The sequence below is a fragment of the Lynx rufus genome, unplaced genomic scaffold, assembly GCF_022079265.1.
Source record: "Lynx rufus isolate CCGP_SWC_20201006 ecotype Redwood Valley unplaced genomic scaffold, mLynRuf1.p SCAF_1, whole genome shotgun sequence".
Classification (NCBI taxonomy): domain Eukaryota; kingdom Metazoa; phylum Chordata; class Mammalia; order Carnivora; family Felidae; genus Lynx; species Lynx rufus.
In genome coordinates, this window is record NW_025814823.1 from 233,744,455 (window position 1) to 233,805,402 (window position 60,948).

Consider the following 60,948-nt stretch of genomic DNA (forward strand, 5'->3'; position numbering starts at 1 on the left):
GTTTATAGCAGTTTTATTCCTGTTTAAACATTGCTTTCAATGTTTTATTTTATTTCTGAGAGAGAGACAGAGACAGAGTGTGAGCAGGGGAGGGGCAGAGAGAGAGGGAGACACAGAATCCAAAGCAGGTTCCCGGTTCTGAGCTGCCGGCACAGAGCCCGACGCGGGGCTCGAACTCACAGACCGCGAGATCCTGACCTGAGCCGAAGTTGGATGCTTAACTGACTGAGCCACCCAGGCACCCCATAGCAGCTTTATTCATTATCGCCCAAACTTGAAGCATCCAGAATGTCCTTCAGTAGGTGATTAGATAAGTAAACTGTGGTCCATCCAGACGATAGAATATTTTTCAGCGCTAAAAAGAAATGAGCTAACAAGCCATTAAAAGACATGGAAGAAACTTAAGTGCACATTACTAAGTGAAAGAGGCCAATCTGAAAAGGCTACGTATTGTATGCTTCCAACTAATGACATTCTGGAAAAGACAGAACTATGGAGACAGTACAAATATCAGTGGCTGTAGGGGGCCGGTGGGCAGTGTAGGGAGGGAGACGGGCATAGCACTGAGGATTTGTAGAGCAGTGAGAGTTACGCATTTGTCCAAATCCAAGAGTGAATCTTAATGTAAACGCTGGGCGATGATGACGTGCCCGTGAAAGTTCATCTCAGGCTAAGAAAAGGGAACCAGGGAACCATTCTGGTGAGGGATATAGATAGTGGGGGAGGCTCTGCGTGCCGAGGGCAGGGGTGAGGGAAATCTCTGCGCCTCCTTCCCAGTTTTGTTGTAAACCTAGAGGTTGTGAAAACAAAGACTTCAAAGAACGGGGGGTGGGGGGGGAAGGGAGGGACCCCTGCGTGGTTCGGTCAGTTAAGCCTCTGACTCTTGATTTCAGCTCAGGTCATGATCTCACACTCTGTGAGTTCGAGCCCCGTGTCGGGCTCTGTGCCGACAGCTCGGAGCCTGGAGCCCGCTTCGGATTCTGTGTCTCCCTCTCTCTCTGCCCCTCCCCTGCTCACACACTGTCTCTCTCAAAAATAATTAAAGTTAAAAAAATTTTTTTAAATAAAAATATAAAGATTAACCATACCAAGTGCCGGTGAGGATGTGCAGCATAGGAACGCTCTAACCTCGTCGGAAAACAGTTTGGCAGATTCTTAAAAAGTTAAACACACATCCTCACACGACCCAGTTATTTCATACCTGGGCATTTGCTGAAGAGTAGAAAAGCCTATGTCCACACAATTCCTGTACGCCAATGTCATAGCAGCTTTATTCAGAAAGCCAACTGGAAATACTTTGGAAACAATGGGAAATAGCTGGAAAGATCCAAATGGTTACCAACAGGTAAATGGATAAACAAACTGTGATGTAGCCATTCAATGCAACACAACTCAACAACAAAAAGCAGTAAACTACTGATTGCACACAACAATGTGAATAAATTGCAAAATAATTATGACCCAAATAAGCTAGAATACAAGACAGTACGTAACGTATGATTCCATTTATAGAAAGTTCTAGAAAATGCAAAGTGACGTGTAATGACACCAAGCAGCTCAGTGGCTTTTTGAGACAGGGCTACTGGTATGAAGTGAGGCATGCATTTCAAAGGGACGCAAGAAAACTTTTGGAGTTCATTATCTTGATTTTTTTTGATAGTTTCAAAAAGACGTCAAAGATCATCAAATTGTGCACATTAAGTATGTGCATTTTATTGGATGTCTGTTATCTTTCAATAAAACTGTAAAAAAAAAAAAAGTAATTTGTTTCCCAAGTAAAAGATCTGTGATACAATAACCATCATGGCCTGAGTTATGTCCCCCCGATATCCCTGTGCTAAAGTCCTAACACAGTGCCCCAGAATGTGACTGTTTTTGGAGACAGGACCTTTGAAGAGAGAATGAAGTTACAATCAGCTCATTGGGGTGGGCCCTAATGCGATATTACTGGTGTCCTTCTGAGAGGGGGCATTAGGACACAGACACACACAGAGAGTTCCTATGTGAACCCACAAGGAAAAGACAGACCACTAAGCCAAGGAGAGAGGCCTGAGAAGAAATCAACTCTGCCGGCTTCTTGATCTCCGATTTGCAGGCCCTAGAGCTGTAACATGATGCATTCCTGCTGTTTAAGGCCCTGATCTGTGGCACTGTCCCCAGGAGACTAACACAATAATTCGCATAAACTTGCAGAATTCGACATTTTCTCTTTCGAATGTCTATTAGGCTTTTTATTGTCTAATAACGTACATAAGAAAAGAAGGAGGAACCAATCAAATATTTGACAAAAGTTATGTCCGCAGTTAGAATACGAGCATCTGCCTAGAATTTTCTAATTTTCCGAAACAATCCCACGTATCTTTTCTATCTCAGCAGAAGATTTTGCTGGCAGCTTTCCCCCTCTGTCTATAATATTAGCTCAAACTCAAATAACCCACGTGCCGAGGAGCGGGAAAACCATAGCATTTATTACAGGAGGGAGAGCTCAGGTGTCCGAGACCTTGGCTGCCTGCATGTACAGAGGAGGACCGGGGGCTCCCAGGGGTTTATTGACTTATTGAGATGGTAGGAGAGTCCACCCTGGAACCGGCCCCGTAATCCGGGGTTCCTTGGCATCTAAATCCCATGATGTCTGCAGATAAAAGTGTGTGCGTTCACAGTCTTCCTAGGATCGCGCAACACTGACCGATCTCACACCAGACCAGCCGAGGCATACAGTCGCCCCTGTGGCATTTCCAACAACCTGTATCCCAGCCCAGTTCTCAACGAATACTTACACCGATTTGTAAGTGATCTAACCTAATAGATCCTCTCCCCAGTCTGCGCTCGCCGCTTGGCAATCCAGGCAAAGCGGCTTCCCGGGGCTGTGGAGAGCATACAGCTCTTTGAAATGTGAGCCATATGAGGGAGCCCTAGAGGTTTATGTGACATTTGTAACACAATCCAGTTCCTAAATCATTCCCACATGTGAGGTTCAAAGCAAACGCTGTGCTCCCCTGCTATCATTTTCAATTGCGTGGCCCTTGGGGCTAAATCCGGAAAGCTAAGGAAATGGCTGTTTCCAATATGCAGGTAAATTGTCGAGCTTCAAATGCCTCATCAGTTTTAGGCTTGTTCCCCTGGCAAAGCTGCGATGCTTTGGGTTTCATTTCACTCGCTTCTCTGTCCGTCTTTCTGCAATTATTTCAATTTATCTGGACGCTGGCCTTGCCGCCCACGGGTGCCGCAGACACCAGTGGAGAGACCCTCTGTCCTCCCGGACAGGACGCCGTGTGCGTCGTCTGTCGTAGTCAGCGCTCCAGCCGCTCTGTGTCCCCGCGGCTGCAACTCTGGATGTGGCTCTGGCACCTGACTCGCTTCCACCTGATGCTCCCGTGGTCAGAGTCTGTCATCGATGTCGCATGGCCACTTAGCACTGTCTGAGGCTGCGCGTGTTGTCTTTGGCTCTGTCGAGTGAAGCCTCCGGGACAGCAAGGACCTCTGTGATGGACCCGCTTGCTGTGGTGTCCCCGCCTCTTAGCACAGGCCTGGCACCCACAAAACAGCTGTCAGTGATCGTTCACGGAATGATGAGAAAACAAGCCCGTGGTTACTTGACCTTCCTTCCTTCCTTCCTTCCCTTCTTCTTTCCTTCCTTCCTTCCTTCCTTCCTTCCTTCCTTCCTTCCCTTCTTCTTTCCTTCCTTCCTTCCTTCCTTCCTTCCTTTCTTCCTTCCTTCCTTCCCTTCTTCTTTCCTTCCTTCCTTCCTTCCCTTCTTCTTTCCTTCCTTCCTTCCTTCCTTCCTTCCTTTCTTCCTTCCTTCCTTCCCTTCTTCTTTCCTTCCTTCCTTCCTTCCCTTCTTCTTTCCTTCCTTCCTTCCTCCCTTCCTTCCCTTCTTCCTTCCTTCCTTCCTTCCTTCCCTTCTTCTTTCTTTCCTTCCTTCCTTCCTTCCCTTCTTCTTTCCTTCCTTCCTTCCATTTTGTCAGCCTTTCTGGATAGCCCACTGTGCACCATTCACAGGGAATATGTGGGCACAGTGATATGGTCCAAGGCAGAATGGAACCTAGAGTTCAGTGAGGAGGCATCCTGGGAATAATGTCAACCCAGGACAGTCACTGACTATTGGGTTGGTGACAAGATGTCGTGACCACATCAGCCAAGGACCCATTGAGCTGAAATTACGGCAGCTACTCCAGTCAGGCGGACCCTGAACTGGGTCCTGAGGGACAGAGAGGAGTTGGCCAAATAGACAAGCAGGGATGGGGTGGAGGAAGAGTCATTGCAAACACCAGGTACGGTGTTTTCAAAGGAAAAGAAACCCATAACATAGCACATTTTTCAGCAGGTAGAAGCAATTTCTCAGTGCTCAAAATGAGATCTGAGTAGCGATGGTAGAAATGACAGAGCAAATAGGCAGGGGCACGTATTTTCAACACTTCTAGTACTTAGTAATATACTATACTGTGAGCTATCCAGTATTTATCAAGTTGTTATTAAATTACTTATCGATTCATATCATTGTCTCCCACTCAAGACTGTGCATTCCTTGAGGATCACCTCACAAGGAGCAGGTTTGTAAGTGTTGCTCAATGGGTGTTTGTTGGATGGATGGGTGGATGGATGATAGATGGATAGATGATAGATAGATGAGTGGGTAGATGGATGGATGATGGGTAGATGGGTGGCTGATAGATGGATGATGAACGCATAGATGTTGGATGGATGGGGGTTGTGTGGGCGTGTGTGGGCGGGTGGGTGGATCCACAGACCAATGGGTAGATGAATAAATATGTACGTTAAACTGAAAATACACAGTTGCCAACTTTGTAGCTGAGGATCCCATAATTCCCCTTCTCCTACAGCCGCTCTGCTCCTCCTCGGCTGTCTCTGCCAGAGGCCTCCGGCCTCAAGAGACTCTTCCTTCCAACCACCCAGCTTTCCCAGCCAAGTGATGCCGAGGGGCTGGGAAAGGTCACAGAGCCCGTTCTTTCCCACAGCCTCAGCGCGGAGGGTGGAAGGATTCTTCCCCCGAGGCTGGAAAGGAACCCGTGGGCGGACATCATTCGATTAGGGTCCACGTTGTAAACCGAGCCGGGGGGGGGGGTGACTAAGGAATGTCAGTATCCCTGAAAGCAACCTCACCTCCCCGGGCTCCGGCCCTGTGCCTTCATCGCTGTCAGCAGACTCGTCCAAATGCTGGGCTGCTGCTCTGACCCTCGGGTGGGAAGGTCCCCGCTCATCCCTGAGTCGCCACGAACATGTCACTAAGCAGCCACGAGAGCTGTTTTTATATTCATTAGCCTTCCTGTCTTGGCCCTACGACTCTCACATCCCGCCCCTTCTTGCTGAACACAAATTGGCCAAACCAAGGCTGATTAGGTTTCCAAAGGAAAAAAAAAATTCCTTTTTCTTTTGAGAACCGTCTTTGACTCTTCCATTAACTAGCTAAACTTAGGCCGACCCACTTATTAGGGCTCTGTAAGAAGTCACCCCTTCTTTCCCAAGGCAGAGCGTTCCTAGGGCGTGATATCGAGCTCTGGAATTCCGATAAAAGGTTTGTAGCTAACCGTTCTGTGTTCTGGTTCGTCCTCTTTCGCCAAAAGCATACACAGCCCCACACCAAGCCAGGTGTTTGTCAGCAAGGAGAACTGGGACACAGGGCGTTCTAATATGGGCCCAAGAGCCTGGGGGCTGCAGCTCAGGTCACCTCTGGTGCGTCGGCAAGAGGAATCAAGCCCTTGATGGCTCGGAGCCTGGAGCCTGTTTCCGATTCTGTGTCTCCCTCGCTCTCTGCCCCTCCCCCGTTCATGCTCTGTCTCTCTCTATCCCAAAAATAAATAAACGTTGAAAAAAAAAATTTAAAAAAAAAAAAAAAAAAAAAAGAGGAATCAAGCCCCACTTAGGCGCTGTTGGGGTGCTTCTAAGAAGCCAGGGCATTTGCTGCTAGATGGGGGACTATTTTGAGTTTTGGTTACCAATATTTCACTCAGCCGGCAAATAGAACTGCAGATCTGATATTCTCAGAAAGAAAGTGGGCCAGAGGCACCTCCCTCCATTGTCCCCTTGATCTTTTAGAGTTCATATTCAATGACTTTGTCCCAGAGAATTATAACAAATGCTGGATACTGGGCCCCCAGTTATTCAAGTACATCCATGCATCACTGAGGGGCTCACATGGCTGCTTAAATAGCAGCGTGTTCCCAAACAGTTGGATGTGTGGCATTATTGTATCCTATTATCATGGGTCGAGTCATGTCATCCTCTAGATTTTTCTAGTCCAGCTTCAAGTTGACACTCACCAGTCCATCCCTTTGACCATTACTTAGGCACATGCAGGCGAGGCATCCCCTGCCGCACGCCCAGCGTATTTATCTGTAGTTGCTATGAAACAAGGGTGCGCTGGAGAAAACAATCTGTCTGTGTGGCGAAGTCCCTGAGCTGTGGTGGGTCCTGTGATAGAGAGTTCACATATTTTCCTTGGAAACTTCTTCACAAAGAAACTACTACTCCCGACTTCCCCTTGAAAATACGGAAGAAAAAAAATTCCCAACAATCTACAGGGATGTTCTGAAATAAAGGCAGAATTTAACCTCTCTGATACACAACGGAGTCATGCTCTTTGTTAAAATCATCCATCCGGAAATATAGAAACATGATTTAGGCCTTTTCTGAACCTGTTCCTTTACCTGTTAACCTTCGGAAAGCGAATTAAAGCTGGTGGAAGGTGCTGAGTTAACTGCAATTGAATCAAGGACCATGGAGACAGATGTCTGTTCCGGAACCATGCGGTGGGCTGGGCACTTGCCAGGGGAACTAAAAACATATTGCAACGACCTTGCCGTATACCAATGCTCCTCGCAAATTCAGAGCACACCCATCCACAAAATGTTCCTCCAGGAACAATTGTAAAAGTGACAGTCATCGCATAAGAGTAGCAACGGTGGTGCTAAAAGATACTAACACCATTTTAAATTTTTTTTAAGTTTATTTATTTTGAGAGAAAGAGTGGGGGTGGGGGTGGGGGCGCTCGACCGGGGGAGGGGCAGAGAAAGAGGGAGAGACAGAATCCCAAACCGGCCCCACACTGTCGGCACAGAGTCCGACGTGGGGCTCAAACCCATGAGCCATGAGATCATGACCTGAGCTGAAATCAAGAGTTGGATGACTGGCTGAGCCACCCAGGCGTCCCCGTACTTACACCATTTTAAATGCCTATTTTGCTCTGACACTTTACGCGTGGAAACTCGGATGATGGGACCATCATCAACTCCAATTCATTCAGGTTAAAACTCCCATCCAGTTGCCAATATTGATACAGACTTAAAAATGTTCCCCAGACGTAGGCAACGTGACACAGGCTTTCACCCAAAGCCTGCCGGTCAGAGTTCCTGGTCATGCGAACGTGCGAAGGCAGCCCGAGAGGTGACTGTATCACGAGGCTTCACGTGTCTTGCTTCCCTACAGGCTCCAGCTCAAACTGCTGTCAGGATTCTTTACAGAGAATAAAAATTACAAGTGTCGTTTCGCATACGTCGTTCACTTTATAAGGAACCCCCAAAGAAACGCTACGCAAGTAAGTCTCATCTTGCACGGCCGGAGTGGGCGAGCGTCCTGGGTCTTTCTGGTGGGTGGTTTGGGCTGGTTTCTTGGCTTTTTCGGAAAACCCATACCAAAAGTGTGGGTGGTCTGACTGGTAAGTGGGACTGGAAGCCATGAAGACACGTGAAATCGCTTGGCCTTGTAAAGTCTTGTTCGTCATACGCTACTGGAAAATGAGGATTGCACTTGCTCTTGGCCTATAGTCTGATACGCACAACAGAGATCAGCTTTGGTTACATGTACCTGAAAATTGAAGTTACAGAAGGTGAATGTTCAGAAATCAGAGTGCAGTTTAATACAGAAGGGACACGACGCATTTTCTCTTCTATTTGAGGTGACTTAAGGAAAGATACGGGGCTGTCTGCTTCGCAATAATTGGGTGGAAGACCCGAGTGGCGATCACACTGGTCGCCAGCGACCTTCATATTTTATAGTCCCCCAAGCAGGCGCCCCTCACACTGGCCACGCCATGGCCGGGTGTCGGGAAAACACATGCATGACCGTGAGCAGTCCCATTTCCTCCCTGGGTTTTCGCGGCTGGCAGACGGTTCCATCAGACCTGGTGGCCCCTACGTGGCCGCATAGCAAGTCAGAGGGAATGAATCCTTCCTGACCAAATTCCCCTTCGTTTTCGGACTCCTGTATGACAGCAGACTTGAAATAACCACGTCAGCAACCCCACACTCGCCCTCTGTCATTCTTCGGGAGTGTCAGACGCGGAACGATGAAAAAAGGGCACTTTTTGTAAATGGCAGAAACAAAGGAAACAACAGCCATGGGGTAGATGTTTTGCATTTTCACACAGTAACGAAAAGAAAGCGTGTTCAGAAAATGGCAAAATTTGTATGTTTTGCCTTCTCTTGCATCTTCTTTTAATCGCAAATCTTCCTCCCACAAGATAGAAAGGTTTTCCCTCACGACGCTGTGTTATTTATAGTATGACCCCATGCTGCGTCCTCTTTCTGGGCCAGCAGTGACCTACCTAATACATTTCACACCTCGAGCAGATCACGGTTTAACACCATCTCCTCCTCTACGGAACAGAAGTAGCAATCATGTTAATGAAACACATAATAATAATAATGGCAGGGGAGAAATGCAGTGAAAATGTCTTTTTAATCTTTTTTTTTTAATGTTTATTTATTTTTAAAAAAAAATTTTTTTTTAACGTTTATTTATTTTTGAGACAGAGAGAGACAGAGCATGAACGGGGGAAGGGCAGGGAAAGAGGGAGACACAGAATCGGAAGCAGGCTCCAGGCTCTGAGCCATCAGCCCAGAGCCTGACGCGGGGCTCGAACTCACGGACCGCGAGATCGTGACCCGGGTGAAGTCAGACGCTTAACCGACTGAGCCACCCAGGCGCCCCAATGTTTATTTATTTTTGAGAGAGAGAGCGCACGTGAGCAGGGGAGGGACAGAGAGGGAGACGCAGAATCTGAAGCAGGCTCCAGGCTCCGAGCTGTCAGCACAGAGCCCAAGGGGCTCGAACCCACGAACCGTGAGGTCATGACCTGAGCCAAAGTCAGATGCTCAACCGACCGAGCCACCCAGGAGCCCCAAAATGTCTTTTTTACTGAACTCGATATAGGTATATATAATCACGTCAGTTAGAAATACAAAGTATAATAAACATTATAATAAAAGATACACTAATACACGTTTTGAAAAAACCAGGGAGGGGCGCCTGGGTGGCGCAGTCGGTTAAGCGTCCAACTTCAGCCAGGTCACGATCTCGCGGTCCGTGAGTTCGAGCCCCGCGTCAGGCTCTGGGCTGATGGCTCGGAGCCTGGAGCCTGTTTCCGATTCTGTGTCTCCCTCTCTCTCTGCCCCTCCCCCGTTCATGCTCTGTCTCTCTCTGTCCCAAAAATAAATAAACGTCGAAAAAACCAGGGAAACTTATAGCTATGTATTGGTCTAACATCTTAATGAGTTATATTGCAATGTCTATTTTCGATACTTCTTGCATTTTCATGTTCAATGGACATAGAACAAGATCTGTCATGTCTCTTCACCCATAGTTAATCGAAAAAGCACTTCCTAAATTTTAATTTTGAAAAATTGTTTGCACATGAGAGAACAGATATGTGAATGTTAAGAAGGTCTTACCTACCAGGGTAACAGTGTCAGAGATTTATAAAAATCACATCACAATAAATTCCAGAAACTGAAATACTGTTGATATCTTTGTTTCAAATGTCTCTGCAGTTGAAGTATTGTCCCTAAGATAGCTGCACCGGAAAATTCACCATAAATTTCTACTAAGGGAAAACATTCAAAGGAATCTCAGAAAATGGCTGAATATTAATGAACATTGAGAACGTTTATTCTATTGTTTTATTATTTTTTAATTAAAAAAAAATTAGTGCTTATTTTTGAGAAAAAGAGTGAGTTTTAGGGTTTAAAAATATTTTTTAATGTGTATTTTTGAGAGAGAGAGAGAGAGAGCGCATGAGCAGGGGGAGGGACAGAGAGAGAGAGGGAGACACAGAATCCGAAGCAGGCTCCAGGCTCTGAGCTGTCAGCACAGAGCCCAATGTGGGGCTCGAATCCACGAACTGTAAGATCCTGACCTGAGCTGAAGTTGGACGCTTAACCGTCTGAGCCCCCCAGACGCCCCTTTAGAAGTGTCCAGTTCTCGGTGAAATTAACAAAAATATTCAAACAAGTCCTGCCGTTCCTTCAGGCAAGAAAAGGCCAGCATACTTTGTCCTCTGCCCTGACCTTCTGCCTGGAAATTTGATTATTTTCTTTCTGTGTGAATTTCCATTTACTTACATATTATTATCGCATAGTTAATGGTGTTCTCTACAAGGTCTGTGTGCTGATCTTCAAGGAACAATTTTAAAGCCTGAGTTTTACTATACGATTTTTACGGTTGAATCTGGATGTTTGTAAATATTTTCTATCTGATTTACTTGATTTAAAATCTCACATCCGAAAAAAAAAGTGGCTCAGGAACAAACATCACGTTACAGCAGAAAACAAAATCTTAGGAGCATCTCCGGTGGCCACGTTGAGGTTCAGATTGTAAATGCACTTCAAAGGCTGAGGTAGACTTTTCAACATTGGTTTTGGCTCCATGCAGAGCTTTGTGATGAACATCTTCAGCAGGGGGAGACGTTTCTTGGTTCCACCCCTAGTTTAGAGCATTTCTCGCCTATATTATTCATAAGGAAAGGAATAAATTATTGTTTTCCAGATGTTATAGAAGTCATCGCGAAGGAAAACTTCCAGCGGCCGTCCGGAACAACAGAAATGAAGTAGCTCAGGTTCTGTTTCCTTGTGTTTATAATGTCTATGCTACCATTTGAAATTTTGGATTTCTTGTTTACATGCAGCACTGTGTAATTCTGAGGCTGGTACCCAGGGCAGGCTCTAACAATGCTGAACTCCTACACATTTCCTCCCAAAATAAATGCAGGAACTTTCACTCGTGGCTGGTGGGAATGCAAAATGAGACAGCTACCTCGGAAGACAGTCTGGCAGTTTCTTAGAATTTTAAGAAAAGAAAAATGAAATAAAAACTTAGTCTTTGACCCGGAAATCCCACTCCTATGTGTTTAACCAAGTGAATCGAAATCTTATGTTTACACAGATTTCCCTCAATAGGCGAATGAATAAACAGTCATATATTCATACAGTAGTATACTACTTAGTGATAAAAAGGAACCAGATATTAATTCACACAACTACATGGATGAATCTTAAAGACAGTTTGCCAAATTAAAGAAGACTTACCCAAAAAGTTACCTGTTGTATAATTCTAATCATATCACACAGTCTGGAAAAGGCAAAAATTATAGGTATTAAAAAGAGATCAGTGGGGGGTGCCTGCGTGGCTTAGTCAGTTATGATCACGGCCATGATCTCACCATTAGTGAGTTCGAGCCCCGCGTCGGATTCTGGGTCTCCCCATTGCTCTGCCCTTTCCCTGCTCATGCTCTGTCTCTCTCTCTCAAAAAATGAATAAACGTTAAAAGAAAAATTAAAAAAAAAGAGAGATCAGTGGTTGTCAAGGGTTTGTTAATAAAAGCAATTAGCACTCTGGCAACAGGGCTTGTAATGTGTGAGAGTTAAGAAATGAAAATCAAGGGCACCTGCGGGGCTCGGGCAGTTCAGCGTCGACTCTTGATTTGGGGTCAAGTTGTGATCTCACGGTTCATGAGATCGAGCCCTGAGTCCCACTCTGTGCTGACAGTGCAGAACCTGCTTGGGATTCTCTCTCCTTCTCTCTCTCTCTCAAAACAAATAAATAAAACTTAAAAAAACATGGGCGACTGGGTGACTCGGTTGGTTAAGCATCTGACTTCGGCTCAGGTCATGATCTCGCGGTCCGTGAGTTCGAGCCCCATATCGGGCTTTGTGCTGACAGCTTGGAGCCTGGAGCCTGCTTCAGATTCTGTGTCTCCCTCTCTCTATTCCCCTCCCCTGCTCACACTCTCTCTCTCTCTCTGTCAAAACTAAACATTAAAAAATATTTTTCAAAAACCTAAAACTTAAAAAAAAAGAAATGAAAATCTAAGGACAACCAATCACAGTCAACTAGGCTATCCCCAAAAATACAACCACTTAAGCTATAGCCAACCAAATAATTACCTCACTTTGCTTTCCTTTCTTTTCTAGAAAAGTCTTTCTCCTAGATCCTGTCTGTGGAGCACTCCTAACAACTTGTTTTGGTGCTGCCCGATTCGAATTGGTTTTTGTTCAAATAAAATCTTAGAATCTTCACTATGCCTCAGTTGATCTTTACCAGTGTATACAATGGAATATTATTCATCCACGAGGAGGAAAGAAATCCTACCATGTGTGACAACATGGATGAACATAGAGAACATTATGCTGAGATAAGCCTGACAGAGAAACACGAATACTATATAATCTCACTTAAATGTGGAATGTAAAAAAAAAAAAAAAAAACAAAAGGCCAAAGTCCTAGAAATGGAGAGTAGCCTGTGGTTGTCAGGGGCTGGAGGGTAAGGAAATGGGGAGACATTGGTCAAGGAGTCAAGTCTTCACTTATGAGATGAGTCAGTTCTGGGGAATCTAATGTACTGCGTGGTGACTACAATTAGTAGTACAGTATTGTATACTTGAAATTTGCTGAGAGTAAATCTTAAGTGTTCTCATTTCACATGCACACACACACACACAGATGGTAATCATATGAGGTGATGTGTTAACCTGATTGTGGTAATCACTTCACAAAATATATGTATATCAGATCATCAGATTGCACAACTTATTCTCTTATTTGAGAGAGAGAGAGAGAGAAAGAGAGAGAGAGAGGGAGGGAGAGGATCCTAAACTGAAATCAAGAGCCACACGCTCAACCAAGCCACCCAGGGGCCCCTATATTTTCAATACATACAATTTTATTTGTTAATTATACCTTAATAAAGCTGAGAAAATCTTGAACAATTAACTTTGGCTTTCTGGTTTTCTATTGTATGTATTTTTTTCTATTTAATCCCATTCTTCTCTCATCTTGATAGATTCTTTTATATTCTTGGAGTTTAATTTACTGGTCATTTTCTAACTTACCAGTATTTGAGCTTACATCATGGACTTTTAAGCTTTTTTAATTTCATAATGTAACAATTTAGACCCACAGATTTAGACCCAGAGCACTGATTGAGTCATATACTACAAATTTAGGTATGTCCATTTTTTCACCAAAATGTTTTCTGATTCCCTTTGTGATTTTTCTTTGACTTGTGGGTCATTTTGTGTATTGCTTATTTTTCAAATATTTGGGTTTTTTTTCTAGTTTCATTTTAGTTCTTGACTTTTGGATAATTCTTAGAAAACCTGTTGTATAGTCTTCGTCTTTTTGAAAGTTGGTCTATTCTGGCCGATATTCAGTATAAACTAGAAAAGAACCCCTGTTTAGAAGGTATTGGTGTTATATAGGTCAACGAGGCCCATTGGTTTTGTTGCTTAAAATCTTCTAAATGTTAACTGTTTTGTCTTTTTGTCTGCTCATTCTCTCCACTACTAAGTGTGGTGTTATATTTCCCAACTCAGATGTTGATTTTTTTTTTGAAGTTACTATTCAGTTTTTACTTCCCTTTGCTGCCGTTTTTAATTTTATTTATTTTTGAGAGCTAGAACAAGTAGGGGAGGGGCAGAGAGAGGAGGGGACAGGGGATCTGAAGCAGGCTCCGTACGGACAGCAGAGAGCCCAATGTGGGGCTCGAACCCATGAATTGTGAGAACATGACCTGGTCCGAAGGCAGCCGCTTGAGCAAGTGAGCCACTCGGGCGCCCGCCCAACTCAGATTTTAGATTTGGCCTTTCCTCCTTTTAGCTTTTCTGACAAGTGTATATATTTTGGAGGTTTGTTATTAGGTGCATATGTACTTAGGATTTTCAAGTCCTCCTTATTCATTCTAATCACCATGAACATATCTCCACTAGCGTTTCTTGAACTTTTCTTTTTATGTTGATTTCATTGCATCTGCTTTGTTTGCACAGAACGTCCTTTTCCAAGCTTTCAGACAGCGTGTCTCTTCTAAACAGCATCTGCATGGGTTTGCTTAATATTCTTTTATTTATTGGGCACCTGGGTGTCTCAGCCAGTTGAGCGTCCCAACTGTTGATTTCAGCTCAGGTCATGATGTCATGGTTGTGGGATCGAGCCCCGTGTTGGGCTCTGCACTGAGCCTAGAGCTTGTTTGGTCTCCCCACCCCCCCCCCCCCCGTCCCTTCCTCCCTCCCTGTCTAGATAAATAAACATTTTTTAAAAAGGAAAAAAAATATTTTTACTTGTTTAGTACATTTAACGTAATTACTGAATCCTTGGTTGGTCCAGCATGCTCATTAGAAATAAAGCGAGGATGTAAGCTTTACAAGGCTTGGCTTTCCAGAAAATGTTACATTCGCTGTGTAATTTTGGTCATGCGAAGACATTCCATCATCTAAACAGCCCTCTTGTGTAAGTGATGCCCCCTTATGTAACACACGCATGTGCTGAATCTCAGCCAGGGCCTACGGTACCATGGAGGAACAGGGGAGATGGGCCTAGATTTCTCTGCACCTCCCCCACGTCCTCAAATTCCCTGCGCACCTGACGTTAGTAAAGGCAGATACTGGTTAAGATCTCTGACTCTCGTGACCCTTTCTATCATGTCAGCTCTCTATGAGATTTCGCTGTTCCAACCTGGGACCCCTTCAATTCAGTCTCAACCAGAGGAAGCTCTCAGGAGCGGAGCGAGATCAGGTCACTCCTCCAGCCAAGTGGCTTTCTAGACACTCAGAGGAAACGCCATCATCTCCAACAGTCTCAAGGCATGCACAGTCAGACCTCCCCTTGTCTCTTCTGTTCCTCACATTTGCGACACTGGCCTACATCAGGGCCCTTGTCCTGTCCCCTCGGCCTGAGGAAATCCACAATGGCTGGCTCCCTGTCTCTCTCAAGTCTTTCCCTTCCCAGTGAGGTTCTACTTGCCGGTACACGAGATCTCCTCCAGACCACTCTCTCCGTAGCCTCCACCTCCTTCTCAGACACGTACAACCGGTACGTCTATTTATTCGTTGCTGTCTCTCCTCAACGTAAGAACGCAAGCTTCCTGGGAACAGAGGCATTTCATCTGTTGTGTTCACTGCTGTAGCCACAGTACTTTGAGCAGTACCTGAAAAAGTATACTTTCAAGTATCTGTGAAGTGGATGAAATTCCCCTCTGGGTACCGTTCTGGTTGTACCCCACGGGTACATTTAGTCCTTCGAAAGAAATCCGCCCCAGATACTCCGTAATCCGTTTTTATTTCCTCCTATGCTATGGATCATTTGCAGGTGTTTAAAATTACGATGTTCTCAGTGGGTTACTTTTTATAGTTCATTTTTAACCCCCTAAGGGTCAGAGAACAATGCCTTATGTTATGCAACCTGTTTTCTCTTCTGGCCTCGTTCATAATCGATTTTAAGTTTCAGGTGTATTTCAAAGCAAGGAGGGTCCCAGTTTGCCGGATGTGGCACATACACCCAGTTTTCTAATTATCAAGCTCAAAGTCTCATGGTTTTTTTCTCAATCTGATTCAGTTTAGAATCCATCAGGACAGACATACAGATGTGCTACACAGAGGGAAGAACCTCCTGGGCCCAGTCGGCTTTCTAGTGAGAAACCCCCATTGCAGAGAGCTACCCCAAGTTCTGGCTTTCACTCATCAGCGTTGTTACTGAAAGTAATGGGTCTGAGAGCGGCTCGTCAGAACAACTGAGGTTAGGAAGCATCTCTTACTGGTAACACCAGTGGTGCTCCAGATAGGACGGAATCTGGACAGAGTAATTCAGAGGGAGTCGCCACCCGCAAAGTTCAGACTATCTAGCAAGGCCCTTGGGTAGTGCCTGAGACTTAGCCCTAAAATAGCCCCGTGTCCCCACTGGGTTGGAGGGCAGCTCACGGCGTCAGGAGGAACAAAATCGTGCCCCTGGCACATCAAAACCGCCTCGAAACTTTTCCTGGAAGACACCGTGGACCATCTAGAGAGAGACCTGGAACCCCACGAAGCTGACGTAACAGGCTGCAGGAGCTGTCGTGTGTCGGATCGCGAACGCGCTTTTAATAAACACGGTACAGGATCTGAGCTGACACCTATCTTCACCATCACTCACTGGAGAGGCTGCGAGGGAGCTGACCGACCGGCTCTAACACCTGACACCCAGCAGCGCCTAACAGGACTAACCTGGAGGCCGTATGCAGACAAGACGGCTCAGGATGGGCTCCAGCGCCACCGGGGTGGCCTGTTGCTTTCTCTTTACAGGGCAGTTGTGGGTCACGGTATAGACAATATTGGCAGGGGAACACGAGCTCTTGTTACCTCTTGTTACAGTTTTCAAAAGTAAAGAACGTGGTGCTTTGCCCTTTTCAACGTTCTCGTCTTAAGTCCTTTTTGGCTGATATATACAAGCACGTGCTTATCATTAAGTCTGTAACTGGATTTGTTTGATAGGCTGTTTTTTTAGATTTGTTTAAATATAAATTTGTTATATATAATTCTAAATCTATAAAATAATAGATTAAATAGATTTGCTATAAAATATATGAAATAAGACTAGAGAATAATATAACAAACAGGCATAAAGCTTTATCAAATCTTAACATTATTTATTTTTCAAAATGACCAGGAACCTGTGGCAGGTAGATTTGTTTTATAAATGCCAATCTCTCGAATAAAAAACCAGTGAACACCAGAGCCTAGAAAAATTAATCATACCCTTCTACGTTTTTTTTCTGTACTGACAAATTTTACAAGAATTTGTCACTGGGAGCTGTCGTAGGCTCTTGAGCGGCTGGAACAGCACACCAGACGGCGGGTGCCTTAGAAACCATTATTTCTCACGGTTCCGGAGGCTAGACATCCACGAGGAGGGTGCCGGTGGGGCCCGACTCTGGAGAGAGCCCTCTTCTGGCCACAGACTGCGGGCTTCGTGTCCCCCCTCCCCAGGCAGGAGCCAGGGGGGGGCTCTGGGGGGCCTCTGTGTCAGGGTACTGATCCCATTCCTGAGGGCTCCACCCTCGTGACCCAAGTGCCTCCTAGAGGCCCCACCTCCTACTATCATCACAATGGAAGTTAACAGGGGAACACATGAATGGGGGTGGGGGGATATAAATATCAGACCACAGCAGGTATTTTTAGAACACAAGGACACTAATTTAAGTAGGTATTTTAAGCCTAGGACACAATTTGAGTGATAGCATGGGGTTAAAATAATGTAGAAAAACTAAAAAATATGCCAAAAGGAGCAGAGGAGACGAACCGGGGGGGGGGGGGGGAAGGGGATGGAGGTGTAGTTTTACTAAAATATGTACTTGCTCACAGCTGTAAACTATGCAAATTTCCCTAAATTCTGGAACTATGATATTAAGAAGCAATTGTGGTAAGTCATATAAAATAGAATTTTAAAATATAGGTCACATTTTTAAAGTCATTTAAAAAAAATCTCTGTAAGCATTATCTTAGTATTTTTTTTATCAGAAATATAGTCTTGGCAATAAATAATCATTTGATAAGGTTATACAGATCTTCCTTAACTTACAGTGAGGTTACAGCCCAACAAATCCATTCTAAGTTGAAAACCTCCTAAGTCGAAAAGCATTTAATCCGCCCAAGCTACCAAACGTCACCGCTCAGCCTGGCCTACCTCACACACGCGCCCGGACGGACGTGAGCCCTGAAGGTGCAGCTTAGTGCCGACCACCTCGATTTACGGAGCGCTGCACCGAAAGAGACAAAACATTTGCGCGGGTACAGACGGCGGCCGGGCCTGGGGACTCCGCCACGTCCCGCAAACCGGAGAGCGAGACATCACTTGTCCCCGACCCGGGGAAAGAGCAAAACTCGAAATGTCAAGTCCACTTTCTACCGGATGCGAGCTGCTCTCACCCACCGTAAGGTCAAAACGTCGGACGTCAGGGACTGTGTCCACAAGTAATCACACACCACACACGGTTCATTTTAATACATGAATATTCTTTACGGTAGAGTTCACGTAAGAATAAATTATTTTCACCTTGTTTATAAAAACTGCCACATTAAGTTCACGAGCTTTAACTATCACCCGCTCGGCTCTAGGGCCCACGCCCTGTCCTGGGAAGCCTCGTCGCGTACAGACAGACGCCCTGTGAACGGACGGAGGGACCTGTGACGTTCCCCAGGACGCAGTGGCCGGCCCGGGAGGTGCCAGTGTAGGGGCTGAAGCGCGGTGTGTTGAGCGGCAGGGGCATTTACGGAAAACCAAACCGGAAGTCTGCTGTAAGGGGAAGTGATCCACTCCCGCCCTACCTCCTCCAAGAAACCTTTTTTAATTTAGTTTTAAAAATTCAAAGTCTCAGTTTCAGTAAAATTGTCTTTTAGTGCTTTCAGCCAAAAAAGCACCACTCTTTTCTTTTCTTTTGATTTTATGACCAAATATCTTGAAGGTACCGTTTTTCTTCTTTTAAAGTAGCCAATGTTTTCATTGCCTCTAGTTTCTCAACTCCAGTCTCTTTGCTTATTATCTCCACAAGGGTATCATTGACATCTTTGGCCATATTCTTTGCATCTCTAGAAAAAGGAATAATAGCGTCAGTGTTTAGGAAACAAGAACTTTCACCGAAGCCTCCGTAATTCACAAATCTAATCCCACGGACTCCACTGTCACCCACCCTGGTCCTCCCTCTGTCTCTCTGGGAAGCGACCCAACAGGTGCCCCAGCCTGTCAGCTGTCAGGCCTTCACCAGTGACCCATCCAAACCTCAGAGCTGATCACTGCCAGCTGGAAACCCTCAAAGGCGCCCCTGCTCCAGGAGCAGCCAAGTCCAAGGTCTCAGGACCCCATAAACCTAGCTCTGCTCATGGCCCTCATCCCCCCACTTCATTCCCCGGGCACACAGAGGAACTTGCATTCCCAAGGGCAACCAGGTTTCCACCTACAAGCCTTCATATGGACATGCACATGCCTGTGCACACGCACGCGCGTGCGCACGCACACACACACACACACACACACACACACACACACACACACACACAATATTAACAGACACATTAACTGTGGGCCTGGCTCTAAGTGCTTCGACGTGTTTTAGCCTATTCACTTATAGGACAGGGTGAGGTGACCCTCCTGTGCCCCTGCAGTCCCCTCCAACCACCTGCTGATGTGGCTTTCCCAGCAGGGAGTAAGCTGTTTGGGGGCCGGGAATGGGCTGCACTTATCACTCCACATCTGAACCGTGCCAGACAGGACGCTGGTGGCACCTGGGTGGCTCAGTCAGTTAAGCGTCTGAGTCTTGATTTTGGCTCAGGTCATGATGTTGCAGCTCGCGGGATCGAGCCTCATGTTGGGTTCTGCGCTGACGGCATGGGTGCTACTTGGGATTCTCTTTCTCTCTCCCTCCCTCCCTATCTGCCCTCCCCCACTCGCTCACGCACCTGCACACATGCGCTCTTAAAAACAAACAAGTTAAAAAAAAACAAAGTGTCAGGCAGGACTCCAAGATGTCGGGAACAGAACCTGTCCTGCCCTTGCGGTAACACTTCTTGAGAAAGGCGTCTCCAGGGGCCACCTCGACTTGGTCGTGCTCTCCCCTCCACCACTGCACCGGAGTTTTCATCCCCACAGCCCTTCCCCATGGCGCCTGTGGCTGCCAGCTGCCACACCTCCTGGTCTCCACTGTCCTCTTGACTGTCAGCAGCACAAGGCTCCCGGCTTGGGACAGTGGTCCCTGGGCTGAGGGACAAGATCACTCCTGCTGAGGGGTTGGTCCGCATGAGGGCACCACGGGGTCTCGTCCTGAGCCCCGACCACAGACCACCATGATGCACATTATCAACTCCACTGCACAGATGGGAAAGTGAGGCACCAGTAATGAGTAAAGAACTATTCCTGAGTTAACATTTTAAGACTCTGGACATGTAAGATATCCCCCAAGTTCTCAATTATCAGTTATCCTTAGACTTGTGCAACTGACTTTGCCTCTAGTAGTTCGAGCTGCATCTAAAACTCCAGCCTATTCCTCATCATTGACAGCTCTACACTCTCCAAAGTGAAGGTCAAATACTTCTCTAAAAGCTAAATGAAAATGTAAACCAACATCATGTCCAGAATCTCTGCCTTTATCAACCAAAAGCAGAGAGTCAAAAATCCATTAATAGGTCACAAAATCAACTCAGCGGTCAAAACCAATTTTTTTAACAATAAGACAGAACAGACGTTATCACAACAGGTCATGAGAAGTCAATAGAAAAAGCTCTGTTTTATAAAACCTGTTTCAATTATATCTATTCCAGATCACCGTACCAGTATTTCTTCTTCGGTATCACAGTTTAAAAACAAAACAAAACAAACAAACAAAAAAACCTGACTTGGTGATTTACAACATGTTTTAAACACCAGGGATGTGGGGGCACCTGGGCGGCTCAGTCGGTTAAGCATCCAACTTCGGCTCAGGTCATGATCTCATGTCTTGTGGGTTCGAGCCTTGCGTCGGGCTCTGTGCTGACAGCTCAGAGCCTGGAGCCTGCTTCGGATTCTGTGTCTCCCTCTCTCTCTGCGCCTCCCTGGCTCACACCCTGTCTTTCTCTCTCAAAAATAAATAAAAACTTAAAAATAAGTAAATAAATGCCAGGGATGTGTTAGAATTAAAAACAACTACTTCTCACTTCAAAAGTCCTTTCTATTTAGCAGTTTTTTTTAATTCCACTGACAAGAAGATAAGTTCCCCAAATTTTTATTTTTTATGGCAATTTTGGGATTTCTATAATAGATCTTGCTTCAAAAAGTAAATAAAACTTAACAAAGAAAATTCCTGGCTTAGGTCAACTTTGACATAAATTATGCCTTGAAAAAAAGGATCTTGAGATTCACATTCTCAGAGTAAAAAACCAGAGTTTTCCTTAGTTAGGTCAGCTGCACACATCACATATTCTTGGATACAACAAAATCAGTCCTGAGACTGCAAGTTCAATGATTAACGTCTTAATACCAAAAAGAACTTCTAGAGGCTAAAACATGTATTCAATACGGCACACGGCATTCTGAAAAGCAAGGATTAATTTTCACTTCTATTTCTCGGATAATGACAACATCTTGGCTGCTAAATGTATGTTAAAATCATTTTAGAACTTGTATTCCTATTCCTGTACTTAGGAATCAAATCAGTCATCCCTACCCACCTAGGTTAACAGTCCCTGGTTCACTTAATAAGTATCATCAACTGTCTTCGCCGACCCGGCCCCTGAGCCTGACGGCCACTCACCCACACACGTAAATGTAGCCGCTCTCCTGAAGAAGGACCCTGGCCACCTGCTTGCTGTGAAGCCACATGTTGTCTTGCACATACTTCACTGGGGCTTCCTCCTCCCCGACAGGAGCATCTCTCGAGAAGGAAACCTTCAAGTGAGTTAGGATCCCACGCTTATAGAAGTGTCGGAGCTCTTCTCTGAAATACGGTATATGAGTTACTTGAAAGTTCATCCTTTCAAGCTGAGAAAGCCTGGAATCAGAATACTAGAATTGTGTCGTACCTGAATAAATAATCCCTTTCCTTATGTCGGCAGCCAAAAAACAACCACATCGCTCCGAAGTGTCCCTCTGGATGTTGTTCTTGGAGTTTCTCTCTACGTGAGAAAGAAAGTGGAGATGTTGGACATAAAGAATATGTAAAACTGGGCTGCCTGGGCAGCTCAGCCGGTTAAGCGTCCGACTTCGGCTCAGGTCATGATCTCACGGTTCATGGATTCGAGCCCCGCATCGGGCTCTGTGCTGACAGCTCAGAGCCCGGAGCCTGTTTTGGATTCTGTGTCTCCCTCTCTCTCTGCCCCTCCCCCATTCACATTTTGTCCCTCAAAAATAAACAAGCATTAAAATATATATATATATATATATATATATATATACATACATATGTAAAACCAAGCTATTAGGTCAGGAAATACCCCCAAGAAACCGAGGCAGGGTTTGCAGTCACTGAGTGACCACTGTGCCATGTTCCCAGGTCCCTCCAGCAGCCGCTACAACAGGCATTACCTGTGGGCTGCAGGCACCTACGAGCATTTCGTGGGGATCTAGGAGGATGACCCAGAACATCACAGTGTGACACCTACGCTGACTTCTACATTCAATATTGATAGCGACTCTGAATAACATTAACTCTCAATTAATGGAATGGAAACGTGGCCCCGGGCTTTAAGCAGGAGAACAATCTGCTGAGAACTGTTTCAGAAATGACACAGCGATGAGACGAGCTGGCCACGTCTGCCCTTCCTCTCTGCTTCCTTGAGGAAAAACCGAAAACAAAGTAAAAACAACAAAAAGACTCTATCCACAGGATAGTACACCGCTATGTGGAGACCAGCACACAAAAAGAATTGTTCATGAGGGGCGCCTGGGTGGCGCAGTCGGTTAAGCGTCCGACTTCAGCCAGGTCACGATCTCGCGGTCCGTGAGTTCGAGCCCCGCGTCGGGCTCTGTGCTGACTGCTCAGAGCCTGGAGCCTGTTTCCGATTCTGTGTCTCCCTCTCTCTCTGCCCCTCGCCCGTTCATGCTCTGTCTCTCTCTGTCCCAAAAATAAATAAACGTTGAAAAAAAAATTAAAAAAAAAAAAAAGAATTGTTCATGATTTCACAGACAGGGAGAGAAGGACAACTTGTTTTACATCAAATAGTTCTATACGGATACGAAGACACATCTATTCAGATCAATCTGCTGAAAATTACTGACGTTTGGGTTTAACTTTGAACCTTTGGTGTAAGCGAATCTCCGTCAGTAGCAGTATTATCTAGTTAAGGGACACATGGGACAGTGTGCACATCATCACAACAGAAAGTGGTGCCTGAAATCTGTCCCCAACTACACGTTATAAACTATGTGCAGCTGGGGGAAAAAAAAGAAAAATAAAGTGCTGCCGTAAAAAGGGAGCTTCTAACACAAAACGAAACCTCTGGGAGACAGCAGATTTACTTTTCCCATGGTGACAAATTACGCTATGCGATCACACATTTGATAATAATTTAAAAAAAAAAAAATTTTACAACCCAAGTCCAATATCCAAAAAAGTCAGTGCGGAAACAAAAAAGGTGCTCTGTTGTATTTCTAGCCAGTATCACAAGGGATACATTTTCTCACTAGTCAAAGAAAGCACACACCTGTGTTGCAGGAAACCAATGAAGGGCGCTATGCCAGTTCCCGGACCCACCATTATGACGGGGGCGGCGGGGTCACTCGGTAAGTGGAAAAAACCGGTCGTTCGAGGAGAGATGGAGATCTGGAATATTAAACCAATGCTCGTGAGTCCGAAAGAAAACCTAGACAAAGGTACGTAAGCAAGATGATCTTTGCTAGAGAAATTAAACAGCAGCATCAGATCTTACTGAAACCGTGAACATTTCCACCACCAAAGAGAAAAACACAAGCCTGTCTTGCAAAGTTTTACTTTCCGTCGAAATCAAAGGTGCTTTAAAAATGACAGGTATATTTTGAAGGTAGAACACTGAACAGATACAATCACATTCTCGTCCTGGGCCCGTGGATAAGATCTGCTTTCTAGTAGCCAACCCATTATATATATCATGGAGAAATGCACGAAAACCTTAAGACAGGATTCTCTGTGTTCGCACACGAAGGGGCAACGAAGATTAACAAGATGGAGTGAAAGTTTCCAGTGCAAATTAGGCAACTGAAGGAAAAAGCAGAGGGTTGCTCCAAAGATGCTAGAGAATTGTGCTGTATTTGTTAATCTGGGGTCAATGTTATCTGTCTGCAAAAGGGGAAGAATAAATAAGCCGAATACGCAGATAAATACAACCTTTTTGTTAAAATTGCAAAAGATGGTTCTTCTAAACTCTGTGCCAGAAATACTTACAAGGAATCAACTTCTAAATATATTTCAGTTCCAGTCTCACTTTGCTCTGCGCAGAAGTTATACCGGGTAATGGGAAACTGCTCTACACATCCATGTGTAATTATAGACGTTTTCTCCTTCGGTGGAAGGAAAATCATACGAGGTTCATCAACGGGATGAACACCGTACTTTTTAAACAAAGAACCAGCAGAGCTGTGAGTGAATGCGTGCTCTCATTCTAGTCATTAACGTTACCTTGGCCTTGACTCATTCACGTATGAATCTCCCTGCCGGTACTCAATAGGACAAGCACTATGGATACAGAAATGAACAAAACAAGATCCCTGTCTCCGAGGACTTACATTTTCGGAACAAGAGACGATAATCAGACATTTGTCCGTAAAATGACTGGTAATAAGACCCGTGAGGCAAAACAAAACAGGATACACCGGGTATGACAGGAGTGTGTTGGTGACAGGGACTGCAAGGCAACCAGCATCGGTCCACTCTCGCTGCAGCAGACCCCACACGGCTCACAACACCTCCACACGTCTTCCTGGCTCTCCTGTAAGGCTACGGGTTGGCTATAGCTCTCTGCACCACAGACCAACTTCACCCACTTCCAAGCCCCAGCAGCGTCCCTGACCCGTGGCGTCCCATCCTCCTATCACAGCCGCACTGGCAGGGAGCTCCCGCCGAGCCAGGCACGCATCCTGTCCGCTCGCGCCTCATGGCGTGATCTGGCCACACACCGTCGGGAGGGGCGGTCCACGCCTCCCAGGGACAGGGGGCGTCTGTCACAGTTGTCCCATCTACCGGCGCGGGGAGGGTGTGGGGTGGGTCACGTGACCCTTAACAGTCTCTACACTTCCTAATAAAACGTGTGCTAAGCAGCACAGTTGAAATCGTATCCTTTTCCCGGTACTTCTAATGCCTCAACACTGAGGAGCCTACAATAAAAGATCTGTTAAAGCGGAGAAAGGAGCAAGAAAAGGGTGGAAGGGAGGAAAGAATGTGTAAAAGGCACCTGTGCTGAGTGGCTGTGATATGTGTGGCGCACACATGTTCAACTTTCTGGAGATCATCTCTTTTCATAGGATCGTACGACATAGTACGGTCCTGTCGGTATTGTAGTATTTCTTTTCAAAACCGGGGTGCCTGGGTGGCCTAGTCAGTTGAGGATCCGACTTTGGCTCAGGTCATGATCTCTCGGCTCATGAGTTGGAGCCCCGCGTCCGGCTCTGTGCTGACAGCTCAGAGCCTGGAGCCTGCTGCATATTCTGTGTCTCCCTCTTTCTCTCTGCTCACGCCCTATCTCTCTCCTTCAAAAATAAACATTTAAAAAAATATTTTTAATTAAAAAAAACAAAAAGAAGAACAGTGTGTTAGGTTAATATTTTGTTGATGCGTGAACCCAGGAGTACAGGGCGCAGGGGAGGAGACGGGGTCTCTCTCTCAGACGCCTCCGTCCAGGCAGCAGCCTGGCAAAATACCGCAGTAAAGGGCAACTTCAAGCAGCAGTTTCCCACAAGCCCTCTCAAGTATACACCGAGCCTTACTACCCCCTCAGGGCACGAACTCTTCCACTGCAATAACTTACAACGACCACATCCGTCCTAAGATAAGGCTACAGATGACAGGTACATTTTTTTTCAATACCACAGAGAAAGACGACTTCGTGATAAAGCCTGAAATGTTTTGTTTAATTTCAACCATCCTCGTGGGCGAGCAGGGACTTTAAACTGTTCCTTTCGCCACAGTCTTGAGTGAGATTCTGCCCATGCTGTATCAAAACACGAAGGATGGGCACTAAGTCCAGATGTAAAAGTGTCCACAGTTCACAAAATCGAGTCACATTTTTCTCCCGTGTGTTTAAAAAGCCATTTTGCCACATTATGCCTTCACATTAACAGCACTAATTCGAATTCTATACCACATCTGTGACAAAAAGGGAAGAAATAGGATGAAACTCTAGTACCCTAGGGGTGCCTGGGTGGCTCAGTCAGGTGGGCGTCTGACTCCAGCTCAGGTCACAATCTCACAATTCATGGGTTCGAGCCCCACGTCGGGCCCTGTGCAGAAAGCGTGGAGCCTGGAGCCTGGTCTGGATTCTGTCTCCCTCTCTCTCTCAAAAGTAAATAAACATTAAAAAAAATTAAAAAAACAAAAAAAAAAACAACCTCTAGTACCCCAAAACTAAAGGCTATAAAATTAATCTCTGAGTGTCGACTGACTCCAAGTTAAGGACTTATCTGGGACACAGGCTCTGGCCTGCACACCTCAACACCAGCCTTCAGTATGGTCCTAGACTCTTCCTGTGCCAACTGGCAGGAAAGGCCTTCTTTTCTACGAACAGGACAAGGAAGGAGAAAAGACTGTATTTTACAAAATTCATACTTTAAATATTTGAGAGAGACATGGAACGCAGGTAATGTTTTCCTGACTTCCCAGGAAAGAGATTTTAAAATTCAAGTATGGCAAAAATTTTTTCCTTGAATAAACTGCACAGTAACGGACGATGCCAGGAAAGACCACGTTGTTTTTTCGAATCAGGTAAACAGCATTTTAAGAACGCCCACACTGCACACTCCCGGTACCTCAGGAGCAGGGGCTGGCCCGCCTTCTGCAGGGGACACCTGCGTGTCTGGACGAAGGATGGACGCAACCACCATGGCCAGCCAGCCTGTGCACACGCCCCTCCGCAGGACCTCCATCGTGGTGGGAGACAAAAACTCCACGACGTTGAAAACGAAATGAAGCTTCCCCGGGTGAGACAGATTTGAGCTGCAGAGACACACAGGTTACTTTTAAACTTTGTATCAGGACCGATCATCCAGGCTACACTCAGCCTTTCTTACTGGACACAGGGAGGTTTCTTTCTGGGCTCTAAGCTGCCTTCTAACTCCTCAGGGAAAAGCGATCTGTTGCTCCTTAAAAGCTCCCCTCCTCCTGCCCCCCATCTCGTGAGATTCCAATTCCCTGTTTGCTTCGAGACTCCGTAAGATCTCTGCAACCTTTCATCTCTTCACTGGCGGCCTCTGCTACCCAGCGAAGGTGGCCTGGCCCAGCACTCCAGGCAGCAGGTGAGGTCCGGGCAACTGTGGCCTCATGTGGGGGAATGTGGTTGCAGCCCAGGGACTAAATGTGGTTGTGCTCCGGCAGGACCAGAGTCCAAAGACGGGTCTCCTTCATTCCCTATCGTGTCCCTGCTATTGTCTTCCACAAATCAGGTTAAACTTCCACCGGGTGAATTTGGAACTAGTAAGGATTTAGAAGTCGGAGATTCACAATATTTTGGGAGAGACATGCTATGTGTTAGTAAATATCAGTACCTTGCACACGAATATGGTCTGGGCTGGAGCTTAGGAAGATGCTCTAGAAAAAAGAAAATGAAAACAAGCAATGAATTCACTGCTACTGAAAAAAAAATTATATGTAAGGGTTTGTCAAAATTCAAGTCTGAGTTTGATGCCTATTTTTTATTTCGAATACCCAAAATAACATGTTTGCATTTAAATCATAACTTTTTTTATTTTTTATTTTTTTATTTTTCAATATATGAAATTTATTGTCAAATTGGTTTCCATACAACACCCAGTGCTCATCCCAAAAGGTGCCCTCCTCAATACCCATCACCTACCCTCCCCTCCCTCCCACCCCCCATCAGCCCTCAGTTTGTTCTCAGTTTTTAAGAGTCTCTTATGCTTTGGCTCTCTCCCACTCTAAATCATATTTTAGAGCATGTGTAAATTCACTGTGACTAAGCAAATTATGACTGAATACTTTTTCCAATTCTTCACATTAAAAACCAGACACGTGGCATTCCTTTAACTGGAAATCAGTGTGTCTTTCTAAGGCTAGCTTCTTAACCCAAAGGATAATAGAAGCATCCATGAAGGGGCTTCAGAATCAAGAAACTCATTAAATTCGCTATGTGTGTGCAGTTTTCTGAGAAGTGTCCAGAGTTTTCATATTTCAAATAAGATCATGACCCCCAAAAGATTAAGGGTGTTAAGGATTATGGGAAATACTGAGGCTTGAAATATTTTTCCTTCTTATATTTATATAGTAAGAAAAAAATAGGAATGTAGTGGTAAAACCTTTAAGCTATCCAGAACCCAGTGCTTTCCAAATACATTGGTGCTCTTTTAAAAGTCGGTCAAAGAGTCGGGGGCAGCTGGGTGGCTCAGTCGATTAAGCAACCAACTCTTGATTTGGGCTCAGGTCATGGCTCATGGTTTGTGAGTCTGAGGCGCGAGCTGGGCCCTGCACTGGCAGCACAGAGCCTGCTTGGGATTCTCTCTCTCTCCCTCTCTCTGTCATTCTCTCTCTCCTCCACACCCACACACCCCCTTCCCTACTCTGCCTTTCTCTCAAAGTAAATAAACTTAAAAAAAAAGTCAAAGATTCACTACTTGAGGGTGGGAGGGAGGGGAGGGTGGGTGATGGGTATTGAGGAGGGCACCTGTTGGGATGAGCACTGGGTGTTGTATGGAAACCAATTTGACAATAAATTTTATAAAAAAAAAAAAAAAAAAGATTCACTACTTGAATACCTAACTGTCCACTAACAAACTCTGAAACTTTTTGTGTTCAATGTTACACGTTTAGTAGTTCTCTAGTAAAAACTGGGAAAGACCTGTTCTAAAATTTAACAAATAACAGAATAAGGCTTAAAAAGGGCTCAACATAATATAAGCTTTAGATACATTCAATTTCTTTAAAGAAGCTGGAAAATAATTTTTTAATGTTTATTTATTTTTGAGAGAGAGACAGAGATAGAGCATGAGCGGGGGAGGGGCAGAGAGAGAGGGAGACACAGAATCCGAAACAGGCTCCGGGCTCTGAGCCGTCAGTACAGAGCCCGACACGGGGCTCGAACTCATGAGCTGTGAGATCATGACCTGAGCCGAAGTCGGACGCTCAACCGACTGAGCCACCCAGGCGCCCCAATAATCTAATTTTTTAAGCCTCAATGCCTTTACTCATTTTTTACATAACTGTGTGATAAATGCTATACAGAAGTTAAAAGACAGCAAATCGGTGAAAAGAACAGAAACCTATTCTCATATGCTGCGGAGCTTTACAAGAGTTCTTACGGTTTGTCTACACACGTTCTGGTTATTCTCCCAACCCCCGTTCTCCCTCCACAGACTCCACTGGGAAGGGGAGGAGCATCCCTTTGAATACGGGGAAGTGGGAGGAGCTGCCTCGCTCAGAAACTTCACCATTTTGAGGACAAGGAAAAGGAGTACTAAGAAAAAGGGAAAAAGGCACCTGGGGGGCTCAGTCAGTTGAACGTCCGACTCTTGATTTCCGCTCAGGTCATGATCTCACGGTTCGTAAAACTGTGCCCCTCATCGGGCTCCACGCTGGGTGTGGAGTCTGCTTGGGATTCTCTCTCTCTCTCTCTCTCTCTCTCTCTCTGCCCTTGCCCTGCTCGCCGCTCATGCACGTGTATTCTCTCTCCCTCAAAACCCTCAAAATAAATGAACTTAAAAAAAGAAGAAGGGAAATAAAGCAGGATCTGACTTATAGAGGAGCACACAGCTAATTCTGCGGGACAACGGGGCACCTTGTGGCCCAACAGTGAGAAGCAGGATATACGTTTTCCTGGAACCAAAGATCATGCAATTCTAAAGGTTTTACTAGTTATCACCACAGGAAAACAGCTAGAAGAGGACAAAACCACAAGCACAGGAAAGTACTACGTGTCTAAGACTCCTGCACACTTCTCCGTCACCATCCCTGGTACACATCTGTGGTCCCCACAGAGGCTGCAGAAAGTCCCTCCCTGACACACAGTTCCTCAGGGAGGTCTTCTCTCTTCTGTTGGAGCAAAGACCCCAAGAGACAGTGTGGATGAAAATCAAGGTAATCCTACATTTGGACATTCTGTGGCTAGTTCACCTAAGCCTCAAGCCCGGAGGCTCCCTGCACGAGGCGGCACGTGCCGGTACGACACGGGGGCCCCTGCCGCCCTGGGAGCGCCCTGAACTGGACGTGCCCAGCGGCGACACCTCTGTGTTCTGCACAGACAGCACCCACCTCCTTAACCTCTGTCACGTACACCTGATGCCTATCAGCTTTGAAAAACCTGGTTTCCTTCGGGAAACTCCTTTTTCAGTAAAATCTGACCAAAAAAACTTTCCAAACCATAGCTGAATGAATAGAAAAGACGCTGAAGGCCAATCCAAAGAAGGAGAATGACCACTGGCTGCAAGGAAGCTCAGACGATTGTGATGATGGCAGAAGGACGAAGTAAGGAAATACACATTGTGGCAGCGGGGTTCTTCCCACTTCCAGGAAGACCCCGACACAGAGGCTCGCTCCCTCCCAGAGACGCGCTCCCACCTGCCACCTGCCAGACAGACGGGAGGGCCCCTGGGGCGCAGGGCCGGGAGCATTCACGGGAGGGCCCTTGGCGCAGGGGTGGGGAGCACTGATGGGAGGGCCCCTGGGGCACAGGGCAGGGGAGCACTCACGGGAGGGCCCCTGGGGCGCAGGGCCAGGAGCACTCACGGGAGGGACCCTGGGGTGCAGGGCCAGGAGCACTCATGGGAGGGCCCTTGGCGCAGGGGTGGGGAGCACTCACGGGAGGGCCCCTGGGATGCAGGGGTGGGGAGCACTCACGGGAGGGCCCCTGGGGTGCAGGGCCGGGAAGCACTCACGGGAGGGCCCCTGAGGCGCAGGGCCGGGAGCACTCACGGGAGGGCCCTTGACGCAGGGGTGGGGAGCACCCATGGGAGGGCCCCTGGGGCGCAGGGCCAGGAGCACTCATGGGAGGGCCCCTGGGGCGCAGGGCCAGGAGCACTCACGGGAGGGCCCTTGGCGCAGGGGTGGGGAGCACTGATGGGAGGGCCTCTGGGGCACAGGGCCGGGGAGCACTCACGGGAGGGCCCTTGGCGCAGGGGTGGGGAGCACTGATGGGAGGGCCCCTGGGGCGCAGGGCCAGGAGCATTCACGGGAGGGCCCCTGGGGCACAGGGCCAGGAGCACTCACGGGAGGGCCCTTGGCGCAGGGCCAGGAACACTCATGGGAGGGCCCCTGGGGCGCAGGGCCAGGAGCATTCACGGGAGGGCCCCTGGGGCGCAGGGCCAGGAGCACTCACGGGAGGGCCCTTGGCGCAGGGGTGGGGAGCACTGATGGGAGGGCCCCTGGGGCACAGGGCCGGGGAGCACTCACGGGAGGCCCCCTGGGGTGCAGGGCCAGGAGCACTCACCGAGCAGGAGCGCCAGCGGAGGCTGGCAGGATGGGAAAGCCAGCAGGAGGTCCAGCAGCCCGGTGTGGGCGTCCCGCACGAAGCGGCCGTAGTCGGCGGCGCCCTGCCTGCTGCACAGCTCGTGCAGCCTGCGCCTGTCTGGGCCGGCCGCGTGTTCCGCCAGGGCTCTCAGCATCGCCTGCGGCCAGAGGAGGAAGCAGGCTGAAAGTACCACGTGGGGCCAGGCTGCGCGAATCTTCCGTCAGTACGTACCCGGGGACGCGCCCGGTCACGCATCTGGGTGTGCGATCAGGAGAGAGAACTTGGCCGGCACCTATGTGCTTTCATTCAGCCTGCTCAAGAAAGTGCCCTCCCACGTTCTACTTTCGGTCACCTTTCCTGTTTCCCAAACCAATGTGATTCAGTCCCAAGTACGACCTCAGATGTCACGTCTGGTGTACTCGAGTAACAGCGATCAGGAGTCTCGTTAACTCCTCATTTTAACTCGAGACAAAATACCTGTTCTTGTCTTAGCCGATGACCACAAGCTAGACTTCTCTCATCTGCTAACCGGTGAATCCTTTATACAAGAGGCATCGGGCACGACCCCTGCTCTGCCCTAAGGGCTCCCAGCTCGTGAGAGTGCTCGGGAGGCCAACTACCCCGATAGGGGCTTCGGCAGCCAGGGTGTCCCAGAACGCAAGCCTGGGCCGACAGCTGGCCCCGTGGAAGAGACGGTCAGGAGGGCGAAGCGGCCAGCGGTTCCGGTTCCGCAAAGGCACAGGCGGCCGGCAAAAGCATGCTCCCCGGGGCCATGCCGTGTTCACTAGCACGCAGGGAAATGGGGGCGCAGGACAAAGGCTGCAAAGACAGGCAGGGCCAGAGCATCGAGAAGCCTCCTGCACACAGACTCTCCGAGTCACCTCAGACTCACTGCAGAAAGAGGAGGAGAACAGAAACAAAGAAAGCCAAGCAATCACATCCTGAATCCCAAGCCTCAAAGAGCCAAGTCCAAACTCTCGGACAAAAGACCAAACTTGCTAGTAACGACTTCCAGTTTCCACGTATTCGGACCATGACATACATATGGATGGTTCTTAAGGACATACACCTGTTAAATGGCACATACAGCTGTCACCACTCCAGGGTTCTTTAGGGACAAAGCAAGTAAGCGAGTCCTCTGTTTCCAGTGCTAAATGAGATGCTAACAGACACTCCTACTTGTCACCCCATGGCTCAAGCACCTCGTGCCCTGGACCCCCCAACAGGAAGGACGAGGTCCCTCCTCTCGTGAGGGGTCACGGGTTTCCAGTGGCTCAGCTCAGGAGCCCTGCCTGAACTATCGTGGGACTAACACACTGCAAGCCTTCTTCACGATGCCAGGCACAGGACCAAACACACACCGAGCACTCGGAAACCGTGTGGGGTGAACGAGCACCCCACTTCTCTGCACGGGTCGCAGGCATGATACCTTCCCACGCTGGGGTACACGAGCTCCTGAGTTCCTGAGTTCCTCATTTTTGTGTCCAGAATTTTTACAGCGAGAATGTTACTTTTATAGTAAGGAAAAATATGTTTATGTATATTCGCTGTATGGAAAAGTAGAGCTGAACTAAATTGTGAAACGTACTGTGTTTAATCAGGAAGTTCTCATCACAGTGAATTCTAAATTTACTCAAATTACATGCAGGGCTGAGCCTCTCTCTAAAGGAGTTTGCTTCCCAAAGGCTGCATGCAACAAACGACGAATACGACAGAGAGCAGAAACGGCATTGTGGAGGGCACCCTGATGGAGGCACCACCCATGCTCACTGGCGAAGTGCGGCCGGCAAAGTTTCCCCATTTGGATCTGTGTAGGGACGCGGTTGGAAGAAATCAGGTACGAGCATCTTCGAAACGCAGCTCCCGGCATCCTACTGACACCTAGTGGATCATTCTCTCTGCACATTCATCTAGACATCCGTAACCTACCCGAATCCTTTAATTCTGATTTAACAGTAGGTGACTGTGTGCTTTCACCCGGAAGAGATCCCAACATTAAACAGGCCTGCACCCTCATAAGCTTCCTGTCATCAATTAGAAAAGGTGTCCCTGTGCAGTAGGAGAACACAAGGTCATCTGGGGTCACCTTAATCGCTGATTAACGTGTCACATCAAGTTAACGGCTGGTAAGAATAAGAAAAATATCATTTCAACAGAAAACACAAAATTTCAATATAAGCACAACCCCAAAAATATTTGTCCATGACAAATACCACACACACTTGGAAACTCTTGAAAAGATGCCCTGAACGCCGTATCTTCTAAGCCTTCAAAGGGCAGATACCAGATTTAATGAATCTTACACAGAGCTAAGTATACTTGCAAATAGTCACCCAAAGAGAAGTACCTTCTTAGGAACTGCTCTTATTTCAAGACACCAGGTGAGAATGAACTGGAGAGAGCGTCCCTCAGGGATGTGCTGGGGTAAGGCTGCTCCTTTTCAGGCACACAGGAAAGAGTTCATGACACAAAAAATAAAGAATAGAATGTTTTTGCATCCTTAAAAACACAATTACCTATATTCTTTACGTTACCATGCTAGCAAGGTACAATAGGATTTGTGGCAATGTTTATCCAGTCAAAAAATTTTCCCAAAATGTTTACAGGGAAAAAAAAAATCCACTTTGCAAAAATAAATAAATAAAAGAATTATAAATTCAATAGTATTATTAGCCACACCTACCAAGTCTAGGTATACCAAACAAGAGGGAAATTATCCAAAGCCAAGGACCAAAACAAAAAAAACACCCAAAACCAAAAACCAAAATATGGCTCTTGTCCATTAACAATGCATATTATTCTCAAAAAGAATTTTAGAATTGATGAAACTCCAGTTCAAGATTCTAGGCAAACAACTGAAAAAACAAATAATGCCCCTTAATTATGGAAAACTATTTTTATATACTAAATAAGCAATAAATACGCTATGAGAAATACACATTATAAGAAAACCTTAAAAAGGTCCATATAATACAAGTTTACCGTAGGACAACTCTTGTAGAACTCCACAACAAAATAATGCTAAGTGCAGAAAGCCAACGAACAGACTCGGTTACACTCACGTGTCCTGTCCAGCAGTGTCCCAGTAAGCAGAAAATGCATGATCATCCCACCCCGTGTGATGGGTGTAAAAGTTAAGAAACCGGCAGGCCAGCACGTGCCCGTGTCCCACCCACTGACGGGGCGCCAGGCCTCAGGCCACCTGTGCAGCCATCACACAGGGCTGGGGAAGGAGGGCCTTGCACTGGTCACCTCCCATGCGTTGGTCCAATGACACCTTAAGAAATAACAGATCGGGGCTGTACCTTTCTTCTTTGTGTCACCCTTAATTTTCAAGACGACACAGTGCTCTCTTCTGTCTGTGAGCCGCAGTCTTTGGAGTAGATGTTGAACCTCAGAATCACTGTTGGGACAGATCACGTTGAAGGCGTCTCCAGGCTGATAGGAAAAATCTGTTTTCTAGAGAAGAACCAACATGGAAGAAAAAAAAAGCACATATGAGTTAAGTGTTTGAGCTGTGGGGTAACAAAAACATGTTTTTATTATATTCTCATTTCAAAATAGGAACTAGAAACAAAATGATTCTAACTTCAAAAAATAAGCCCAACTGAACAAACCTTTTATTAGGAGTTACTTTTTTTTTTTTTTTTTAAAGTAACCCATACACCCCGCGCAGGGCTCCAACTCACAACTCCAAGATCAAGAGTCACATGCTCCATGGACTGAGCCAGCCAGGGGCCTCAGGAGTTACTTTATTTTTTTTTTTTTAACATTTATTTATTTTTGAGACAGAGAGAGACAGAGCATGAACGGGGGAGGGTCAGAGAGAGAGGGAGACACAGAATCTGAAACAGGCTCCAGGCTCTGAGCGGTCAGCACAGAGTCCGACGCGGGGCTCGAACTCACGGACCGTGGGATCGTGACCTGAGCCCGAGTCGGCCGCTTAACCGACTGAGCCACCCAAGCGCCCCCTCAGGAGTCACTTTAAAGAAAAAAACTTCCATAGTTACCCAGTGTTTTGTTTTGACCATTTGAGTATTTTTTACAATGTTAAAACCTTTCTCATTTAAGGTGACTCAGTAAACGTTTTAATCATCAACATAAAATTCCCTCTCAGGCAAACACGCATATTACGAGCGAGAGAAACTTCTTGAGTCTGTCTGCATTGGTCCTCGATTTCCTTCAGTTTTTTTCTTTCGGGGAAGAACAAGGGCAGGAGAGACATTGTATTTCTTCCTTACTGAGCAGAAAACGTTACAGCACTTGGCTTTGTGCTGTGAATGAACGCAGACTGGAAGATCCACGTGCCCCCCACAGCGATTCACAGAGTGACACAGAACGAGTGCAGGATCCGGAGAGCCTCTGACCACACGTGCTCACATCCCCGGCCAGTGAGGGACACAGCGTGAACCCACCTACCGGCCAACCCTCACCATTTTATGACAAGAATGTAACACAGAACGAAAAAGAAAATGTTTTGGTATACACAGAATATTTAACAACACTTCCAAAGGAACGGGAAACTACTCAATCGTATGCCAGCAAAACCACTTCGTTTTGATGCCTGTCATTTCTCTCTTCCTATCAGAAGTTTGGCGAAATCTACAGACGGCCCTGACTCCCTTTTCCGAAAGCACAACCCCCTTCCCGGAACCCCCACCGAAATACACAGCTGAGGGACTCTGGAGCCTCCGGCCCTGAGGTCACAGGAGGCCAGTGGTTTGGGGAGGGGCCGGGCAGTGGCTCGTGGATGGAGCTGAGACACAGCACGTGCCCCTGAAACTACATGAGAACGCTTATCACCATCTTTCTGGAGGGATCCGTGACTTCTCCCGGATTCTCAAGGCACGAGAGCCACCACGACAACGAGGAATGAAGCAGTCGGTGCCCGGCCGGGTCTGAGCTCTGCTCCCGACCACCCTCCGACGACCGGCTGCCTCTCTCAGGGCTCTTCTCGAACGGAAATGCCGCTTTGATGCTGCTATTTTTTCACGGCTTACTGAGTGAGGGGACGCTGTTCTCTCCTGGGCGAGAGACACTCTATAGGTGGCGCCACTGTTCTCTCCAATCAACTCACCTCCCAGATCCCTCCTCATTGTAGCCCCACACCCACACACCCCCAAAGTGAAAAGAAAACAGGTGTGACGTGGGGAGAGAACATGGGGGGGTCAAGAATGAGCGGGCCTGGTGTCGGCCAGAGACCGTCCTCCTTCCCGAGCGTGGGGACCCCAGCAGCCCCTCAGCACACGGGGCTCAGAGACAGCTTCTGGAACTTACTGAAATGTCCAATTCCACCAGGAGAGTGGTTTTGATGGCATCGTTCGTAGTCAGCTGAACTGCCTTTGAAATTGGAACTTGAAAAACTGGACCCACGGGAGTCACAGGTGCTCGGCTTTCCTCCTCGAGAGACAAATGTGATAAAATATCACTAAATGCGATTTCCAATTTTACTCACCATTGCTTCACTTAGTGACTAGGTAAGATCTATAGGGTCTTAGAAAACATCCTAGCTATTGAAGAATTTGTTTCTAAGGCAAATGGCTACAGACACACGCCTCTCAATCTTCAGAAGAGATAGCTCATCCAGATCTTAAATGCCTTGGTTATTAGGTGCATTTCTGGGATATATATTGAAAACATCAGGCAGCATTTTCGTGTAATAGTCTTCCAAGTAAACTGTGCAAAAGGAGGCAGCGTGCATGCATTATTTCAGGAAGGAGACTGTAAAGGAAAGGACAGATGTTTAAGGCTGGAAGACACCCGCAGAGATGTTCCTGAGAACCTTCAGCCTGCTGGGCACTGACGACGGGAATGTTCCGCACCCGCCCTGGTCAGCACAGGAGCCACCAGACGCATGTGCCTAACAAACAACTCTGATTTTCATTTATTTAACTTTAAGTGGCCACCCATGGCCAGTGGCTCCCATATTAGCGAGCCCAGGTCTTGGGAAACCACAAAGAAATCCAATTGGTTGCACTATTTCCACCCCTTTCCTACCTCGATGCTCCTCAGCTCTTTTGAAGACAGAAACTTACAAAACGCTAGTCAGTTAACACTGGATACACGGCTAGATGGGAAAACTGGGAAAAGCGTCAGAGCTCAGAGCCTGACAGTCATGACGTAGGGCTACCGGGGGAAGCCCCCTGCCAGAGACAGCCTTCAGCAGGGCTGCTGGGAGCACTGTCAGCAGACGGCCCTCAGCTGGCCCGTGGTCATCTGGGACCCCAGTCACGCCTCCTTTCAGAGGCAGCCCGTACACGATGACTAGCTGATGACCATAAAGGCCCAGTCCCTTTGCCCCAACTCTGGCCAACTCTGAAGGGCCATCCCAGCTCCGGAGAACCCCGTGAGATCGGCTGGGGCCTTTGCTGGAACGCCTCGCAGCCCACTTCTCACCGTGCCCACTCCTGCTTCTGCCCCCCCTCTCCCCAAGGTGAGGATCTCAAGGGGATACCCTAAAAATAATCACGCAGTTCGATTTACAGGAACCGAGTCTGTGACAGCCGGTGCTAGAGTGGCTTCAAGACGCTAAAACGGGAGTTTGGAGCTGGATCACCCACCTGGCTGACAACAGCACACGACACCGGTGGCAGAGGGGAGACAGAGCACAAGGCGGCAAGGCGGGAGCTACGTGGGAGGGCGCACCATGAAAGGGAACGCACCGGACAGTAGCTGGTGCTGGAGATCTAGGGGGCAATAGCACTGATACAGCCAGTCGAGTTGTGGGTTTTACTAAACTTCATTGACACCTCTGGAAAAAAACGCAAAAGCTGAGAAAACACTTAAAAACTAAACGTGGAAGCCAGAGAACATCCTCCACGGCATCCAAAGAAGCTGCTGTCTCTTGCCTCGGGACAGAAGGCTGAGGCCTGTCTCTGATAGGGAAAGAATGGCCTCCTGGCAGCTGACAGGGGGACGTGAGGCTTCAAAATCTTGAATCCCTAGATTCCCTTGAACCTGCTGAGTCTGCAGAAGTGGCTACTTCCTCCTACAGAGAGCAAGAACTCCCTGCTGCGTGAGTCCTCTGCCCTGCAAGCCACGCCCACACCCCCACTAGGGCATCCCCCTGGGGGGCTCAGGGCTATGTGGTGGGAAGGCCACGAGGAAGCCTGTGAGTTTGACATGGCCTTCTCCCCCACGAGGTACAAGGGGAAACATCCAGTATCCCGAGAGGAACTGCAGGCACAGATACCATCCCTAAAAGTCGACAGGACCAGGGACGGTCTCCATCCACTTCGCCAACCCGGGCCCTGCAACGACCAGGCGGACCCTCGGGAAGGACGACGAGGAACCACAAGAAACACAAACAAGCGGGAAGCCCCAGCTCGGCCTCCGCGCAGGATGGCTTCCTCTGAGAGATCAGACCCACGCGGCCTCAGGCGCACGGCGCGTGGACACAGACTTAGCCAGTCTGCTCTTCTCCACGTCTCTCCCTAAAGAAGACCACACGCTACCACGCGGAACAGACCGTGGCAACGCTCCGGCCGGCTGTTACGGCAATCTGGCTCAAGGCGGGACATCTGGACTTGCAGCACGGCACACGAGCCCGTCAGTGCCACGGCGCCCATCGGACCCAACGGGGGACACGTGGCTGGTGTGCGGGCGTCCCCGGGAAGACCCACGCCCTGTGCAGACCGAGGGGCCAGTGCTCTCGGTACAACCTCCGGGAGCCCGACAGCCTGGGGCAGCCCTGCACCTTCCACACCTGGGATCCTAGGATGGCCGCTCCGACCCCAACACCAGGTGACACACCAGGTAGCAGCCGTGCGGGGTCCGAGTGACGGGGGCCAAGGGGTCCCACGGCCGGTCCCGCAGCCCAGAGGCCCCACAGCCCAAGAGCTCCCAGGAAGGACACAGGTGCTGTGGAGCGGGACTGGCTGCTCTCCCAGGGCTCCTCCCCTCCTCTCCCCTTCCCTAACGTGACGACCCCAAGAGGATGGCCTAAAATAAATCTCTGTCCAAGCCCTTATCCTCTAAGCATATCCTTTGGGCAATGCACACAAATATCCCTTAACCGGTTGAGATTTTAAGCCTTTCAACCACACTCCCAGCAACTGACGCTTATTTAATGACACTTCCTGTAACAGACACCTCCTTAGATCCTCCTCAAGCGGCCGGTCAGGCAATCACGTTCACACACGCCTCTGCCACGTGCATCCGTCCCCACAGCGTGCAACAGGGGCCCTGGACCCGCTTGTGCGCCAGGTTGGTTAGAGGCGCTCGTGTCGGTTCCCAGACCTGACAAACGTGTACCTACTGTCATCACCTCCGTCAACAATTCACGAGATAATCAAGCGGAATGATACCCAATAGTTGTTTACGTATGAAGACTTGTTTATCTGGATGCTTCAGAGAGATGCTATAAACGTTAAAAAACCACCATCGTATCAGGTGTCAGAAAACAGTTCTAATATACTAGAAAGTCGTATTTAAATTGCTTCATTAAAAATAAGGAATCGAGGGGCGCCCGGGTGGCTGTTGGTTAAGCGTCCGACTTGATTTAGGCTCAGGCCACGACCTCAGGGTCAGAGATCAAGTCCTGAGCCCTATGTCTGGGTCTGCACTGGGTGTGGAGCCAACTTAAGATCTTTTTCTCTCCCTCTGCCTCTCTGCCCCACGCAGGCTCTCCCCTCCCACCCCCCAAAAAAACTGAAATAAAAAATCAAGAAACAAGAAATCAGGATGGCTGCATGAGGGTGTGGTTTCCATGAGAAAGCCGGCACGAACTCCACAGCCAGCCACTCTAAAGACAGAGTGTGGCTCTGCCCTAAAAGACTGGCTTTCAATGGAGATGGGTACCAGGCATGTCCGAAGAGTAGTGATGAGAAATGAGATATTATCCAACTTAATGCTCAAAATGTACAGACTTTTTTTAAGTTCATTTATTTAACTGAGAGATGGAGCAAGGGAGCATGTGTGCATAAGCAGGGGAGGAGCAGAGAGAGAGAGAGGGAGATAGAGAATCCCAAGCAGGCTCCACGCTCTCAGCACAGAGCCCCATGTGGGGCTCGATCTCGCAAACCATGAGATCAAGACCTGTGCAGAAATCAAAAGTCAGACGCCCAACTGACCGAGCCACCCAGGTGCCCCCAGATTTACAGACTACTTTAAACTCACTTCCTTATTGGTACAAAAAATACACTTGACTTAATATAGGCGAAAACAAGTTTATAAGATGTTGCCAAGAAAATTAATCCCCAAAACGGAGCATCCCAAGACACAAAAAGCCATGCTGGAAATGAGATTTTACTATAAAGAAGTGCTTTAAGTTTAGCTGCTAAGGTAATTTCCTGAGTACCCGCAACAAAGAATTCTCCAAAATAACAGAGAAACCGAGCTCTTAACCATTTGCTCCTTCAACCACAGAGGTAATGTAATAACACAAACGCTTCTGCAACACACAAACTTTCCCAGAAAGGGGCCGGGCTTCGCAGGCCTCGGTAACCACGTAACCCTGTAGCACAGAAGCAGCCGCAGACCAAGTGGGAATGGACGGGCATGCCCGTGTTCCAACAAAGCTTTATCTCCGGGATAGGTGGTGGACCAGTTTGCTGCCCTCTGTTGTCATGTAACAACAACAAAACAAACCCCCTGGTGAGTTAACATTCTACAGCACGAGGAATAAAGTAAAGCCACTTACCTGGCCGAGAAACTCCTGCAGATGCACCTGCAAATATTCTGGTGGAAGGGCAGGGATGTTCAGAGAGGCCTGTGACAGTGGGGGAACCGAGTGGGTGAGTGAGGGCTCAGACTCTGCTATCAGAGCACTCGATTGATCTCTGTTCACTGCATTCTGTTCCTGAACCTCAGAATCCCTTCTGCCTGAGTCGGCTAATCTCAGAAGTTCAACTCGTGATTCAATGTGCAATAATTCTGGTTTCACAGGATCCATCCTCTGGGAGGCAGTCGATGCTATCTGGAGAGCTCCGTTTATCTCCTCTTTTCCTCTAGTGGACGTAAAATGCTTCGTGAGGGCAGACCAGAGTCCGTCAATCCAGGGCTCAACCACAAGTTCTAAACTGGATTGTGGTAACAAAAAAGGAAAAAATACAAAAAGGCCTAAGTTCTCCACTTAAATGTGCAATACTAGGGCAACGGCAGTCTATTTGGCTGAGCACTATGAAGCGGTCAAAAACACTAGACATAACAATGATTCGGAATACAAAATACACTTGAGATCGAGTTAAAAACAACACTATTTTGTGTTCGTCGGCACTTCAGCCACAAACAATGTCAGAACGGAAAAGAAGCCATTTTAGTAATAGGTAAGAGGAATGGGATTGCTCTTAACTTTCTAAAATATAGTTGGCGATCTTTATTTTAAGCAGCTGTGATTTTAAACAGGCATGCTAAATTCCGAGGCTAACAGAACTCCCCCCAAATCCAAGTCCACTCTAATATCACATGACAATTACATAGCTCAAATGCAACTTCACTTTTTTACCTAATTTACTGACCTTTTTTTCCCCCTAGAGATTAGAATATCACCACGAAATCACTCCAGATTAATGCTATTTTGACTAAGTATAAATAGTTCAAATCTTCAACCGGTTCTGGATATTTTTGATAAAATCTGCAGCAAGTCTGAACATAAAGGAAAAAACTAATAATCCTTTAGGAAAGTTGAGTGAATCATAGGTAGGTCTTAAAATGTGGTAGTGTATTTGCCAATAAACAAAGTAGGGTAGGCCCACAGTAACATCTCATATATTTCCTGAACTGAGAAACGTGTGGATCGGAACCTTGGAAATAACCTCCTTCTCATTTTTAGTCACAACTCAAAGGACATATCAATTAAATTCTAATTCATAAAGTTAAATGACAGGAGAAGGCACATTCCAGGCCTCTGTCTTCATAGGACTCTGGCTATAAGCTCATTAGATTCACTAGGTGCTCACAGCTCAAAATTTGGTTCCACGCTCCACATCCACCCCTCCGAGCCTTTGGCAAAGCAAGTACCCAAAACTCTGAGTTCCACGACGGCCGCTCCATCGAACACGCCATTCTCAAGGCTCAGAGATACTGAGACGATGATACTGTCGCGGGAGAGCTAATGTCCGTGGAGTACTGACTATGTGGCAGACATTCTTCTAAGAGGAAAGCCCGTGTCAGTTCATCCAGTCCTCCCCAAAACTCTCCACAACACACACTATTATTCTCTAGTTCACACAGGGAGAGATGGTAGCACGAGAGGGGGAAGTAACGCGACCAAAGTTTCACCGTCACTAGAGGCGGTGGATAGTTCCGGATCTGGACGCAGGGATTTGGACCCCACGCTGCATCCTGAACCCATCAATGTGGTGACGGCTACACTAAGCCAGGATATCTTCTTGAAAACAATTTTAGATGAGGGTAAGTTCAAGTAAGGTGGTTAGGTTAAAAGTTTCAGAGATGCAGATTAATACACTTAAGAATTTTAATTTTTTTTTTAACGTGTATTTATTTTTGAGACAGAGAGAGACAGAGCATGAACAGGGGAGGGGCAGAGAGAGAGGGAGACACAGAATCTGAAACAGGCTCCAGGCTCTGAGTGGTCAGCACAGAGCCCAACGCGGGGCTCGAACTCATGGACCGTGAGATCATGACCTGAGCCGAAGTCGGACGCTCAACCGACCAAGCCACCCAGGCGCCCCAAGAATTTTAACACTCCATCCAGTAAATGCACAGGGAAACAATACCCCTGACAAGACGTAAAATATGGGCTCAGGGAAAGGCCCAATGGGTTCTAGAAGAAGTTAGCAAGTAAACGGCTCTTATGAGACAAACAATGGGAGGTAACAGGATTCTGACAAAAAACCCACCAAAAAAAAAAATCAATATAAAGGAACAAAACTAAAAGGTGAAGACACAAGGCAACACGGTCGAGCTCTGTCACAACTAAGAACGTGCGTGCTGAGATCTGGAAGCGTCCACAGCATCGCAGCTACAGGCAATGATGGAGGGAGCGGACCCGAAGGGTGGGTTACGTGGACCCACACTCGTGCGAGGTGGCGCTATGCAGAAAAGCAAGACATTTGCTGACTTTGTCATTATTCATAAAGAAAAATCAAGTGAGTATGAATTTAATACACGCACCGAGTAGGAAAAAGCAAGTGGGTATGCTGTAATCTGGCTAAAACGGCCAAAGGCTAAGTGATAAACTAAGGTGGAGCACGACATCTAGAAGACCTTTGAACAGACACATGAAGAGGATTTGAGAGGCCGCACATGCAGTGAAATACTGAACTGTAAAAACGAGAATAATCTAATGGAAGCAGGAATTCTATTTCTGGCCTGCATGGTGGCAAATGGCCATTAAGATGGTGAGGGAGAGAGCCTAGGCACCCAGAGTGCCGGGAAGGCCTCTGGTCTGTGTTCTCTGCTGGTGACGCATGGCCTGCCGGGCGCCCTCCACGTCAGGACCTGCACGTAGTCACCCCTGTGCGCGCGGCAGAGAAGCAAGCGCACGTGCTATCAAAGTTCCTAAAAAAAATGTGGACTTTCACAAAGACCTACACGCTTCAAGATAAAGATAACGGTACTGGGGCGGTTTTTCAAATTTCTTCCGGTAGCAGCTACTGAGATGGGTGAGGCACTTAAAGTCAACAGAATACGTACATCAAGCTCCAGCTGATCTCTGGCCCTAGAGCTAAAAAAGCTAAGGAAATGAAAATACCACTTTCAAAATAAAAGCTTCAGTGCTAAATCAAAAGTCATCACATTTTAGAACCTCACAGACTTTCATCAAGTACCAGCAGGGGCTGAGTGGAAACCGCACAGTCTGTCCTTACCCCACGCAGTCATCTGCGTGTCCAGTGGCGTAGAAATGCTGGGCACCGAGTTCCTGAAGTCGCTTATCGATGATTTTCCCGCCATTACAGAAGTATGTGTATTCTGAATCGCCCAGCCCTAGGAGCCCAAACGGGTTGTTAGTGCACCGTAAGATTTAAAGAAGGTACATACAAGATAGAGTATTTAAAACAACATTCTACATGCTGATTAATGAATAAATAACGTATAGCTTCACGTTTTCTGAGGTTTTCCTCGAGTAATACTAAGCATGCAAATGACCGTCTTCTATCTTACCATGTTAAAGTATCAGATGCATCGAGACACAAACAAGTACTTCTTGGCCACTGTTAACAAAAATATGTTCACATGTTTGTTTACGCGAATCTGTAAAAATGTGGAAACCTTAGGGGCGCCTGGGTGGCTCAGTCGGTTGAGTGTCCGACTTTGGCTCTAGTCATGATCTCATGATTCATGGGTTCAAGCCCAGGGTCAGGCTCCATGTTGACAGCTCAGAGCCTGGAGCCTACTTTGGATTCTGTGTCTCCCTCCCTCTCTGTCCCTCCCCTGCTCTCTGTCTCTCTCAAAAATAAATATTAAAAAAAAAATTTTAATGTGGAAGGAAACCTTAAAAAGAGAATTAGATACGTTAAAAAAAAAAAACCGTAACATCTGTCTTTGCAGATTTTTCTGATCTAGTGAGAGGTCTGCAAACTGCAGCCTGTGGGCCAAATAAATACCGTTCGCTGTCTTTCTTCACATAAAGTGCTGGAACACAGCCAAGTCCATCCGTGCACGTAGTGTTCATGGCAGCTATCAAGCCACAACAGCAGAGGGAAGTAGTTGTTATAAAGAACACATGGTCCACAAAGCCCAAAATATTTAGCAGCTGGTCCTTTACTGATTTTACTGACCCCTAATCTAGAGCAGAGACAGGTAATATATAATCACTTGCCATGTTTCTGTGCGAGGTGAATTAGGAACTGCTTCTGTGTCTCCTGGTAAGAAAATGGACTAACATTTTCATACTTGGTTAAAAATTTAAAATTAAAATGGTCAATTTCTCACTTAATCATCTCCATGTACCTTCCCAACAAGAACATGGGAGCTTTTGGAGGGAGGGAGGGGGGCATAAACGGACTAAGAATGACCGGAAAGGTTGGGATGGGCTTCAGTCTATACTTTTTTCCAAGGAATTTTTTTAAAGCAACATGTGTTCATTCTTGAAATCAGAAAAACTTGAATAAAAACATGTAAGTACTCTAAACCCCCCTCTTATTTTAATAAGTTCTGTAAGACAGAACCTAGTCAGCGTCATAACCTCAAATTTCTGATCAGTCACTTAGCATAATCCATCCTTACCAGATACCCTCCCCAAAATAATTCTCAAAGAGCATTCAAAGAACAATACAGATCACAAGCCAGGAATATGGGCTCTGAATTCTCTCTCTGGTGTCCTATCTTGCTGAGCTGGTCTTTCTGATCCTTTATCTTAGTTTTTTAACCTATACTTCACAGAAACTTAGATGCCAGTGTTTCCCAACCTGGGATACATATTAGAATCACCTGGGAGCTTTTAAAAACCACTGATGCCAGGGCCCCACCTCCAAGCAATTAAGTTAGAGTCACTGGAGATGGGCCCGGGTAACAGATTTCAAGGAAAACTCCCCTGGCTGGTCCTAATATGTGGCCGAGATTAGAAATGATACTAGGGGAGTGACTCCTAGGGAAATCAGATCGACCTGGGAGCCTGTTTTTAAAAAAAACAAAAAAACACACAAAAAACAATAAAACAGCATTTAAAGTTGCTCCTTCAGGGATTCCTTTCATTTTTAACCAAGTTTGGGATGGAGACTAGCCGCTGATAGTCAGAAAATGTCCCCTGGCCCCAGAGAGGCGCTGCTGTGGGGTGAAGCCAGGGGACTCATTTGCAGAACACAGCACAGTATTTACACTTACGTGTTTTACACACTTCTCTAAAAAACAAACAAAAACAAGACCTCTACAGCTACACACCACGGTTTTGAAGGACACATTCAGATACCAGAAATCAAAGCTGTAATAACTGAGGAGAGTCAGAACCAACATACAGTCCGTACCCAGTAATCCATACCGCAGGTGAGCAAAGAAATCCACTGGCAGTGCCTTGTCCTGGATTTTCTTGACGAACTTGCGAGCGGTGTCGGGTGGGTCTCCCGTGCCCGTGGTAGAAACGACGACGACGAGAGGCGCCGTTTCGGTTTTCAGATCGTACTAGAAGACAAGCAGGCACGTCAGGGATCTACAGCCGTATGTAGTTTCGACTTAACGCATCGGCCACGCAACCGGCTTAGTCTCTATCCTGAACCGGTCACCCGTACTGCGCGTTGTTTAACGGCAGAGAGGGTGCGGAGCATGGTCACTCTGGGAAGGTGCACATCCCACTCCTCAGACACCAGGGAGCCTGGCTAAGCCCTCACTCCCTCAGGGCTCCGGGGGGCTGGCGTCAGTGGTAAGCCGAGATCGTCCGTGTTTCCGTGTCTTACAGATCAGGTTTCTTCATCCTAATTCTCACCTAAATTTAAACATTCCAAGAAGAGCACTTCACCATCTCTATCATGACTCCAGAGCTCTACTGAGCATGCGGATCCAAGCTACTTCTGAGGAATTCACTTATTTCTCAGGCGGACACAAGGATCTGAGCTAACGTTTTTCCAGGTGATTCAATGCTTACAGGACGCGGCGCAAATTGTGTATTAAACTTCTACAGTCTGTTAAAGTAACTCCACCTTGAAAAGGACGACCACGACCTAGGAAGTACAAAGCTATCTGTTTGAACTTGAATCAGGAACAGCTGGAGAAGTCAATCAGCTGGGACCGCACACGTGACTAACAAGGCACTAAAACACTCACCGAATTTTCAAGTAGCCGCTGATTTGGGTGGTGAGGCGACCCTAGGGGCCAAATCCGGGCCAGTTACACGGTGCGGACAACTCTGTTTTTGTTCCTATTCTATCATGTGGCATCCGCTACGCCAACTCTGAAGTAACCACAGGATTACAGAACCTGCTGATTGGCGGTGTCCTCCAGGATGCTCCCTGCTGGCTCACCTTGGCCCTCACACATGAAGGAACCAGGTGGCTCTCCTATGAGCAGAGTTTATAATTCAAGTGTGCTGCCGACAGCCTAGTCTTCTGAACCAGAGATGTGGGAAAGGACAGAGGAGCTTATGAACTTGAGTGTACCGGCAGGGTAACTTTTAAAATACTAAGCTAAATTTGACTCATGAGTGGCTGGTACATCATCTTGTGCTGGTATAAAAAGCTGTTAGTTGCTATGAACCGGACTGTATAAAACAGTAAAACTGCAGGACTCAATCCCACAAACTGAGAGAAGAACATACATGTGTTACGATCTCACATAACCTAAAGTATGAACTTCTGCAGAGACTGAACGTAAAAATAAGCAATCCTTGACCTAAAGAAGCCAAATCTTCTCTAGATCCTTCCACTTCGACTTTAAATTTTATTCCACAGAACAATTACATGGTCCTTGGGGCGCCTGGGCGGCTCAGTCGGTTGAGCATCCAACTTCAGCTCAGGTCATGATCTCGCTGTTAGTGAGTTCGAGTCCCGCAGAGGCTCTGCGCTGACAGCTCGAAGCCTGGAGCTGCTTCGGATTCTGTGTCTCTGTCTCTCTCTCTGCCCTCCCCCGCTCCACACACCTCCCCACCGCCACTGGCTTTGTGCACGAGCCCATGACTTGCTCTTTCCCAAAAATAAATAAACTTGAAAAAAATTCCATGGCCCTTCATTTGCAGGAACTCTGACATGAATGCCAAGTCTTTATTTTGAGACATGGGATTTGTGAGTTGGAAAGCACACACATGCACGCAAACACGTCTCATTTGTTGGCAAAGCCACCCCAAGAACCAAGAAAACCAAGGCAAGCATTACGACTTCTGCTTACGGTTAATAGTTACTTGCTTCGATTTGGGGGACAGTTTAGTCTAATTCAAACATACACTTATATGCTTAAAAAAAATGGCAGAAATCTTACAACACAGTTGATAAAATAAATTTCTGAATGTGGTGAGGGAGAAAAGGATTATGGTGGCATTCAGCACCTTGCTTTGCTGTTTAACATTCCCTCCCAACCAAAATACTGCAGGCACAAAACACACAATAAAAACCACATGAGAAACCACTTACCTTATCTGACTCACTGATACAGTGAAGATCTGCAGAAAATCCATGCACAAATGCTTTTTCACAGATCTCCTCTGCTATGGCCTTTGCTTGTCCCTGCTGCGTAGCATAGAGCAGCAAAAACCTCCTCATCACTTTGAGGCATATGCTTCACCTGTAACAATTACACTGAAAAAAGAAAAAAAAAAGAACAAAAACAGAAAAAAGGGATTTTCTTTTTAATTAAGTAGTACACCACAGGCATTAATTCTCCCTCACAATCTTTTTTTAAGTCTCCATCAATATCCACACATACGAAAGAGACTTCTCTAGATCTGTTAGCATTAATTCTCAGTGAGTCTTAAAAAGAGAGAATTCATTTAACCACGAGTGAAGCTTTAAGTTCAAGGCTCGGAAACCAGTTTCTGGGGTCAGGCTACTTGGGCTTGAATCCAGGGTCCATCATTCAAAACGAGAGAACTTCAGGCAAGCTTTTCAACTGATCTGTACCTCAGCTCCCTCACCCTTACAATGGGGACAATTGTACCCATCTGACAAAGACGTGCTAGCTGCAAAGACTTGAACAACAGCTGAGACACGGCAGTGTTCACTACGTCTTAGATATTTTTATTTTAAAAAAATGTAAAGGTCGCCTAGGTGGCTCAGTCGGTTAAGTATCTGACTTCAGCTCAGGTCACGATCTCACCGTGCCCAAGGCTGGGCTCTGTGCTGATGGCTCGGAGCCTGGAGCCCGTTTCAGATTCTGTCTCCCTCTCTGTCTCTGCCGTGCTCTCTCAAAAATAAACAAACGTTAAAAAAAAATTAAAAATAAAATTCCAATGAAAGTTGAGGATTCTGTTCCTACATGATCCTAACGCCGAATAAACCGATCAAAGTACTGAAGTTAATCTACATACTCTGCTTTATGGTTTAATTCAATATCAAACATATGTGGGTGCACAGGTAGATACACTTACATATGTACAAAGAGAAAATATTTCCAATCCACTCAAGCTAGTTTATATGTTTTCCTGGAAAAGAAAACCAAGAGTAAAATAAGGAACACTCACAGGCTCATCCAGTATCTAAAACTGGGGAATTGTTAACTTGTGGGGACAGATGTCACCAAATCAAATCTTGGCTCTTCCAGAATGAACCATCAGCAGGTTTATGCTCCTCTGACCAGTTACATCCAAGGATAAATTAAGCCACGAAAGACATGAAAAGAATTGGGTTAGGTAACATGTCTAGAATCATGGGCTGTTTAGAATCATGGAATGTCCATAGGGAACATAGCCTGGTACAGAGCAGGTGTTCGATACATTGAACGAATGAACGCATAAGTACAGTAAGGATAATACACATTTGGACTCGGTGAGAACTGTGGGAATGCAGCGAGAGAGATGGAAATTGTCACCGCTTATCACTATAGCTTGGGCCCTCGAGCACTTCCTAGGCGCCAGGCACAGCCCCAGGCGCTGCAGAGGATGAACCTCTCGGGTCCACCAACACTTATAAAGCAGGTGCCGCGGCCCCGCGTTTCTCAGAGGCGGATCCCCGGCAACCACAGGCGCAGCAGCAGCAAGGGAGCCAGACCCCGCCTGCCGCCCGGGGCTGTGCTCCAAACATTCTCGAGTCCCCTCGCCCCCAGCCTAGAGAAGTGTTCGGAACAGAGACGCCCACGGGAGGAACCCACGCAGTGGGTCAACGCCGCCACGTGGGGCCGGCTCCCGGAAGGCGGCCGCAGTCCCCCGAGCGCCGGCCTCCGGGCAGCCCGCCTTCCGCTCTCTGCCCTGCGGGGCCGAGCTCCTGACCGACCCGCGAGCGCCCAGCCCGGCCGGGGGAGGGACGTGGGGGCGCAGAAGCCGCTGCCCTTGCCCACCCTGGGGCGCGTCCCCCAGGCTCGAGCAGGACGGGTTGCTCACTTAGGAAACAGCCACCGCCAGGCGCTCACCTAAGGGTGACCGGGAGACCCACGGGGAGAGCGGGCGCCTGCGCACTCTTGTCAGCGCCGGGGACCAATGACCTCGGGAAGGAACTGTGCCAGTCACAGCGCTCCGGACGCGGGGCGTGGCCTCCGCTCCCGCGCATGCGCCCGCTGCCCGGCGCTTGGGAAGGCGCGTACGGAGGCCCACGAGGCTCCAGGGTCCTCGCCGCTGCACGACCTCCCGCGGTGTGAGCGCAGTAGATGTCCCGGCGTGGTAGGTGTCCCGGCCCGGCGTGCATGGGCCCGCGGCATAGCTGAGCTGTCGCTACTGCCCGGGCCCCTCCGCTGCTCTCCAGCCGCCGCCGCCTTCCTCCCGGTGCTTTATCGAAGGTCCCTAGACGTCGGGTTTGGGGCGCCCGGCGCGTGGGTTCCTTTCATTCCAAGGAGGACCGGGTCCCCGGGGCGCCCCGTCCCCTCTGGCGCCCGCACTCCTGTTCCCAAATCTCACACGGGGTGTTTAGATCTGGACGGACCGCCCACCTTCTTCCTTTACACGCCCGCCTCCTTTATCTTCTTTTAAATCCTACATTTTCCCTCTTTGCCAAGCTAGATCCTTTCCTTCCTTTCCACTGGCCAGGTCTTTACTCCGAGCAGAAACCAACGCCTCAGGGCTTCTTAAACGTGGTTTTGACCTTTGCTTTGCGTGGACCTATACGAATTTTGGCCATTTTAACCCGTTGCTCCTTTTGAGTCAGGTTAACCAAACGCAGTGCCTTCCGTCGACCCAACACGTTAACATGTAGGAGGCGTGTTTCGGATCTGGACTGCCCGAGGGGAATCCCAGCACCGCCGCTTACTGTGTCCAGCTTGGAAGCTGGACAGAAAACCGAGGGCATCAGTTTCCTCGACTATAAAATGACACCAGAAGTACTTCATTCATTGAGCTGAGGGCTAAGCTCTAGGGGGCACAACAGTGCATAGAAACCATAGCAATTATCATCCTTGGGTGCCAGCCACGTTTCTAAGCTGTGGGATGCTGCGACTGATCTCGGGGTGCTTGTGTTGCAGAGGGAAACTTGTGTGTGTCGTTTCTTGTGAGTACTCATCCTCAGTTTCAGAAGCATTCGTGTTGTTGAGCGAGTCACGTTCTCAGTATGTTTGACCGTGTTTTCTTTATTTTCTTTAGTTAGAAGTCAAGAGGAGTTGAGAATCTGATGGCATGGCTTTGATTACCTTGCGGAGTCACGTTCTCAGTATGTTTGACCGTGTTTTCTTTATTTTCTTTAGTTAGAAGTCAAGAGGAGTTGAGAATCTGATGGCATGGCTTTGATTACCTTGCGGAGGAACCTTTACCATTTATCCGATTTTCGGATACATGGAGCGCTGGCCGCTCTGAAAAATCACCCCGTAAACCAGGTTCGCAAGATGGTCAAGGAGCGTCTGTGTCCGTGGTTCCCTTCACTACAACCCGAGCCTTGCAGGGTCAGGTTCCATCATGCCTGTTGTAAAAAGTTCCACTCGGAAAACGGACACGCCCTGCATCCACTTGGTGAGCCAGTGTTCTCTCAAGCACATGATTGGGCTGGGCCTGAACAAAATCCTAAAAGCCTGGATGAACAGATGTTTTACAGGAGACTCAACGACTTGGATTCCTCAGAAGACGTGTTACATTTTATAGGCACGCTGCAACCTTTGCCTGATAGCCTGGCAGCAGGAGCCTTGCAACGGATCTGTGAAGTGGAAAAAAAAGATGGCAATCACAAGCTGCCAAAAGGAATACTAGAGAATGGTGTCTTTCAAGCTTTATGCATTCGGTTTGAGCAGGAATCCCCGAGTCTGTCGGACACTGCTTTGGTGACTGCTTTGCAAGCTCTGAGTCTGTTGTACGTGGGCCCTCAGAGTAACTTGTTACTAAACCTGGTGGCAGAAAGCCGCCATCGTGTCAACAGAGGTGGCCTGGAAGTCCGTAGTCTCTGTATCCTTGGGGAAAGTCTGATTAGACTGCAGGGTCCAGGCGGTGAGACACTAGAACTGATTATATATCAACTGCAAGGGGAAAAATTGGAAACATTTGCCCCTGAGGATATCGTGGCCCTTTATAGAATACTGCAGGCATGTGCTGAAAAAGTGGACCGACACCAAGCGTTTCTAAACAAGATAAACAGCTTTTCCCTGTCGGTCGTTTCCAACTTGAGTCCTACGCTGATGAGTCAAATGCTCACTGCCCTAGTGGCTCTTGATCAAACTCAAGCACTTCCTCTGGTTATAAAATTGGGAAAATACGCTGTGAGGCATATCCCTCATTTTACTCATGAAGAGCTCAGAAAAGTCCTGGAGGCTTTCATATACTTTGGGCACAATGACCGATTTTTTACAACAGCCCTGGAGCGACATGTGGCCTCACTGTGTCTCACTTTGGATCCTGAGGTCATCAGCACAGTCATGGAGTACTGCGGTAGGAAACAGATTCTTTCAAAACCCATCTTCGATGCAGTGGCGGAAACTTTTGTTGGCCAGTCAGAGAAATTTTCACCTCGTCAGGTTTCCGAGTTAATTGAACCGTTTGGAAAACTCAATTATTTGCCACCGAACGCCTCTGCTTTATTTAGAAAGCTAGAAAACCTGTTACTCGCTCGTTTCGATTATTTTCCACCCAAAACGTTATTGAAAATTCTCCATTCGTGTTCACTCATCGAATGCCATCCGGTCAACTTTATGGCAAAAATATTCAGCCCTTATTTTCTTCAGCAGCTGCAAGGTGAGTTGGTTATAACTTGGAGAGTGGAAAAATTAACCCTTGAACGCATGCGTGATGTTTTCAAGTCACACATCTACCTCTTAGCCTGAGCCGTGCGGTGCCTTTGATTTCTCTTCCATAATAACCTAAAGAAGACCTGTGAAGTTTCAGATGCCAGTGTAAATACGGAGTTAAAGAATGATGGAGCACTGCACAGAGAAACCCATTCCGGGTGCACAGACTGCTGAACTGAGTCTCGCGGGGACATGGTGTGGCATTGGTGATAGTCATGCCAATATGTCAGAAGCCACAACAGCAACTGTAGACTCCCCTGTTCAGAAAGGGTGTGGGTCATCTTCAAGGCCACCCAAATAACATCAGATGTCTGTCTCCACTGCTAAAGGAAATTCTCACTAATTTTAACATATCTGTTGACTTTTCATTATAGCTTGAATCCCTCAGAAGTTCAAATGAGATAGCTTTGGGGTACCTGGGGAGCTCATTCAGTTGAGCATCCGACTGTTAACTTCGCCTGAGGTCATGATCTCACAGTTTGTGAGTTCGAACCCCGCATCGGGCTCTGTGCTGACAGCTCAGAGCCTGGAGCCTGCTTCGGATTCTGTGTCTCCCTCTCTCTGCCCCTCCCCTTCTCATGCTCTCTCTCTTTCTCTCAAATAAAACTTAAAACAAAAAAGTTTAAATGAGATGGCATTTGATGGCAAGCCAGAAGGCATGGTTAACTCTGACAAGTTCTTCCCCAAGTGCCATTTATTTTATTTAAAAAAAAATTTGTTTAATGTTTATTTCTGAAACAGAGAGAGACAGAGCATGAGTCGGGGAGGGGCAGAGAGAGAGGGAGGCACAGAATCCGAAGCAGGCTCCAGGCTCCGAGCCGTCAGCACAGAGCCCGATGCAGGCTCGAACCCACAGACCGCGAGATCATGACCTGAGCCGACGCTCAACGGACTGAGCCACCCAGACGCCCCTCCCGAGTGCCATTTAATAGTACGTTACTTCCAGAGTGATTAGCGTACATCGTCCACTCGTGATGTTCCTTCACAAACCAAATTCAAACTTACCTACAACTGGAATGCTTCTCGTTTCAGGGGAAGAATCGTCCGTGGACAGACTGAGTCTCGCACAGCTGACCCAACTGTTCCTAACCTCAGTGCTAGAGTGCCCTTTCTATAAGGTAAAAGCAGGGGTCCTCTTAACCTTATTTCCCTGTGGGGGCGGCTTTCTTTTGTGTCTCCCTCCCCATCTTTTAAGTTTTTCCTCTTTTGATCTGTCTCAGTAACCTCATCAGAAAGCAGAGCTTTCATTCGCTCCAACTTACTTTCCCACTAGGTAGCCTTCTCTTTGCTAAATTGGCCCCATACCTGTTCTCTTGTGTTGGAAGTACCCATTTCCAGTTGCGTAAGGTTTCTTGGAAGGTTCTGTGGGGTGCTGCCGGCACATGAGTCAGAGTGTCCTGGATGCGCTCTGAGGGCCTTGAAGGGCTTGCACTCCCCACAGCTGTTAGATAGTAAATGTGAATCCCTCGTTCGGTTAGGCCTGAGCAAATCCTAAACTGTTTCAAGTACATTTCTACGCCAAGCCAGAAGTTTCACTCTCACCTGATAGGTGGAGTTGGTGCTTCCTGTCTAGTACCCCAGAGATTCGTTCTTGTAACTTAATCCAGCACCTTGGTTAAGATCACACATGGCCTCTCCAGACTTGCTCATCCCTCCCTTGACTGAATCACATTTAAGACTAGCTCATTTTCAGGGCGCCTGGGTGGCTCAGTCGGTTGAGCATCCGACTCTTGATTTTGGTTCAGGTCATGATCTCCCAGTTTGTGAGTTCGAGCCCCACATTATCGGGCTCTGCGCTGACAGCGTGAAACCTGCTTGGGATTCTCTCTCTCCACCCCACTACTGCTCATGAGCACAGGCTCTCTCTCTCTCAAACTAAACATTAAAAAACAAAACAACAACAACAAAAAAAAGCAGCTCATTTCAGATTAAGAAGGAAGAATGGAAAGGCACTCCTATTTTCTTCTTTAAAACAGCTTCAACAGGGACTCCTGACTGGCTCAGTCAGTAGAGCATAGGACTCTTGATCTCAGGGTTGTGAGTTCAAGCCCCATGTTGGGCGTGGACCCTACTTAAAAAAACAAAACAGCTTTAACAGTAGTAAGGCATATAAAAGTAAATGCTACTTACCTCAGCTTCCTTCCATCCCTGAAGGAGTGGTGTTAGCAGTTTTATGTACAAAGGTGCACAAATACATGAACACTCCTGTTTCTCTCTTTCCTTGGAACGGGGCTCTTCCGAGGACTGTTGGCTCTAATATGCCCAGTCTACCATGGACGTTCCTCGAGGGCAATGCATGAAGATTAAGTGCATTCTTTTTGTGTTTCAATCCAGAGACTAGACTGCGGACTAGATTCTGGACTACTGGCAGATGTGTTTCCCCCGATAGTTGGAGATGTCCCTTTACCTATCGTTTCTGTTGCCAAGCGTGGTTAGTCCCTTGAATCATTGTCATTTGACTCCGTGGAAAAGTACCGTCTCACATGTTTAAATTGCATCTTAACGAGCTGAGCATATTTTCACGATGCTTATTGTTCGATTTGCTGTGAATTACCTCATTACCTCCTGACTCAGATTCCTACTGGTTGTCTTTTTTCTTTCTCTTTTTTTTTTTTTTTTTTTTTTTTTGTCCTAGAACACATTGTGAGATAGAGATATTAGCTCCTATGTATGTTGCACATACTTGGTCCTAGTTTTTGTTCTTCATTTGGGGGAGGGGGGCTTGTAGCTTAATATTGTTTATGATCTCTATTTGCTCTACAGAAATTTTCAAGTTGTCTATAGTCAAATGTATCCATCTTTTATGGTTTCTGGGTTTCCTCTCTCTAGAATATTTTACCACTCCTAAGGTAATACACATATTTTACTAAATTTTTAAAAATGCTCCTTTCCCTTACTGTATTTATAGCACTTTAACCCACCTGGAATTTATGGCAGTCCTCAACATGTGCTAGAACTTTCACTTGGTTATTTTCTGGATGGATTACCGGCTGTACCATTTATTACGTAGCTCTCCTTCTCCTGGTAAATTGAAATGTCACCCTTATCACATTGTCCTCTGTTAAAAACATGAGTGTCCTTAAGGCCCTTAAAGCAATTCTAAGAGTTCCAAAGAGATGTTTCTTGAGCTGCAAGAGCACTGTTGTTTCCTCCCTTCCTCCCTCCCTCTCTTCCTTCCTTTCTTTCTTTCTATGACCACGGACTACTTTTAAAACACATTTAGGAGCGCCTGGGTGGCTCAGTTGGTTAAGCGTCCAACTTCGGCTCAGGTCATGATCTCATGGTTCATGAGTTCGAGCCCCACATCGGGCTCTGTGCTGACAGTTCGGAGCCTGGAGCCTGCTTTGGATTCTGTGTCTCCCTCTCTCTCTCTGCCCCTCCCCCCTCATGCTCTGTCTCTGTCTCTCAAAAATAAATAAATGTTAAAAAAACCCACACATTTAAAAGATCTATCGAACTATTGGATTTGAGCTATCGCAAGAATATTTTTCTGTTGTCATTTTGAGGAAGGTATTTGTCGTTAATCTGGAAAAGTATCCTGCTTATAGAGTAATATCGATCAGACTTATTCGCAGGTAACCTTGTTTTATTTTCTGGTTTTGGATCGTATCTTCCTTTCTCATGTTTAAACATACAATTTTCAGGGTCGGAAACTTCTTCCTAAATATCAAGTGAGGTCATTTCTTACTCCGTGCTGTTCTCTGGAGACGCCTGTGGATTTTCAGCTTTACAAATCTGTGAGGATTGGACTGATTGACCTTCTGGGCGCAAGAATGTATTTTGCTTCAAAAGTGTTAACGCCCTATTGTTATACAATAGGTAAGTACTTGGGAGTCTCTGTTTACAAGGCTCGGCTTGCTGTCCTCTTTGGGAATATGCAGGACTTCGCAGCCACTGGAAGGTCAGGACATATAAAACGGAGTTGGCCCTTCCCCGAAGGCAAATTGGAACCGTGGGTGAGCAGTAGGGCCGTGGAGTCCAGATGCATGGGGGGAGTCCCACCTGTTAGCCACGTGGTAGGGGAATGTCTTTGGGCAGAGTAATCTTTTTCCGCGTGCTCCTTTTCTGTAAAATGAGAGTACGAAGAATAGTGACCCAGACTTGCTTAAGCACTAAGTGAGTGATACCCCGAGCATAGCAAGTGCTGGGTAATCATTAGCCAGTATAATTGCTGTGCCACTCTAGGTCAGTGCTGTCCGACGCCCTAGCCAGGAGTACCTGTGACTACTTAAATTTACGTTAGTTGAAGTTTAAAAACCATCCAAAGTTCAGTTCCTTGGTTGCCCTGGCCACATGTCAAGGGCTCAGAACCACAGGTGGCTGGTGGCAGGCATGCTGGAACAGCAAAGGCGCAAACATGTGATCACGGCGGAAAGTTCTGTTGGGTGGGGCTGACGGGAGAGTTCACGTCCTTCTGCCCTTAACAGTGTTTTAAATGAATGACTACAAGAAAATCAGCTCCGAGGAGGTAGTGTTTTATAGGCTTCAGGACGTCGTAGCTCACTTTCCTCCTCCTTTAGGAGCTCTTTTCACAAAGAGAATAGCAGGACATCAGAGGGGAGGAAGTGGGGGTCTGCCGTGCCCAGCGACCACAGAGTGGGGTGCAGGAGGCTTTGCCTACCCTGGAGACTCTGGGAGATTCCGTGATGAAAGTGGCGACTTGTATAGGCTACAGTCTGGCTTTGCTTCCTGTCTGGGGTGAAGGGTTCCCAATACTCACCTCAAGGAGAGAGAGGAAGTACGTGCAGTTCTTATCACACCCGACACCTTGATTTAGTGGCTGAGCCTTCTGAAATTAAGGCTGACTTGGTTGATGGTAGAGCTGGTTACGTTAAAATTCTCACCATGGTCTGGTGTGGTCATTTCTTTGCAGCCTCCAGCGCAGCTGGTAAATTGCAGTGTGGGAGAATTCAGAACAGAAGGAGGAGGAGGAAAGGAACGTAGTGTTTGTGAGGGTATCACACGGAGAATGTTTCCTTTCTTCTCTCACCAGATGTGGAAATTAAATTAGACGAAGAAGGATTAGTATTGCCATTTACGATTGATGAAGATGTGCATAAAAGGTAAAGAAAGCAAGTGCGGTTTTTATGTTACAAAACTTGTCGGGATTAGTAATCGATGGTGTTTTTTTTTTTAATGTTCATTATTTTTGACAGAGAGACAGGGCATGAGCAGGGGAGGGGCAGAGAGAGAGGGAGACACAGAATCTGAAGCAGGCTCCAGGCTCTGAGCTGTCAGCACAGAGCCCAACGCGGGCTCAGACTCACCGCGTATCATGAACTGAGCCAAAGTCAGACACTCGACCGACTGAGCCACCCAGGCACCCCTCGATGGTATTTTCTTAAGAAGGTGGGAAAACAGGAGTGGCTCAGTGGGTTAAGCATCCGACTCTTGATTTTGGCTCAGGTCATGATCTCACACTTCCTGGGTTCAAGCCCCACACTGAGCTCTTTGCTGTCAGTGCAGAGCCTATTTGGGACTCTCTCTCTCCCTCTCTCTCTGTCCCGCCCCCCCCCCAAATAAATAAATAAAGCATTAAAAACATGGTGGGAAAATAGACATGTTTCTAGAAGTAAAGACACTACTGAACAGCATCCCAATTTTGGAAATTCCTTGTAACAGAAACATTAATATTAATAAGATTGCTTTCTCAGCAGATTAAAGAATGGCACACTCATGATTTATTTGAAAATAACATTGACACACAGGAATAGCCGAATCCCAAATAAACTCTTTCCACGAAAAATGTATAAATATTTTGGATTGTTTTAAGAACTAAGTTTCTCCGTCCGATTTTTCAGGTTGGCACTATGCATTGATGATCCAAAAAGATTTTCTCTGAATAGCAGACACTTACTGGGAAAGGAAGCTATTAAACAGAGACACCTGCGCCTGCTTGGTTATCAGGTTGTTCAGGTAGGAATTCACCTGTTTTCTTCTCCCCCAAAGCGACTTCTAATTTAGATGTGTTTTCTCCAGAGGGCTAGGTGGTCTGCTAGCCCAGTGACCACGCATCTTACATCTAGTTTAAAGGCCAACTTTGAGCATTATTTTCCCAGTTAAAAAAAAAAAAATCCCTGTATTTATATTTTGAAATACAGAATATTCAGACCCACAGTTTTCTCAAGTGCGGCATCCGTATACCCTTTCTAAGCTATGCTAACCTCTGCTTCTAGGATTACTGAATTTATTAGAGCACCCGTTTTGCTTTAATGTCCCTCTGATTGAATGAATCATCATCATACTTTTAAGCTTCAGCCCTTATTTGTGTTTGTCTTGTCGATCTCTTAGCGAGGCGGTCTGTGCGGAGTCAGCAGCGAATGTTCATGGAGCTTCCCGGACTGTGTGTTCCCAGTCTGCTGGTCTGCTCTCTGCTGTCCCGTCTGCTTACTTTTTTCCACTGCATAGTTTACCTACATCCCCAGATTAACGCTCCTGAAACTGACATGCCTGTGTGTGTTGAGAAACCTTTACTGTTCCTTTACTGCTTACGAGATGAAGTGGAAACCCATCTGCATCTGGGCATCCAAGACCCCCCACGGTCGGCCCGTGCTCAGCGGTCTCTTTCGCACCCCTGCCCCCCTCCGCTCTCCTGCCTCTCTCCCTTTGGCCCCGCTGCTTCCCGCAGAGGACTGGTCTCGCCACTCTGCACGTCCAGATTCTGGCTCGGGCTCCCCTTCCACCCTGACCCGAAATGTGAGCCTCTCTCCACGCGAGACGCCCGTTCTCTCTGCATGTTCTGCGGCTCGTTTGCTGAGTCGCACTGGGTGCCGGGCACCCTCGCAAGCACTGGGGAGACCCGCCGAGCAGCCGTGAGCTCTGCCCTCCAGGAGCCGTGGCGGAGGGTTCGAGGGACCGAAACACCAGGGCGACTTCAGAACACGACGGATTGTGTGATGTATTCTATTTCCCTCCCTTTACAGATCCCCTATTATGAGATTGAGATGCTAAAATCAAGAGTCGAATTGGTGGAATATTTGCAGAGAAAACTATTTCCTCACAACGTGGGCGTTCGTTGGTAACAAGAAGGAATACTGGCTTCAGGACTCGGTGAACCAACTTGTGTTTTCTTGGGACTCAGTACAAAGAAGGATGTAAAAGGATGGAAGTTGTGAGTTGGCCGTGATCCGGAAAGGGTCTGTGGTTTTCCTTATACCGTGTATACACTTACCAGTGGTAAATTTAAAATAAATTTTTATTTTTATTTTTATTTAATACTAGTATTATACTTTTATATACAAAGTAACTGATCAAGTACAATAAAGAAATGTAATGAGGGGCGCCTGGGTGGCTCAGTCGGTTAGGCGTCCGACTTCAGCCAGGTCACGATCTCACGGTCCGTGGGTTCGAGCCCCGCGTCGCGCTCTGGGCTGATGGCCCGGAGCCTGGAGCCTGCTTTCAATTCTGTGTCTCCCTCTCTCTCTGCCCCTCCCCCGTTCATGCTCTGTCTCTCTCTGTCTCAAAAATAAGTAAATGTTAAAAAAAAAAATTAAAAAAAAAAAAGAAATGTAATGAGTATTATTTTTGTTTTGTATTTTAGAGGGGGCGTGTGTGTGTGCGTGCAGGAAGGGGTAAGGGGCAGTGGGAGAGAGAATCCCAGGCAGGCTCCACACTCAGCATGAAGCCCGACTCCGGGCTCTACCCCGTGACCCTGGGATCATGACCTGAGCCAAAATCAAGACGCTGACGCTCAACTGACTGAGTTGCCCAGGCATCCCAGGTGTGCTTATTTTTAAATCTTTGTTTTGCAATAGCCGCTAACTGAAAATATTTTCTTTCAAGATCTTTGTTAACACTTGTAACAAATATAAGGACGAAAGTTTGTCTCCTGTTCCTTTGTTAGAGGCAGTCTCGTGGTAAGAGAAGGAATAATGAAAAAGAGGATTATGGATATAACATATGTAATTACAGAATTATGCAGAAATAACCCTGTAGTTATGAAGAAAATGGTTTCCATTGGAATGGGAGCCGTTTGGTTCTTTTTTAAGGGATAAAGACATAAAAGGTCATTTCTTTAAAAAAAATTTTTTTTAACATTTATTCAATTTTTGAGAGACAGAGAGAACAAGCAGGGGTGGGGCAGAGAGAGGGGGAGACACAGAATCCGAAGCAGGCTCCAGGCTCCGAGCTGTCA

General features: G+C 47.1%; 2 protein-coding genes across 3 annotated transcripts; one reads left to right on the forward strand and one right to left on the reverse strand.

Annotated features, from left to right (window-relative positions):
• Positions 1–16,663: 16,663 nt before the first annotated feature.
• Positions 16,664–50,048, reverse strand: MTRR (5-methyltetrahydrofolate-homocysteine methyltransferase reductase). The gene is made up of 16 exons (XM_047094144.1): positions 50,031–50,048; positions 49,054–49,107; positions 48,101–48,265; positions 46,010–46,163; positions 43,913–44,030; positions 40,783–41,161; positions 36,420–36,542; positions 34,448–34,601; positions 33,490–33,578; positions 31,122–31,299; positions 27,232–27,274; positions 26,497–26,683; positions 23,205–23,323; positions 21,585–21,677; positions 21,317–21,499; positions 16,664–18,623 (listed from the first exon to the last, which is right to left on the reverse strand). The coding sequence occupies exons 3-16, from the start codon at positions 48,227–48,229 to the stop codon at positions 18,479–18,481; spliced, it is 2,094 nt and encodes a 697-aa protein (XP_046950100.1). The 5' UTR covers positions 48,230–48,265; positions 49,054–49,107; positions 50,031–50,048; the 3' UTR covers positions 16,664–18,478.
• A 1,164-nt stretch (positions 50,049–51,212) lies between these two features.
• Positions 51,213–60,143, forward strand: FASTKD3 (FAST kinase domains 3). 2 transcript variants are annotated; one of them, XM_047074433.1, is made up of 6 exons: positions 51,213–52,761; positions 53,847–53,932; positions 56,459–56,633; positions 57,808–57,877; positions 58,616–58,730; positions 59,738–60,143. In XM_047074433.1, exons 1-6 carry the CDS (start codon positions 51,324–51,326, stop codon positions 59,834–59,836), a joined length of 1,983 nt encoding a protein of 660 aa, XP_046930389.1. In that variant the 5' UTR covers positions 51,213–51,323; the 3' UTR covers positions 59,837–60,143. The 2 variants fall into 2 exon arrangements, with proteins under 2 accessions (XP_046930389.1, XP_046930395.1); XM_047074439.1 differs by lacking the exons at positions 58,616–58,730; positions 59,738–60,143 and having other exon boundaries at positions 57,688–57,873.
• Positions 60,144–60,948: the final 805 nt, after the last annotated feature.

Excerpts from the sequence above, each read along its gene's own strand:
- FASTKD3 (XM_047074433.1), top strand. The coding sequence starts at position 51,324 with ATGGCTTTGATTACCTTGCGGAGGAACCTTTACCATTTATCCGATTTT. Across the intron at positions 53,933-56,458 it reads TAGAGTGCCCTTTCTATAAG|GGTCGGAAACTTCTTCCTAA; the intron begins GTAAAAGCAGGG and ends TACAATTTTCAG. Across the intron at positions 57,878-58,615 it reads GATGAAGATGTGCATAAAAG|GTTGGCACTATGCATTGATG; the intron begins GTAAAGAAAGCA and ends CCGATTTTTCAG.
- MTRR (XM_047094144.1), bottom strand. The coding sequence starts at position 48,229 with ATGAGGAGGTTTTTGCTGCTCTATGCTACGCAGCAGGGACAAGCAAAG. Across the intron at positions 33,579-34,447 it reads GGGTGACACAAAGAAGAAAG|GAGCAGCCTTACCCCAGCAC; the intron begins GTACAGCCCCGA and ends GTGCCTGAAAAG. Across the intron at positions 21,500-21,584 it reads GAAAGGGATTATTTATTCAG|AGAAGAGCTCCGACACTTCT; the intron begins GTACGACACAAT and ends ACCGTATTTCAG.